Here is a 72,089-nt window from a genome sequence, read left to right as displayed (position 1 = left end):
TCCAAGCGCTTTCGTGACTACTCACATTATCATAGTTCCTTGATAATGTGAGTAGTCACGAAAGCGCTTGGAATTTCTCTATTCTTTCAGAGTGGTTGTTTTGCATATTTTGAAATCACCTGTTTACTGTGATCTTATTGCATATATATATATATATATATATATATATATATATATATATATATATATATATATATATATATATATATATATATACATATATATATATATATATATATATATATATATAGAGGTGTATATCTATGTATATACACCTTATATAAGTGTATATACATAGATGTATATCTGTCAGGGTATATAAACTGATGGTTTGGTTTAATCTCTTAGGTATTATAGTATTCTTGACTGATGGTGAACAGGTGACATGCAGTCTTAATGACCCTCGTGTGGTAGATAGGACTTAAAACCCGTTAACTAGCCAGTAATAGTAGTAGTAGTAGCGGTAGTAGTCGTAGTAACAGTAGTAGTAGTAGTGTAACAGTAGTGGTAGTAGTAGCAGTAGTGGTAGTAGTAGCAGTAGTGGTAGTAGTAGCAGTAGTGGTAGTAGTAGTATAACAGTAGTAGTAGTAGTGTAACAATAGTGGTAGTAGTAGCAGTAGTAGTAGTAGTAGTAGTAGTAGTATAACAGTAGTAGTAGTAGTAGTAGTTGCACCAGCAGTAGTAACAGTAATAGCAGCGGCAGCAACAGCAATAGCAACAACAGCAGCAGCAGTAGTAGTAGTAGTAGTAATAGTAGTAATTAAGCCCTGACTAAGGTCGTCCCTCCCACTAAGAAGTAAGACAGACCAGGTGCTAGTCCGGTTGTCGTTGCATCTCAATACATCGTCACTACTGAGCACTAAATGCCTATAACCTCTATAATCAAAACCAGAACTCATCCTATAATTTTGGCACCCACTCTCGACTATAATTACCGCCACCATTCAATATAGAATTAAGGACACCATTCAGAGTCCTCGGGTTGGGTCCTTAATAACGTCGTCCCGTGCGTGGGGGGACACTCCAAGCCTAGTTTTAAATTGTTTTTCCTCGCAAATAAACTGTGACTCCTGCTACTACTGCTGCTACTACTGCTGCTGCTGCTGCTACTGCTGCTGCTGCTACTACTGCTGCTGCTACTACTGCTGCTGCTGCTGCTGCCTGCCTATGCCTGCCGCCTGCCTGCTGCCACCTGCCTGCCTGCCACCGCCTGCCGCCGCTACCACTGCCGCTGCCTACCGCCTGCCGCTGCCGCCGCTGCTGCCACCGCCGCCGCCGCCTGCCGCCTACCGCGCCACCACCGCCTGCTGCTACCTACCGCCGCCGCCGCTGCCGCACTGCCGCCGCCGCCTGCCTGCCACCGCCTGCCGCCACCGCTGCCGCCGCTACACCGCCGCTGCCACCGCCGCCGCCGCCGCTGCCGCTGCCACTCCGCCGCCGCCGCCGCCACCGCCGCCACCACCGCCGCCGCCACCGCCGCCGCCGCCTGCCGCCGCCTGCCGCCACCGCCGCCGCCGCCACCACCGCCGCCTGCTGTTACCACCGCTGCCGCCACCACTACCGCCGCCGCACCTACCACCACCGCCGCCTGCCTGCCTGCCACCTTACCGCCGCCGCCTGCTACCACCGCCTGCCACCTGCCGCCGCTGCCTGCCTGCCGCTGCTGCCGCCTGCCGCTGCTGCCACCGCCGCCGCTGCCTGCCACCGCCGCCGCCTGCCACCACCTGCCCCTGCCACCGTCCCGCTGCCGCTGCCGCTGCCGCCTGCCGCTGCCTGCCACCGCTGCCGCCGCTACCTGCCGCTGCCGCTGCCTGCCTGCTGCCGCCGCCGCCGCCGCCTGCCGCTGCCACCGCCGCCGCCGCCTGCCGCCTACCACCGCCTGCCATACCGCCGCCGCCTCCGCCGCCGCTACCGCCGCCGCCGCCGCCACCACCGCCGCCACCACCGCCGCCTGCCACCTACCGCCTGCCTACCACCGCTGCCACCACCGCCGCCACCGCTGCCGCCACCGCCGCCTGCCTGCTACCACCGCCGCCACCTGCCTGCCGCCACCGCCGCCGCCTGCCTATACCGCCGCCTACCGCCTGCCGCCACCGCCGCTGCCACCACCGCCGCCGCTGCCGCCTGCCACTACCGCTGCCACCGCCGCTGCCGCCTACCTGCCGCCACCGCTCCGCCGCCGTCCGCTGCCTGCCGCCGCTGCCACCGCTGCCGCTGCCTGCCGCTGCCGCCTGCCGCCTGCCGCTGCACTGCCGCCGCCGCCGCCGCCTGCTACCACCGCCGCCACCGCCTGCTGCCACCTACCGCCGCCTGCCGCTACCACCGCCGCCGCCTACCACCGCCGCCGCCGCCTACCTACCGCCTGCCACCACCGCCGCCACCACCGCCGCCGCTGCCTACCACCGCCGCCTACCACCGCCGCCACCACCGCCGCCATTGCCGCCGCCACTGCCGCCGCCTGCCGCCGCCGCACCGCCGCCGCCGCCACCTACCACCGCCACCGCCGCCGCTACCACCGCCGCCACCACCGCTGCCACCGCCTGCCGCCGCCGCCGCCGCTGCCGCCACCGCCCTAGCCGCCACCGCCGCCGCCACCACCGCCGCCACCAGCCGCCGCCGCCGGCCGCCGCCGCCACCACCGCCGCCACCGCCGCCTGCCTACTACCGCCTGCTACCACCGCCTGCCACCACCGCCGCCGCCTGCCTGCCACCGCCGCTGCTGCCACCGCTGCCACCGCCTGCCGCTGCCTGCCGCCGCCTGCCGCTCCGCCACCGTGCCACCGCCGCCGCTACCACCGCCGCCACTACCGCTGCCACTGCCGCTGCCGCTGCCGCCGCTGCCTGCCGCCGCCGCTGCCGACCACCACCTACCACCTACCAACCACCACTACCACTCCCACCGCCGCCGCCTGCCACTACCACCACCACCTACCTCCCACCGCTGCTGCCGCTGCCGCTACTCCACACTACCAACAACCTACTACCATCCATCCCACCGCTGCTGCCTGCCACCACTACCACTACCACCTACCACTACCACTACCACCACTCCCTACCGCCTGCCGCGGCCGCCACCATCCACCTACCTACCAACCAACCACCTACTACCACGCTGCTGCTACTACTACTACAATTACTACTGCTGCTACTACTACTACTGCTACTACTACCGCTACTACTAATACTACTGCTGCTGCTACTACCGCTGCTACTACTACTACTACTACTACTACTACTACTACTATTACTACTACTACTACTACTACTACTACTACTACTACTACTATCGTTCCACCAAGGTCCATTACTATTACTACTACTACTGCAACTACTACTGCTGCTGCTACTACTACTGCTACTACTACTACAACTACTACTGCTGCTGCTACTACTACTACTACTACTACAATTACTACTGCTGCTACTACTACTACTGCTACTACTACCGCTACTACTAATATTACTGCTGCTGCTACTACCGCTGCTACTAATACTACTACTACTACTACTACTACTACTACTACTATCGTTCCACCAAGGTCCAATATCTCCTCTCTCTCTCTGGCAACAATCATATATAAAGATCTAACAAGAACAATGATATATAATTTCTAATAGCAACAGTCAAATATAAAGATCTAGTAACAACAATCACATAGAAGGTTCTAACAGCAACAATCACATGTAAAGTTCTAACAGCAGCAGTCACATACAAAGATCTAACAGCAACAATCACATACAAAGATCTAACAGCAACAATCACATACAAAGATCTAACAGTAACAATCACATACAAAGATCTAACAGTAACAATCACATACAAAGATCTAACAGTAACAATCACATACAAAGATCTAACAGTAACAATCACATACAAAGATCTAACAGCAACAATCACATACAAAGATCTAACAGCAACAATCACATACAAAGATCTAACAGCAACAATCACATACAAAGATCTAACAGCAACAATCACATACAAAGATCTAACAGCAACAATCACATACAAAGATCTAACAGCAACAATCACATACAAAGATCTAACAGCAACAATCACATACAAAGATCTAACAGCAACAATCACATACAAAGATCTAACAGTAACAATCACATACAAAGATCTAACAGTAACAATCACATACAAAGATCTAACAGCAACAATCACATACAAAGATCTAACAGTAACAATCACATACAAAGTTCTAACAGCAACAATCATACAGTGTCAGCAACAGCCCGCTACAGTGTCAGCAACAGCCCGCTACAGTGTCAGCAACAGCCCGCTACAGTGTCAGCAACAGCCCGCTACAGTGTCAGCAACAGCCCGCTACAGTGTCAGCAACAGCCCGCTACAGTGTCAGCAACAGCCCGCTACAGTTCTCACTGGTAAATGTACCCTCAAGGCTAGGCTGCGACATTATCACAAAGACAATTTGATACATTCTTTCTACATTATTTACACTGTTCGCTCGTTAATGGTTAGCCGAGTTCTTGGAAGAGATGTGTATCTGTGTATACAACGAAGAATGTGTATATCTAACTGTATATACACTGAGATGTATACCACTGTAAGCTACACACAGGGATGCTTGTATTCCAGGATGATGTTTTACTGATTTATAAGAAATCCATCGTGTATGATGGTGTATAACAAAAATTATCCTGCAAGATGGATGTATTAGGTAAATAGTTTAAATATTATAAAATGACTTCAAGAGTGTATCAGTCTGTAGTGGAAGGAAGGCGGGATAGGGGTCGGCCTAGGAAAGGTTGGAGAGAGGGGGTAAAGGAGGTTTTGTGTGCGAGGGGCTTGGACTTCCAGCAGGCATGCGTGAGCGTGTTTGATAGGAGTGAATGGAGACAAGTGGTTTTTAATACTTGACGTGCTGTTGGAGTGTGAGCAAAGTAACATTTATGAAGGGGTTCAGGGAAACCGGCAGGCCGGACTTGAGTCCTGGAGATGGGAAGTACCGTGCCTGCACTCTGAAGGAGGGGTGTTAATGTTGCAGTTTAAAAACTGTAGTGTAAAGCACCCTTCTGGCAAGACAGTGATGGAGTGAATGATGGTAAAAGTTTTTCTTTTTCGGGCCACCCTGCCTTGGTGGGAATCGGCCAGTGTGATAATAATAATAATTATAAAATGCATCAGTCTAGCCACCCTCCTTTCAAGGATCAAACCAGATTACTTTACATTTTCCAGTCGCTTTACGATTCCTAAGGGCTCCGTTGCCCAATAACATTAATTTAATTTTATATTGTTATTGTTACAAAAGGGTAGTCTGGTCAGTGGGGTTTCAAGCCTATCTACCACACGAGTGTCATTAATGCAGCATGTCATTTGTCAAGAATAATACCTAAAATAGGGAATAAGTGCTCAGTGTATATACACTGAGACATACACCTCTCAGTGTATATATGGTGTGTCAAATGTAACTAAGAGGAACTGTGTATAGGAGTGTAGTGGCTATTAAGGTGGTGATTAAGTGAGGTAACAGCTCGTGAACCAGTTGCCTTGTTCTCCGTGAGTCCTTACTGACTGTATAGTGACTGGCTCTTGTTTGCCTACTGGCTTGCCTGTCTGCCTGTCTGCCTGCCTGCCTGTTTGCTGGCTTGCCTGTCTGTCTGCGTGCCTGCTCTCCTCCCTGATGGTTCTCCTGTTTCTCTGCGTGCCTGCTCTGCCTGCCTGCCTGCCTGCCTGCCTGCCTGCCTAATGACTCTCCTGCCTGCCTGCCTGCCTGCCTGCCTGCCTGCCTGATGACTCTCCTGCCTGCCTGCCTGCCTGATGACTCTCCTGCCTGCCTGCCTGCCTGATGACTCTCCTGCCTGCCTGAATGATGACTTTCCTGCCTGCCTGCCTGATGACTCTCCTGCCTGCCTGATGACTTTCCTGCCTGCCTGCCTGATGACTCTCCTGCCTGCCTGCCTGATGACTCTCCTGCCTGCCTGCCTGATGACTCTCCTGCCTACCTGATGACTTTCCTGCCTGCCTGCCTGATGATTTTCCTGCCTGCCTGCCTGATGACTTTCCTGCCTGCCTGCCTGATGACTTTCCTGCCTGCCTGCCTGATGACTTTCCTGCCTGCCTGCCTGCCTGCCTGCCTGATGACTTTCCTGCCTGCCTGCCTGATGACTCTCCTGCCTGCCTGCTGGGTTGCTTGTCTTGCCTGCTCTCCTGCCTGCTTGCATGCATGGCTACACACACACACACACACACACACACACACATACACACACACACACACACACACACACACACACACACACACACACACACACACACACACACACACACACACACACACACCGGACAATGGCTGATCATTAAGCTCACTCATGACTCCAGGGAATTCCTCCTTACAATTCTTGTTTGTACTTTTTTAATTCTTAGAACTTTCTACATGATATACACAGTATATCCATTAACACATACGCATGATATAGGACGTCTCTTATGCTTTAAGATATAAAAAAAACATGATAGAAGGCTGTGTCAGTGACGAGTGTGTCATCCAACACTCTTGCAACACAAGAAAAACTGGGACATAATGGAGCAAAGCAGAAGTCAGGCAACACCACTAACACAACAGTAAAACTCGGACCCGTATGACACAGTGAGTTAACAGTGAACCGGAATAATGATTACAACGTAATGACGATATTGCTTTTACGTACCATCATATTACGGTAATTGTCGGTATTGGGGTCAACACCTCCCGGTACTGAATAGTAATGATTATACTAATAATAATAATCTTTATTTTTACAAGTATATGATACAAGTTATACAGACCATAGCTGATATCAGTGACATACTACATGGAAAGCACCCCTTGTTTTGGAGATTATTTCGGGTAAATTAGGTTATTTTTGTCCACATTGATTAATAAAACACATGTGAAATACATGGGTATCTTTAGTGATCAATAAATATTAACAAAACACATGTGCAACACCTGGATATCTTTAGTGATCAATAAAACACATGTGTAACACCTGGGAGGTCAGGTCAAGAACTGGACCGCGGGGGCGTTGACCCCCGGAACACCCACCAGGTAGACTCCAGGTACGTAGGTAGGCAGGATGCGACCCACACCATTTGACTAGCACCCAGGTACCTATTTTACTACTAGGTGAACAGGGACAGCAGGTGTCTTAAGGAAACACGTCTGTTTCCACCTGAGACTCTTCTTTCATAGAGGACAGACGTTTATGACATTTCAAGTACATCTCTATGTGCCATTAACTTCTGCTTTCTATCGTGTACGTCACAGGTGTTGCATTATAGATATGAATGGACGTCAAATACTCAACACACAATACAAAACACTAACAGAATCCTTACAGTAATGGTATACAACAGTAGTCCAAAACTCTTTCGTATTAAAGGGCCAATTTGAAAAGCAAAATTGAAAGGACGGCCGCGTTTTGTTATTATCGATATTAACATTGTACTTTTTTTTTCAACGACCCGGCTGTATCCCACTGAGGCAGGGTGACCTGAAATAAAAAACGAAAGTTTTTCTTTATAAATTTAGTAATGTATACAGGAGAAGGGGTTACTAGCCCCTTCCTCCCGGCATTTTAGTCGCCTCTTACGACACGCATGGCTTACAGAGGAAGCATTCTTTTCCACTTCCCCATGGAGATAAAACGAAATAAAGAAGAACAAGAACTATTAAGAAAATATAAGAAACCCCGGATGGGTGTGTAATATATATGCTTGCATATTCATGTGTAGTGTGACCTAAGTGTAAGTAGAAGTAGCAAGATGTACTTGTTCCCCCGCGTGTTTATGAGACAGAAAAAAGACACCAGCAATCCTATATCATGCAAAACAGTTACAGGTTTCCGTTTTACACTCACTTGGCAGGACGGTAGTACCTCCCTGGGTGGTTGCTGTCTAATAACCTACTACCACACGACGGTAGTACCTCCCTGGGTAGTTGCTGTCTACCAACCTACTACCACACGACGGTAGTACCTCCCTGGGTAGTTACTGTCTACCAACCTGTTACCACAGGACGGTGGTACCTCCCTGAGTAGTTGCTGTCTACCAACCTACTTCCACAGGACGGTAGTACCTCCCTGGGTAGTTACTGTCTACCAACCTGTTACCACAGGACGGTAGTACCTCCCTGGGTAGTTGCTGTTTACCAACCTACTACCACAGAACGGTAGTACCTCCCTGGGTAGTTGCTGTCTACCAACCTGCTACCACATGACGGTAATACCTCCCTGGGTAGTTGCTGTCTACCAACCTGCTACCACAGAATGGTAGTACCACCCTTGGTAGTTGTTGTCTACCAACCTACTACCACAGGACGGTAATACCTCCCTGGGTAGTTGCTGTCTACCAGCCTACTACCACAGGACGGTAGTACCTCCCTGGGTAGTTGCTTCCTACCAACCTACTACCACACGACGGTAGTACCTCCCTGGGTAGTTGCTGTCTACCATCCTACTACCACAGGACGGTAGTACCTCCCTGGGTAGTTGCTGTCTACCAACCTACTACCACAGGACGGTAGTACCTCCCTGGGTAGTTGCTGTCTACCAATCTACTACCACAGGACGGTAGTACCTCCCTGGGTGGTTGCTATCTACCAACCTGCTACCACAGGACGGTAGTACCTCCCTGGGTAGTTGCTGTCTACCAACCTACTACCACAGGACGGTAGTACCTCCCTGGGTGGTTGCTGTCTACCAACCTGCTACCACAGGACGGTAGTACCTCCCTGGGTAGTTGCTGTCTACCAACCTACTACCACAGGACGGTAGTACCTCCCTGGGTGGTTGCTGTCTACCAACCTGCTACCACAGGACGGTAGTACCTCCCTGGGTAGTTGCTGTCTACCAACCTGCTACCACAGGACGGTAGTACCTCCCTGGGTAGTTGCTGTCTTCCAACCTGCTACCACAGGACGGTAGTACCTCCCTGGGTAGTTGCTGTCTACCAACCTACTACCACACCTCCCTGGGTGGTTGCTGTCTACCAACCTGCTACCACAGGACGGTAGTACCTCCCTGGGTAGTTGCTGTCTTCCAACCTGCTACCACAGGACGGTAGTACCTCCCTGGGTAGTTGCTGTCTACCAACCTGCTACCACAGGACGGTAGTACCTCCCTGGGTAGTTGCTGTCTACCAACCTACTACCACAGGACGGTAGTACCTCCCTGGGTGGTTGCTGTCTACCAACCTGCTACCACACGACGGTAGTACCTCCCTGGGTAGTTACTGTCTACCAACCTACTACCACAGGACGGTAGTACCTCCCTGGGTAGTTGCTGTCTACCAACCTACTACCACAGGACGGTAGTACCTCCCTGGGTTGTTGCTGTCTACCAACCTGCTACCACAGGACGGTAGTACCTCCCTGGGTAGTTGCTGTCTACCAACCTACTACCACAGGACGGTAGTACCTCCCTGGGTGGTTGCTGTCTACCAACCTACTACCACAGGACGGTAGTACCTCCCTGGGTAGTTGCTGTCTACCAACCTACTACCACAGGACGGTAGTACCTCCCTGGGTTGTTGCTGTCTACCAACCTGCTTCCACAGGACGGTAGTACCTCCCTGGGTAGTTGCTGTCTACCAACCTACTACCACAGGACGGTAGTATCTCCCTGGGTGGTTGCTGTCTACCATCCTACTACCACAGAACGGTAGCACCTCCCTGGGTGGTTGTCTACCAACCTACTACCACACGACGGTAGTACCTCCCTGGGTGGTTGCTGTCTACCATTTTACTACCACACGACGGTAGTACCTCCCTGGGTAGTTGCTGTCTACCATCTTACTACCACATGACGGTAGTACCTCCCTGCGTAGTTGCTGTCTACCATCTTACTACCACACGACGGTAGTACCTCCCTGGGTGGTTGCTGTCTACCAACCTACTACCACACGACGGTAGTACCTCCCTGGGTAGTTGCTGTCTACCAACCTACTACCACAGGACGGTAGTACCTCCCTGGGTGGTTGCTGTCTACCAACCTACTACCACACGACGGTAGTACCTCCCTGGGTAGTTGCTGTCTACCAACCTGCTACCACAGGACGGTAGTACCTCCCTGGGTAGTTGCTGTCTACCAACCTGCTACCACACGGTGTTGAACACAGGTGTTAAACATGTGTTTTATTGGTCACTAAAGATACCCAGGTGTTGAACATGTGTTTTATTGGTCACTAAAGATACCCAGGTGTTGAACATATATTTTATTGGTCACTAAAGATACCCAGATGTTGCACATGTGTTTTATTGGTCATTAAATATACTCAGGTGTTGAACATGTGTCTTATTGGTCACTAAAGATAATACCCAGGTGTTGCACATGTGTTTTATTGGACACTGAAGATACCCAGGTGTTGCACATGTGTTTTATTGGTCACTAAAGATACCCAGGTGTTGCACATGTGTTTTATTGGTCACTAAAGATACCCAGGTGTTGCACATGTGTTTTATTGGTCACTAAAGATACCCAGGTGTTGCACATGTGTTTTATTGGTCACTAAAGATACCCAGGTGTTGCACATGTGTTTTATTGGACACTGAAGATACCCAGGTGTTGCACATGTGTTTTATTGGTCACTAAAGATACCCAGGTGTTGCACATGTGTTTTATTGGTCACTAAAGATACCCAGGTGTTGCACATGTGTTTTATTGGACACTAAAGATACCCAGGTGTTGCACATGTGTTTTATTGGACACTAAAGTTACCCAGGTGTTGCACATGTGTTTTATTGGACACTAAAGATACCCTGGTGTTGCACGTGTGTTTTATTGGACACTAAAGTTACCCAGGTGTTGCACATGTGTTTTATTGGACACTAAAGATACCCTGGTGTTGCACGTGTGTTTTATTGGACACTAAAGTTACCCAGGTGTTGCACATGTGTTTTTTTGGACACTAAAGTTACCCAGATGTTGCACATGTGTTTTATTGGTCACTAAAAATACCCAGATGTTGCACATGTGTTTTATTGGTCACTAAAGATACCCAGATGATGAACATCTTAGTCACCACAAAACAAGAAAGTAAATTAGACAGAGATACGATAAAGCTCACGGGAGGAGGGAGAGAATGGACCTAGTAGTGGCCGGGGAAGAGGCGGGGCCAGGAGCTGTAAATTGACCCCTGCAACCACAAATAGGTGAGTACAGGAACCGCTTATAACTAAATATACACGAAAAAATCCTCAATAGATATAATTTACACAGCAAAACATTTTCAATAAATTCTGCTTTATGCAAGTGTAAATCTAAGAGTAAATCCAACTGTAAATGTAAGTGTTAATGTGTCAATATACGTGTAAATTTAACTAAAGATAAGTGTAAATCTGTGAGTGTAAGCGTAAATAGAAATCTAAGTCTATATCTAACTGTTTAAGTGTAACTCTAAAGCAAATCATATTATAAATGTAAGTGCAAATATAAATGTAAATCTAAGTGTATATATCTAACTATGTGTAAGTTTAAATGTTAAGTTTAAATATCTATGTGTAAATCTAAGTGTAAATCTATGTACAAGTGTTAAGTGTAGTTAAGTCACTTTGACTTTTAGGGGGGTTATCCCAGGTAATACACACATACTTTACCACGAGACACAGGAGGAAGGACAAACACACCCTTCAGAAACTCCCGCAGAAGGACTCCAACCGCAACAATCCCAACGCTACTGAGCAATCTGAACCAGAACCCACACACTGTTCCCTCTGCCACCAACCCCCACATCACAAACCTCACCCCAACAGCTGCCCCTATGGGCATTCTGACCCCACCCCCCTCATCACAAACCCCACCCACACCACAGCCCCCACCAAGGCTCTCACTCCCCCAACCCCAATATTCTTCCAGGACCACAGTGATAGAAAAGAAGCTGAAGGTTTGGTACACAAACACGGACGGAATAACGAATAAATATGAGGAGTGGCACGAAAGAATCAGTGAGAAATCCCCAGACATCATAGCAGTCACAGAAACGAAACTCGCTGAGACAATAACAGATGCACTCTTCCCACCGGGATACCAGATCCTGAGGAAAGATAGAAGGAGTAGAGGGGAAGGAGGGGTTGCACTGCTCAAAAAACCGATGGGGATTTGAGGAAATGGAAGGCATGGACATGATTGGAGAAAGGGACTACATAGTAGGTACAATTCAGTCTGGAGAACATAAAGTAGTCATTGGAGTGATGTATAACCCACCACAGAACTGCAGGAGGCCAAGAGAGGAGTACGAAGAAAACAACAGAGCGATGGTGGACACACTGGCTGAGGTGGCAAGAAGAGCTCACTCGAGCAGAGCAAAGTTACTGGTAATGGGCGATTTCAACCACAGGGAGATCGACTGGGAAAACCTGGAGCCACATGGGGGTCCCGAAACATGGAGAGCCAAGATGATGGATGTGGTACTTGAAAACCTCATGCATCAACATGTCAGGGACACTACCAGAGAGAGAGGGGAGGATGAGCCAGCAAGACTGGATCTTGTGTTCACCCTGAGCAGTTCAGACATTGAGGACATCAATTACGAGAGGCCCCTTGGAGCTAGCGATCACGTGGTTCTGAGTTTTGATTATATAGTAGAGCTACAAGTGGAGAAGGTAACAGGAATTGAATGGGAAAAGCCAAACTACAAAAGGGGTGACTACACAGGTATGAGGAAGTATGGAAGACGGCAAATGTAGTTCCTATTTTTAAAAAGGAGACAGAAAAGAGGCACTAAACTATAGACCTGTGTCACTGACGTGTATAGTATGCAAAGTTATGGAGAAGATTATCAGGAGGAGAGTGGTGGAGCACCTGGAATGGAGCAAGAGTATAAACGCCATCCAGCACGGATTCATGGAAGGCAAATCCTGTGTCACATACCTTCTGGAGTTTTATGATAAAGTAACAGAAGTAAGACACGAGAGAGAGGGGTGGGTTGATTGCATCTTCTTGGACTGCAAGAAGGCCTTTGACACAGTTCCTCACATGAGATTAGTGCAGAAGCTAGAGGATCAGGCACATGTAACAGGAAGGGCACTGCAATGGATCAGAAAATACCTGACAGGGAGGCAACAACGAGTCATGGTACGTGATGAGGTATCACAGTGAGCACATGTGACGAGCGGGGTCCCACAGGGGTCGGTCCTAGGACCAGTGCTATTTTTGGTATATGTGAACGACATGATGGAAGGGTTAGACTCAGAGGTGTCCCTGTTCGCAGATGATGTGAAGTTAATGAGGAGAATTAAATCAGATGAGGATCAGGCAGGACTTCAAAGAGACCTGGACAGACTGGACACCTGGTCCAGCAACTGGCTTCTCGAATTTAACCCCGCCAAATGCAAAGTCATGAAGATCGGGGAAGGGCACAGAAGACCGCAGACGGAGTATAGGCTAGGTGGCCAAAGACTGCAAACCTAGCTCAAAGAGAAAGATCTTGGGGTGAGTATAACACCGAGCATGTCTCCGGAAGCACACATAACCAGATAACTGCTGCGGCATACGGGCGCGCCTGGCAAACCTGAGAACAGCGTTCCGATACCTTAGTAAGGAATCGTTCAAGACACTGTACACCGTGTACGTCAGGCCCATACTGGAGTATGCAGCACCTGTTTGGAACCCGCACTTGATGAAACACGTCAAGAAATTAGAGAAAGTGCAAAGGTTTGCGACAAGGTTAGTTCCAGAGCTAAGGGGAATGTCCTATGAAGAAAGGTTAAGGGAAATCGGTCTGACGACACTGGAGTACAGGAGGGTCAGGGGAGACATGATAACGACATAAAAAATACTGTGCGGAATAGACAAGGTGGACAGAGACGGGATGTTCCAGAGAAGGGACACAGAAACAAGAGGTCACATTTGGAAGTTGAAGACTCAGATGAATCAAAGGGATATTAGGAAGTATTTCTTCAACCATAGAGTAGTCAGGCCGTGGAATAGCCTAGAAAGTGCAGTAGTGGAGGCAGGAACCATACATAGTTTTAAGGCGAGGTATGATAAAGCTCATGGAGCAGGGAGAGAGAGGACCTATTTATTTATTTATTTTATTTATTTATTTAGTAATTTTAGCATACATACAGAGGTACAAAAAAATACAGGTAAGAGCAGCATGCCAAAGCCACTTATATGCATAGCATTACGGGCTGGCTTAAAATTAACTTAAGATTAACTAAGCAATGATGTAATCAGTGATAAAACATTATTGTAAACAGATAACTATAAAGCACAAGTGAGTATTACAAAGACAGGTCATATGGTTGCTTGCATTGCTGTACATTCAGTAGAATGGAGTATTCTGTTAGGTAGTATATTTAAAAAAATAATAAAGTTAGATTGGGTCCTAGGTTTAACATTTGTGTGATATAATTGTGAGTAACATTTAGGATATACAATTTATAAGGTTCAGTTATTTAGTATTTATTTGGTTTTGAGTGAGTAAGTGATCTTTGAGAAGAGACTTGAATTTATAAACAGGTAGTGTTTCTTTTATATTTACAGGTAATGAATTCCAGATTTTAGGGCCTTTTATGTGCATTGAGTTTTTGCATAGCGTGAGATGGACACGAGGAACATCAAAGAGTGATCTGTGCCTTGTGTTATGGTCATGTGTTCTGTTGAGGTTGGCAAGGAGATGTTTGAGGGGAGGGTTAATATCAGAGTTAAGTGTTCTATGTATGTAATAGGTGCAATAATAAGTATGGATGTTTTGTATGGTGAATAGGTTGAGTGTTTTGAATATTGGTGGAGTGTGCTGCCTGTAGTGAGAATTTGTTATCATTCTAACTGCAGCCTTTTGTTGGGTAATTAGTGGTCTGAGATGGTTAATTGTTGTTGAGCCCCATGCACAAATTCCATAGGTGAGATAGGGGTGAATAAGAGAGTGATAAAGGGCCAGGAGGGCTGACTGTGGAACATAGTACCGTATCTTCGATAGTGTGCCTACAGTCTTGGAAATTTTCTTAGAAATTTGTTGTATATGTGTATGAAATTTGAGTCTATTATCGAGGTGGATTCCTAGGAATTTTCCCTCTGTTAGCTTTGTGATAGGTGATCCGTTTATTGTTATGTTAAGAGGTACATCTGTAACTCTGTTACCAAACTGAATGAAGTAGGTTTTGTCAATGTTTAGTGTAAGTTTGTTAGTCCTCATCCAGGTAGATATTTTCTGTAATTCGGTATTTACAGTATTGGCTAGCGTGACTGGGCTCGGGTGAGAGAAGACGTATGTAGTGTCACCTGCAAAAAGTGTGGGTTTGAGTAATTGCGAAGCATTTGGTAGGTCATTTATGTATAGGAGAAAGAGAAGAGGGCCAAGGACACTTCCCTGTGGGACACCAACTGTAATTGGTTGAGCGGAAGAGCTTGCCCCATTTGCGTACACATATTGGCTTCTGTTGCTGAGGTAAGACTTGAGGTAGTTGAGGGAGTGCCCTCTAATACCATAGTGTGACAATTTTACGTGGAGCAAGTCATGGTCAACTGTATCAAAAGCTTTACGTAAGTCAATGAAGATCCCCAGTGGGACTTCTTTTTTCTCTATTGCAGTGTATATATGTTCTAGCATGTGTATAATAGCATCATTAGTATTTTTAATCCCAACCTAGTAGCAATCAGTGAAGAGGCGGGGCCAGGAGCTAGGACTCGACCCCTGCAACCACAAATAGGTGAGTACAAATAGGTGAATACGTATGAAAATTCGTGAAACTGTAATTAAGTGTCCCTATACCTAAATAAGCTTACTTACTTATATAAGTATATACTTATATAAGTCACTTTGACTTTTTTGGGTTATTCTAAGTTCCCTACACATATGTTGCTATGTATGATAATCTAAGTAACTATGTGTATACCTGAATAAACTTACTTATTTACTTATTTACTTATTTAAAAGTGTTACAGTAGTGTGTGTAGTGGCCGGGTGAGGGCACCACTGTACCCGCCACTCATTTTCGAAAACACCGCTGCTGCTTCCCTCCTTATTTTCACCCATTATGAAGCCTGAGTGAGTATTTCCTTGCTATTTTTGCCCCCAGTTTAAGGGCCGGTGAATTATTTATGGGTGTGGGTAAGTTATGGGGGTGTATGGGGTTGTTTAAAGGGTGAAAATTGGGTTTGATGAGGGAGGTGTTTGGTGGCAGACAAGGAGGTGGAGAGAGTAAATAGTGTGATAAGAAGGTGTTTGTTGTGTGATGGTGTGTTTGTGTGTTGATAGTGACTTGCTGGCACTGTCTGGCACTACCCTGGTCACTGTCAGGGGGTCTTCATGCTATGGAGAGGGCTTTTGATCCCAGGAACTGGACTTTAAGAATCTTCTTCCTTGGGTCTGGTCTCTCCTTCCTTGAATGCTGCTTCTCCTTCCTTGAATGCTGCCTCTCCTTCCTTGGATGCTGCCTTATCTTCCTTGGATCCTGTTTCTCCTTCCTTGAATGCTGCCTCTTCTTCCTTGAATGCTGCCTCTCCTTCCTTGGATCCTGCCTCTCCTTCCTTGGATCCTGCCTCTCCTTCCTTGATTGCTGCCTCTCCTTCCTTGAATGCTGCCTCTCCTTCCTTGAATGCTGCCTCTCCTTCCTTGAATGCTGCCTCTCCTTCCTTGAATGCTGCCTCTCCTTCCTTGAATGCTGCCTCTCCTTCCTTGGATCCTGCCTCTCCTTCCTTGAATGCTGCCTCTTCTTCCTTGGATGCTGCCTCTCCTTCCTTGGATCCTGCCTCTCCTTCCTTGAATGCTGCCTCTCCTTCCTTGAATGCTGCCTCTTCTTCCTTGGATGCTGCCTCTCCTTCCTTGGATCCTGCCTCTTCTTGAATGCTGCCTCTTCTTCCTTGGATGCTGCCTCGCCTTCCTTGAATGCTGCCTCTCCTTCCTTGGATCCTGTCTCATTTCCTCCCATTCCCTATGATAAGGATAATAACTATTTCTGCAAAGTACAACATGCGACTGATATAAGAGTGATTGACATGATAGGCTGTGTGTGGACCCCTCCTATGGGTTTAGTGCTTTCCCATGATAAAAAAAAAGAATCAAAATGTTTTCCTCTCTACTCTTGGCACACTTGGATTTCTTATTTTTTTTTGGCTTCCATATTCTCTTATCCAGTAACTTTTCATGTATGCCAATGGAAATGAGTCATTTTGACTTTTTTTGTGTGTGTTTCCTAGGTAATTTACACTATGTATGATAATTGTACTTATGTGTACCTGTATCTAAATAAACTTACAATGCTTCATAAAGAGTAGTAAATTATGTAAAATATTACCTAAGATAACCCAAAGTTCATTTCACATTTCCGAGGGTAATTTGACCATTATTTTTTTCTTTTAATTATTTAGGCCTTAGTTAATCATTACATTTTGTATCATTGGAAATAAGCCTATAATGGCTTTTAGGGTTATTTTTTATATATCGTCTTTTCTTAGGTTAAAGAACGCATGTGCAACTAATTTGTAATACTCATTTGTGCTAAATTGTTATCTGTTTATAATAATGTTTTTACCACTGAATATATCATTGCTTAGTTAATCTTAAGTTAATTTTAAGCTGCCCATAATGCTCTGCATACAAGAGGCTTTGGCATGTTGCACTTTAATAGCTGTATGTATTCCTTTGTACTTCTCTGTACCATGTTCAAATAAATAAATAAATAAATAAATAAATAAATAAATGTGGCATTTTGTGGCAATGTTGCCACAATAAGATGTTACATTACTTGTAAATGTCCTTTTACCTAACATGTTGGTAATACTACCTTAAACTACCAGAAGGATTTTTGTTACCAGAAGAATGTTTATATCTCAACTAAAGGACCCAGGATCATTCCTGGGCAAGACAAAATGTATGGAGAAGTCTCCTAGAACCTGCAGCTCCTATTAGCCTAGGGGTAAATAGGTACCTAGGTGTTTGTCAACTCGTGTGTTGCATCCTGGGGAAGACTTAGTGAGTTTAAAGGCTACACCACCAGCAACAGGCTGCTGCTCCCACAGCTGTAGAAAATCCTGAGAGCAGAAAAAGAGTGTGGCAGCTAATGTGACCAGTGGACAGAGTATGACAAGGACAAGCATCCTTGGTAAAGAATGTCACCTATGCTTCATCAAAGCTAGACGTTGGCACAACAACCAGGGTCAACACACATGTCCTGACATATTCCATCAGGGATTAAATTGAATGAAATTCTCTAATGTTTAAATAAAATACAGTGGTACTTTGGGTTTTGAATAGCTCCCAACTCAATCAATTATGTAAGTGTATTTTTGTAAGTGCTTTTGTAAGTGTATTTTTGGGGTCTGAAACAGACTAATCTAATTTATATTATTCCTTATGGGAACAAATTCGTTCGGTATCGGCACTTGAACAGCCTTCTGGAACGAATTAAGTTTGTAACTCTTGGTACCACTGTACATCCTTGCAACTTGCTCCAATACATCTAATTCTCAGTGACCAAAAGGCTAATATAAAGTATAAAGTAATATAACCTAATCTTAATAAACACTTGTTTTACCCACACAGCCATGCAAAAAAGATAATTTGTAATGTTTGACTTAATTACATTAAACTATTTAGAAGCATTCACAGCAGGCTAGTTTTTTCTGTTGAAGTAGAGGCTGGAAGTACTGTCCTCTCACCAAAGTGTGAAATAAGGAGCTTCTTAAGTGTTTCACACAGGCAGAAATGCTGTGGTCTACTCTCTGCATCAGGGACATGCAAGATGGCACATATACCTTGCAGCTTTTATTTATTCACAATACACTTTCCCTACTATCCGTTGCATTGTTTTTAGTGTTGTCATATTTCCTTTCCAATTTAGGAGGACTGGTCTGAGATTAGGGTGTGCAATCCATCATCTCTGAATCATTAAGAGTAAAACTGAAATAAAGTAGGTATGAGAATTATGTAGTGTTAGAGTCAGAAAATATGAATTGCATTACTGCAGTGGGTATGAAGGTCAGGGTGGCAGGAGATAAGAAGAAAGTAATCAAGGCATAGTACTATATATTAAGATGTGCTATATTAACACTTCATAATTAATGTTTAAGGTTGTACTAGTTATGCACTAAAAATTTGTTTTAGGAACCTACTATAGTACTGCTTTTTCTTTTTTTTTTTAAATTTCAGTAGGACGCCTCAAGTCCGGAAGCCTCGACCCACCCCAAAGCCTAAGACGGTCGAACGGAATGTAGAGCAGGACCCAGTGGAAGTCTACTGTCGCATTCGACCTAGTGACTCTCCTGACCAGGAAGACTGTGTCACTGTTGTTGATCCATGCACTGTGAAGGTATGCTAATGGAATACTGTACCACACAAATTTAGCATCGAACATTCATATTCGATATTAACTAAAATTTATGCCATATTGACATTTCGAGGAAATTTCAATGAACAAAGTTTGTGCAAGGGTTCCAGTGAATAACAAGGGGGCTTTCTATATAGTATGTCATTGACGTCAGTTAGGTCTGTATGTTGTACTTGTACTTGTAGAAATAAAGATTATTAAAGGTGAGGCAGGATATATGGGCAAGCCTTCTAACAATTGGTGTCCCTGTAAATACAGTAGATACCTAAGAGTTACATGTATTCATCTGTTAATATGCTAGGCTCCTCATTACGTATAATCATAATCAAACCTGCAATTCTGCAAACAGTTGAACTTGATAAAAGCCATATAGCATGTACTAATAGGATATTCAATTATCTTGTATTCATTATAACTCCTAAATTTATATTTATAACCACCTAAGAGACTATATAAAACCACTTAATTTGTCATTACCTTATTAATCTTAAGTTTGCCAGAAATGCTCTTTATATTAAGGGACTTTTTGCATGCACACCTTAATGTCATTCAACTCTGTACATTGTATGATGCTAAAATAAAGTATCTTAGTTGATCATTTCTACCAGCATCATATAGTGAGGGGGATGATTTGTTTGCAGCTGCACCACAAAAAAACAAAGAATTTGAGAAATTTGCAACAGGTGTGAAGACAGACAAACCACCAAGGGTACTTTGCTCTGACCACAATCACACCAGACAATGAGAATGTTGCAGTTCAGATATTCATCTGATTTGTGATGCCCTTTGCACTTCAAGATAGCTATTTTGGATTTTTTTTTTTTCAACAAACCAGCCGTATCCCACCGAGGCAGGGTGGCCCAAAAAGAAAAACGAAAGTTTCTCTTTTTAAATTTAGTAATTTATACAGGAGAAGGGGTTACTAGCCCCTTGCTTCTGGCATTCTAGTCGCCTCTTACGACACGCATGGCTTACGTAGGAAGAATTCTGCTCCACTTCCCCAGGGAGAAGCTATTTTGGATTTTTTTTTTTTTTTTATTATCACACCGGCCGATTCCCACCAAGGCAGGGTGGCCCGAAAAAGAAAAACTTTCACCATCATTCACTCCATCACTGTCTTGCCAGAAGGGTGCTTTACACTACAGTTTTTAAACTGCAACATTAACACCCCTCCTTCAGAGTGCAGGCACTGTACTTCCCATCTCCAGGACTCAAGTCCGGCCTGCCGGTTTCCCTGAATCCCTTCATAAATGTTACTTTGCTCACACTCCAACAGCACGTCAAGTATTAAAAACCATTTGTCTCCATTCACTCCTATCAAACACGCTCACGCATGCCTGCTGGAAGTCCAAGCCCCTCGCACACAAAACCTCCTTTACCCCCTCCCTCCAACCCTTCCTAGGCCGACCCCTACCCCGCCTTCCTTCCACTACAGACTGATACACTCTTGAAGTCATTCTGTTTCGCTCCATTCTCTCTACATGTCCGAACCACCTCAACAACCCTTCCTCAGCCCTCTGGACAACAGTTTTGGTAATCCCGCACCTCCTCCTAACTTCCAAACTACGAATTCTCTGCATTATATTCACACCACACATTGCCCTCAGACATGACATCTCCACTGCCTCCAGCCTTCTCCTCGCTGCAACATTCATCACCCACGCTTCACACCCATATAAGAGCGTTGGTAAAACTATACTCTCATACATTCCCCTCTTTGCCTCCAAGGACAAAGTTCTTTGTCTCCACAGACTCCTAAGTGCACCACTCACTCTTTTTCCCTCATCAATTCTATGATTCACCTCATCTTTCATAGACCCATCCGCTGACACGTCCACTCCCAAATATCTGAATACGTTCACCTCCTCCATACTCTCTCCTTCCAATCTGATATTCAATCTTTCATCACCTAATCTTTTTGTTATCCTCATAACCTTACTCTTTCCTGTATTCACCTTTAATTTTCTTCTTTTGCACACCCTACCAAATTCATCCACCAATCTCTGCAACTTCTCTTCAGAATCTCCCAAGAGCACAGTGTCATCAGCAAAGAGCAGCTGTGACAACTCCCACTTTGTGTGTGATTCTTTATCTTTTAACTCCACGCCTCTTGCCAAGACCCTCGCATTTACTTCTCTTACAACCCCATCTATAAATATATTAAACAACCACGGTGACATCACACATCCTTGTCTAAGGCCTACTTTTACTGGGAAAAAATTTCCCTCTTTCCTACATACTCTAACTTGAGCCTCACTATCCTCGTAAAAACTCTTCACTGCTTTCAGTAACCTACCTCCTACACCATACACTTGCAACATCTGCCACATTGCCCCCCTATCCACCCTGTCATACGCCTTTTCCAAATCCATAAATGCCACAAAGACCTCTTTAGCCTTATCTAAATACTGTTCACTTATATGTTTCACTGTAAACACCTGGTCCACACACCCCCTACCTTTCCTAAAGCCTCCTTGTTCATCTGCTATCCTATTCTCCGTCTTACTCTTAATTCTTTCAATTATAACTCTACCATACACTTTACCAGGTACACTCAACAGACTTATCCCCCTATAATTTTTGCACTCTCTTTTATCCCCTTTGCCTTTATACAAAGGAACTATGCATGCTCTCTGCCAATCCCTAGGTACCTTACCCTCTTCCATACATTTATTAAATAATTGCACCAACCACTCCAAAACTATATCCCCACCTGCTTTTAACATTTCTATCTTTATCCCATCAATCCCGGCTGCCTTACCCCCTTTCATTTTACCTACTGCCTCACGAACTTCCCCCACACTCACAACTGGCTCTTCCTCACTCCTACAAGATGTTATTCCTCCTTGCCCTATACACGAAATCACAGCTTCCCTATCTTCATCAACATTTAACAATTCCTCAAAATATTCCTTCCATCTTCCCAATACCTCTAACTCTCCATTTAATAACTCTCCTCTCCTATTTTTAACTGACAAATCCATTTGTTCTCTAGGCTTTCTTAACTTGTTAATCTCACTCCAAAACTTTTTCTTATTTTCAACAAAATTTGTTGATAACATCTCACCCACTCTCTCATTTGCTCTCTTTTTACATTGCTTCACCACTCTCTTAACTTCTCTCTTTTTCTCCATATACTCTTCCCTCCTTGCATCACTTCTACTTTGTAAAAACTTCTCATATGCTAACTTTTTCTCCCTTACTACTCTCTTTACATCATCATTCCACCAATCGCTCCTCTTCCCTCCTGCACCCACTTTCCTGTAACCACAAACTTCTGCTGAACACTCTAACACTACATTTTTAAACCTACCCCATACCTCTTCGACCCCATTGCCTATGCTCTCATTAGCCCATCTATCCTCCAATAGCTGTTTATATCTTACCCTAACTGCCTCCTCTTTTAGTTTATAAACCTTCACCTCTCTCTTCCCTGATGCTTCTATTCTCCTTGTATCCCATCTACCTTTTACTCTCAGTGTAGCTACAACTAGAAAGTGATCTGATATATCTGTGGCCCCTCTATAAACATGTACATCCTGAAGTCTACTCAACAGTCTTTTATCTACCAATACATAATCCAACAAACTACTGTCATTTCGCCCTACATCATATCGTGTATACTTATTTATCCTCTTTTTCTTAAAATATGTATTACCTATAACTAAACCCCTTTCTATACAAAGTTCAATCAAAGGGCTCCCATTATCATTTACACCTGGCACCCCAAACTTACCTACCACACCCTCTCTAAAAGTTTCTCCTACTTTAGCATTCAAGTCCCCTACCACAATTACTCTCTCACTTGGTTCAAAGGCTCCTATACATTCACTTAACATCTCCCAAAATCTCTCTCTCTCCTCTGCATTCCTCTCTTCTCCAGGTGCATACACGCTTATTATGACCCACTTCTCGCATCCAACCTTTAGTTTAATCCACATAATTCTTGAATTTACACATTCATATTCTCTTTTCTCCTTCCATAACTGATCATTTAACATTACTGCTACCCCTTCCTTTGCTCTAACTCTCTCAGATACTCCAGATTTAATCCCATTTATTTCCCCCCACTGAAACTCTCCTACCCCCTTCAGCTTTGTTTCGCTTAGGGCCAGGACATCCATATAAAATAATTTGCCTTAATAATTTCTCTAGCTAAAAAATAGACCACTCAGGAGAGCATGGCAAAGGCACTCACCTTGTGAAAGGTTCATAGTTATTGTATTACCTATAGTTTTGTTGTATTCATACAAATTTGAAGTATGATGTATTTGGGTGTCTTTTCTAAATTTTGTATTTTTAGATCTTGCTTTTATTTCCAGCTTACTCCTCCAGTAAACTGTTTTGCTTTTCGCAATGGGAGTGCCAAGGAACAACATTACAAGTTCCGACGTGTGTTTGGCCCAGACACCTCACAGAAAGAACTTTTTGACTGTGTTGCCAAACCCTTGATAGCAGATGTTCTCAGAGGAAAAAATGGCCTTCTCTTTGCTTATGGTGTCACTGGTTCTGGCAAGACATACACAATGCAGGCAAGTGTATTCTTTCTGGTTGCTTAACTGGATTGTGTGTGAAAATGAGGGATAATTAAGTTATTGTGATGTAAGGGACACTAGGTTATGCCCTATGTTAATAAATTTTCAATGAATACATGAGACAAGTATAGAATATGAGTGAAAAACTATCTGTAGGCCCAAACTATTCAGCCTTGTACCAGAGGATATCAGATACACTGCTGGGGCAAATATACGTCTTCAAGAGGAAACTTGACAACTATGTACCTCCACCAAGCGCCAGGTCAACCAGACTGTGATAGGTATATGGAGCCAGTGGGCCAGCAACAGTAATAGCCTGGTTAACCAAGCAGTTACCAGACAAGCCTGGCCCGTGGGTGGGCTGTGGGAGTAGGAAAATTCTCATAACTGGCGCTGGACAGGTATGTAGTACCTGATCAGCCAGGCTGTGATTTGTACGTCGGTTTACGTGTGGCCAGCAGTAACGGCTTGGTTGATCAGGCCCTGATCCACCATGAGGCCTGGTAACAGACTGGGCTGCGGAGACATTGACCCCTGAAAACCCCTCCGGGTATACAGGTATCACTTTGTGGATTGAAACTGAGTTATGCAGGGATTGAAAAGTGTGAACCACCCTGTTAGATATTTTAAAATAGCATTGATAAAAATAGCAGCAATTTGTTATTATAAGGAAGTAATTTATTTTTTCTATTCATAATTTTAGGGTGCACCACAGGATGGTGGAATTGTGAGAAGAACGCTTGATGTGATCTTCAACAGTATCCATGATTACCAAACTAAGAGATGCATCTTTAAACCAGATCGCATGAATGGATTTGATGGCCAGTGTGAATCTGATGCTTTCAGTGATCGCCGAAGGTTAGATGCTAATCCAACCACTAGAATGACGAGGTCTTACAAACTAAGGTATGATTATATGGCTGTTTATCAATTCATCATGGTAAACAATTATTTGTAATATACAGTACATTAATATTTTAGATCTAAAATACACCTACCATCCGACTTACGACCAAGTTCAGTTCCGAGAAACCGGTCGTAAGTCGAAATGGTCGTAAGTCGAACTTTACTAATGAATATCAACAAAACATTTTTGTGATGACTTTATTTTATTGTTTTATTTTGGTATTTCATGTTTTACTTTTTATGTTGTTAGTACTGTATTTTATACTGTAAGGTTTAGGATAAACACTGTGTACAACACAAATAGTTGTTTATTTCCCAGAAATTTGGCATAAAAAACACGGTTGTAAGTCGAGTGGTCGTAAGTCGAGCAGGTCGTAAGTCGGATGGTAGGTGGTGAAGCAATGTAAAAAGAGAGCAAATGAGAGAGTGGGTGAGATGTTATCAACAAATTTTGTTGAAAATAAGAAAAAGTTTTGGAGTGAGATTAACAAGTTAAGAAAGCCTAGAGAACAAATGGATTTGTCAGTTAAAAATAGGAGAGGAGAGTTATTAAATGGAGAGTTAGAGGTATTGGGAAGATGGAAGGAATATTTTGAGGAATTGTTAAATGTTGATGAAGATAGGGAAGCTGTGATTTCGTGTATAGGGCAAGGAGGAATAACATCTTGTAGGAGTGAGGAAGAGCCAGTTGTGAGTGTGGGGGAAGTTCGTGAGGCAGTAGGTAAAATGAAAGGGGGTAAGGCAGCCGGGATTGATGGGATAAAGATAGAAATGTTAAAAGCAGGTGGGGATATAGTTTTGGAGTGGTTGGTGCAATTATTTAATAAATGTATGGAAGAGGGTAAGGTACCTAGGGATTGGCAGAGAGCATGCATAGTTCCTTTGTATAAAGGCAAAGGGGATAAAAGAGAGTGCAAAAATTATAGGGGGATAAGTCTGTCGAGTGTACCTGGTAAAGTGTATGGTAGAGTTATAATTGAAAGAATTAAGAGTAAGACGGAGAATAGGATAGCAGATGAACAAGGAGGCTTTAGGAAAGGTAGGGGGTGTGTGGACCAGGTGTTTACAGTGAAACATATAAGTGAACAGTATTTAGATAAGGCTAAAGAGGTCTTTGTGGCATTTATGGATTTGGAAAAGGCGTATGACAGGGTGGATAGGGGGGCAATGTGGCAGATGTTGCAAGTGTATGGTGTAGGAGGTAGGTTACTGAAAGCAGTGAAGAGTTTTTACGAGGATAGTGAGGCTCAAGTTAGAGTATGTAGGAAAGAGGGAAATTTTTTCCCAGTAAAAGTAGGCCTTAGACAAGGATGTGTGATGTCACCGTGGTTGTTTAATATATTTATAGATGGGGTTGTAAGAGAAGTAAATGCGAGGGTCTTGGCAAGAGGCGTGGAGTTAAAAGATAAAGAATCACACACAAAGTGGGAGTTGTCACAGCTGCTCTTTGCTGATGACACTGTGCTCTTGGGAGATTCTGAAGAGAAGTTGCAGAGATTGGTGGATGAATTTGGTAGGGTGTGCAAAAGAAGAAAATTAAAGGTGAATACAGGAAAGAGTAAGGTTATGAGGATAACAAAAAGATTAGGTGATGAAAGATTGAATATCAGATTGGAGGGAGAGAGTATGGAGGAGGTGAACGTATTCAGATATTTGGGAGTGGACGTGTCAGCGGATGGGTCTATGAAAGATGAGGTGAATCATAGAATTGATGAGGGAAAAAGAGTGAGTGGTGCACTTAGGAGTCTGTGGAAACAAAGAACTTTGTCCTTGGAGGCAAAGAGGGGAATGTATGAGAGTATAGTTTTACCAACGCTCTTATATGGGTGTGAAGCGTGGGTGATGAATGTTGCAGCGAGGAGAAGGCTGGAGGCAGTGGAGATGTCATGTCTGAGGGCAATGTGTGGTGTGAATATAATGCAGAGAATTCGTAGTTTGGAAGTTAGGAGGAGGTGCGGGATTACCAAAACTGTTGTCCAGAGGGCTGAGGAAGGGTTGTTGAGGTGGTTCGGACATGTAGAGAGAATGGAGCGAAACAGAATGACTTCAAGAGTGTATCAGTCTGTAGTGGAAGGAAGGCGGGGTAGGGGTCGGCCTAGGAAGGGTTGGAGGGAGGGGGTGCGAGGGGCTTGGACTTCCAGCAGGCATGCGTGAGCGTGTTTGATAGGAGTGAATGGAGACAAATGGTTTTTAATACTTGACGTGCTGTTGGAGTGTGAGCAAAGTAACATTTATGAAGGGATTCAGGGAAACCGGCAGGCCGGACTTGAGTCCTGGAGATGGGAAGTACAGTGCCTGCACTCTGAAGGAGGGGTGTTAATGTTGCAGTTTAAAAACTGTAGTGTAAAGCACCCTTCTGGCAAGACAGTGATGGAGTGAATGATGGTGAAAGTTTTTCTTTTTCGGGCCACCCTGCCTTGGTGGGAATCGGCCGGTGTGATAATAATAAAATAAAATAAAATATTTTATCCCTCTTTAACCACTTCACTGCATGTGCTGTAGTACTATGGGTTTGAGGTCATTGTCTGTGCTGTAGTACTACAGGTTTTAGGTCACTGTCCGTGCTGTAGTACTACAGGTCTGAGGTCACTGTCTATGCCATAGTACTATAGGTTTTAGGCCACTGTCTGTGCCGTAGTACTACGGGTTTGAGGTCATCGTCTGTGCTGTAGTACTACGGGTTTGAGGTCGCTGTCTGTGTCATAGTACATGGGTTTGAGGTCACTGTCTATGCTGTAGTGCTCCGCCATGAGCTCAGCTCACTCAGATAAGCCGTGAGTGGTAAATTTGGGTCTAGATATGAGAGAATGGGTCTGTGTGGTAAGTGTGCACCATATAAAAAAAATCCTGCAGCACTCAGTGCATAATGAGAAAAAGAATACAACTGCATTTTTGGTTTAAAAGTGACTTTGTGGTGTATTTTTGTATGGTTTTTGTGGTTGTATTCTTGGTTTCTTGGTCTTTTTTGATAGAATGGAAGATATATTACAGAAATAGAGATGATTTTGATTGGTTTCAGGACTGAAAATAACTTGAAATTGAACTCAAGTTAGCAGAAATGTTTGATTTTTCCGATATTCTAGAGTACACAAATTACGTCACTCATCCAGTATGTGTTCAAGTGGTTGGTTTAATACATGTTCAAGAATGCAGTGACATTATAAAATTATTATAATAATGGTGTAGTCTGCATAGCAGTAAATCTATTTTTTTGTGTGAAAAATTCAAAATGGAAAGCAGGTGTAATATAGAAGCTTGGGAATGTAACTGATGAACAGAGGAAATGTTTTTTAGTGCCAGGAATATCTACATTGTTTATTCTGGATCCTATTTTTAAATTGGCAGTTTTTGAATTTAGTGCGAAAATGGCCAAATTCCCGATTTCCGATCACTTTATTTGGTAAGTGGGCATTTTTTTTTTAAATTTTTGGACAGTAATTTTCCGATCAGGGGTCTGGACACTTGAAAGATTAACCCCTAAGGTATCAATCAAGTGCCAGGACATCATGATGTACTAGTCAGTTAAAGAACTGGAACTGGCAGAAAATAGGCCTCATCAGGTGACAGCTATTGCATAAAGTACTTTCTTACCTCAAACTTTGCACCTGTATAATTCCATAAGTATTACATCAGATTTTTGTGTTTTTGGTGCCATTACCTTTTTTATTTAAAAAAAAAAAAAAAGGTCTCTACTATTATAAAGGTAAGATATTGGCAAGACCTATTTACCTTGACATCAAATATATATCAGTGTATGGCTGATATCAGAGTGAAGAGGGAAAATGTTATATAGGATTTGCAACATTTTGGTGGCATTGTGATGTATATGAGTAAATCCTGAACAGGTGTTAGATGTGTTTTGAATTTTTTTTTCTGCATTAAAACATCTTTACCTAAAATGAATTAAAAAAAAAAAGACTACTTGTAGAGTGAGAAAAATATTGTTTAGGATTGGGCTGTTTGTGAAGTTATACATGAACAAGTACTAAACAGCAAAGGTTGCAAAACGCATCCTTAGTAAATCAATTGATTAACCCTTTGACTGTCGCAACCCCCAATCCTGAGGTGTCTCCTGGTGTCGCAAAATTTAAAAAAAAAAAAATTATTTTTTCTTATGAAATGATAGAGAATCTTTTCCCGATTGTAATGACATGAAAAAAACGAAATTTGATGGAAAACGGACGGAATTATGCTCTCGCGAAGTTAGCGACCTCGGCGCTGTTTACAAATCGGCGATTTCGCCCACTTTGAGCCCTATTTTCGGCTAATTCCATTGTTCCAGTCGCCCAAACTCATAGCTATTTCTTTAGAACTCTATTTTTTCTATCGATTGAGTACAAGAAACTGCCCATTTACCGATTTCAACTACCTAATAATGTGGTCAGAAATTTGCAATTTGGCCAATTTCACGAAAAATAAAAAATATGACAATTTCAAAATAAGGTCCAGAATGAACAATGCAGACATTCCTGGCTCTAAAATAACATTTTCTTTGCTCATCAGTCATGTCTCCAGGCCCCTCTCATATTACTCTTGCTTTCTATTTTGAACTTTTATTCAAACAAAAAATAGAAGACTTACTATTATGCAGTCTACTGCAATACTGTAATAATTGTATAAATAACATCAACCCATTCATGACTGCATATTAGAATGGCTAGTTGGACATTTATTGGAAAATGGCATCATTTGTTTACTTTTGAACATTGGCAAAAATCAAACATTTCCCCTACTTTGAGCTCCATTTCTAGGTTCTTTTTATAGTAAAATCAATCAAAATCACCTCTATTTCTATAATATGTTTTCCATTCTATCAAATGAGACCAAGAAAACGAAAATACAACCATAAATACTATACGAAAATATACCACAAAGTCGGCATTTTAATTAAAAAAAACGGTCAGAGTTTTTTTTTTCTCATTATGCACTGCGTGCTCCAGGATTTTTTTTATATGGTGCACACTGACCACACAGACCCATTCTCTCACATGTGGGCCTACCAGCTTTCTCCTGCTTGATTTGAAGCCGCTAGAATTTGAGTATATATACGTCAAACACGGTACCTCGTAAGACGTATATATACGGCCGCAACAGTCAAAGGGTTAAGTATCTCCAATTATGGGATATATAACACAAGGTCCCTAAGCCAACACAACAATGACATTGAAAATTAGACACATGCAATATCTGGGTATCTTTATTGTAGATGTTTTGCCGTCCAGTAGCTGTATCAGTATAAATTCAAGAACATAATTGGAAGACAGTAGAACTATATACAAAAGATGAAGTAATCAGTCCCTCAGCTTTGGAGTTGAAGAGCACCATAGTCATGCAGAGTCCTTCACTAACTCCAAGGCTGAGGGACTGATTACCTCATCTTTTGTATGTAGTTCTGCTGTCTTCCAATTATGTTCTTGAATTTATATTGATAAAGCCACTGGATAAGGGGCTAGTAACCCCTTCTCCTGTTTAAATTACTAAATTTAAAAAGAGAAACTTTCATTTTTCTTTTTGGGCCACCCTGCCTTGGTGGGATACGGCTGGTTTGTTTAAAAAAAAAAAAAGCCACTGAATGGCAAAATGTCTTCAGTAAAGATACCCAGATGTTGCACCTGTGTCTAATTTTCATCTTGTCAGTATTGTATACAATTCATGTACAGTGATGACGTTAAAGCATTGCTGGAATCGCTAGAGTACCAAATTTTCCTTCATAATTTTAACAGACATCTGGTTAAATCATGATCTAATTAGTATCTTTAAGTGTCCTAGACAATGATGAGGCTAACTTACAGAGGATAAAGAAGTCATTGCCCTCCCACACCTGCTTAATGACACTTAAAATTTTAGTATTAGGGGACACTTCCTTGATCATTTATTAAGGTATGGAATAATCACAATAATGTAGCCAATTTTTTTTTGTTTTTGACAGTATGGCAAGGGGTACTGTCTTTCCATACAAAAGTTGCCATGGCACTGGGCTTCAACCTGCTTCAGTGCCTCATATAATTTAATTTGACTAACAAATACTAGCTACAGTTGTAGTTAACTTCTGTTACTATTATATACAACTATTGAGTATTTTTGCATGTCACATGTCTTGTATGTTGCTGTAATATTTCAGAAGAGATACTGGTGGGTCTCAGGACACGTCACAACGCATTCCAGACACTTCTCGCATTGAAAACATTGATGATGACAACGTGTTTTCCATTTTTGTGGCCTACATTGAAATATACAACAACTATATTTATGATTTGTTAGAAGAGCTTCCAGAAACTGGACCTTCAAGGTAAGACTAGTTAACTCTCTCTAATCTATTCTCTCCATAAGTCCATGATGTCTAATTTCATCTTCTGTATGAGAATTTAAGTTAGAGGTTCTCAGTCTCCTCAGGTTGTGGGGGTAACCAAAGATGCAGCAGGTAATTTACCTTTGGATTTCCACACTTAGGGGCTTCAAGAAGACGATGGCAGCCACTGGTTCTCTGTTGGTTCTGGAAGCTTGGCATTTTTTCTTAAGTGCCAAGGGTCTATTGTTATATTGGGATGAAGAGGTTAAACAAGTAATTTTAGCTATTAAACATTTTTCTTAACATGCTGGCTATCACCCACCAAAGCAGAGTGACCTGAAAAAGAAACACTTTCACCATTTGCACTCGCTGTCTTGCCAGAGGTGCACCGATGTGACGGTTTAGATGTCTTAAACAACAAATATCCCACACCTCTCCTTAAGAGTGTAGGCACTGTACTTCCTACCTCTTGCCTGGCTACATTCACAAAATATTACTTTGCTCACACTCCAACAGCTCGTCAAGTCTCAAAAATCATTTTGGCTCTATAGATGAAATGATAAACGGTGCCATATTCCAAGCAGGATATCATGTAATGCAGTAAGATAGAGGAAACAGAGGAGGCAAAGGAGTGAACCAAACCTCTTTACTGTACTTGAGTTTGTGTTTTTTTCCTATGATTTTTGGCACCACCCTGTTGACCAACACCAAATGGAATACTACTGGGCTGCTTGTGAATAGATTTGAGTATTAGCAAATTTTTTGTAGTGGCTATGTTTTGTGGCTTGGTGCATTATCCCTAAATTAAAAACTCGACAAGATTTTGTTGTAAAATGGGCTTTTTTTTTTTTTTGCCCAAATTTCTTTTAAAAGTTAATATGATTTCATCTTTTAAATACACTAATATCTGTCTAATTATTACATTTCTTTTTACATGATCAGACCCAGATAATATTTTCACTACACTAATCTGCACAGAAGGCAGATAACCTTTGTGATGTATGTGCACTGGCAAACATGTGGTTGATTGTTGCTCCAGATGGTAGAATGTTGGTTAAACAAGCATCTGCATTCATTACTGATTTGATAAATTGTAACTCGTTTTAAATGTTTATTACAGGGGACTACAAACTAAGATTCTCCGAGAAGACTCGCAGCACAATATGTATGTTCATGCCTGTACAGAAGTGGAAGTTAAGAGCCCTGAGGATGCTTTAGAAGTAAGCATTGGTTTACTGTGCTTACCTGTTCTAGCATTTTATCATAAATTATTCTAATGTGCATTTAGAAAATTAATTTGTAAAAAATTGTTACTAGTACGGTTGTACAGTTTTCACTATTTTCACGATGGGCACATGAAGGTTCCTGTACAGGAAGGTCCCTAACTAACAAATGCCCAGGTTAGGAAGATTTGCATCTGTGAGAGAGATCCAAGAGATGGAATATTGAGAAAATAATTATTTCAAGGATGCCAATCTGCAGTTTTGAACTTGTTTTTTCAACGAAGTGGCTGTATTCCACCGAGGTAGGGTGACCTAAAAAGAAAAACCAAAGAGTTCTGAACATGTGATGCATAATTATTCTTTGTATTATAATTTTCTATAGGATTATAGTCTCAGGGTTTCTAATAACTTGTAACTTAGTCATAAGTTGAAACAAATGAAAAGCAACTTGTTTGCAAGTTGGGGACTCATTTTATAATCAAATTAAACTTATTATAATATATAATGAGCTTAATTGTTTCTTTTAGGTCCTGTACAAGGGTGACAAGAGACGCAAGATTGCATACACACGTTTGAACTGCGAGTCCTCCCGGTCACACTCCATTTTCACTATCAGGGTTGTTCAGGTAAGCTTGGATGTATGAAAGTTCATTGGCAGATCACCTAGACTGCCAGTCCAGGTCGTTGGCGAATGTTGTAAGTAGGGTGACTTCGTATATAAATTTATCGTAATACTAGTAATAGTGATGGGTTAAAAAATATAAGCAGGTGCTAATGTTCTGCTCTTGGGTTGGATGCTTCATACTGTATTTGACAGGTTAAAAAATGACTAGATGCAGAATGGCCAAGATGAGTTACATTGGCTGTTTCTCACTGAGGCAGAGTGACCCGATAAAAAAGAAACTTTCATCGTCATTCATTCTATGTCTGTCTTGCCAGAGGTGTGCAGATACAACATTTCAAAAACTGCAGTGTATCTCCACCCTTCAAATTAGACTTCTTGGATGCCATTATTAATATAATGCAATGCTATTTTGATAAATATTTCATGTTAGGATATGTATTAACTACAGTACTTTGCATCCTCCAATTTTCATTTTCTAGGCACCACTTGATGCCCAGGGTGAAGATGTTGTAACAGCCAAGAATGCCATCACTGTGTCACAGCTTTCACTAGTGGACTTGGCTGGTTCAGAGCGTAACACCCGCACAAAAGCAGTAGGTGACAGGATTAAGGAAGCAGGTAAGAGGAATTCTCTTAGAGATTGGCAATATTTACTGATACTTTTAGAATTTTTCAGCAAGCGTGTGTGAGCGTGTTAGATAGGAGTGAATGGAGACGAATGGTACTTGGGACCTGACGATCTGTTGGAGTGTGAGCAGGGTAATATTTAGTGAAGGGATTCAGGGAAACCGGTTATTTTCATATAGTCGGACTTGAGTCCTGGAAATTGGAAGTACAATGCCTGCACTTTAAAAGAGGGGTTTGGGATATTGGCAGTTTGGAGGGATATGTTGTGTATCTTTATATGTGTATGCTTCTAAACTGTTGTATTCTGAGCACCTCTGCAAAAGCAGTGATAATGTGTGAGTGTGGTGAAAGTGTTGAATGATGATGAAAGTATTTTCTTTTTGGGGATTTTCTTTCTTTTTTGGGTCACCCTGCCTCGGTGGGAGACGGCCGACTTGTTGAAAAAAAAAAAAAAAAAAAAAACTTTTAGAATTTAAGTTTTTTTCTTTACACAACGGGCGTCTCCCAGTGAGGCAGAGTGACCTGAAAAAGAAGAAATGTAAAGTTTTCTTTTTGCATTTGGTAACGTTGGAGAGGTTATACAACATTATTTCAAAGCAGCATCCTGCCTTCTGAATTCTTTTGTGGGAAGTACAAGTTCAATTTTTAAATGATTGCGGGATGCTAGTTTCTGACTGTCTAGCTGAGGAACATTTGAGTGTACAACTTAATATACCTTTAACTTACATTCTTATTTTAGCAAATTCAGACCTTAAATTTTGAGCTTTTGGGCTTCATATATTATCTATATACTAGAATGGACATAAACTGACCAGCACTACAGTAGTTCATATAAAATTATTTGCTATAAGGCATACCTACCAGCTTTCATGTTGATGAGGCAGTAGAATATCGATTTCATGGACCTCCATTAAACAGACTGAAAACAATGGACAAAGTCCTCTAGGTGCAGAAGTAGAGTTATTATTCACTTTCATATTTTGGGTGATTAGGTAATCTTCTTTCTTTCTTTCAACACACCAGCCGTATCCCACCGAGGCAGGGTGGCCCAAAAGAAAAAAACCAAAGTTGCTCCTTTCAAATTTAGTAATATATACAGGAGAAGGGGTTACTAGCCCCTTGCTCCCGGCATTTTAGTCGCCTCTTACAACACGCATGGCCTACGGAGGAAGAATTCTATTCCACTTCCCCATGGAGATAAGAGGAAATAAACAAGAACAAGAACTAGAAAGAAAATAGAAGAAAACCCAGAGGGGTATGTATATATACACTTGTACATGTATGTGTAGTGTGACCTGAGTGTAAGTAGAAGTAGCAAGACGTACCTGAAATTTTGCATGTTCATGAGACAGAAGAAAGGACACCAGCAATCCTACCATCATGTAAAACAATTACAGGCTTTCGTTTTACACTCACTTGGCAGGACGGTAGTACCTCCCTGGGCGGTTGCTGTCTACCAACCTACTACCTAGGTGATTAGGTAATGTTTTTAATAAATAAATATCTTTCTTCTTTCAACAAATTGACCATATCCCACCGAAGCCTGGTGACCCAAAAAGAAAAACAAAAGTTTCCTTTTATAAATTTAGTAATGTATGCAGGAGAAGGGGTTACTAGCAGTGGCATGCAGAGGAAGGGGAGCTAAAGGGGCGGTGGCCCTGGGCATCCAAATAAGTGGGAAGGGATCCAATTAGAGAGGAAATAAGATAGTGATTTTCAAGGACTCAGTGACCAATTCTCATTTCTTTTGAACTTGAATTCAGTAGTAATTGAAGACGAACAAGAAAGAGAAAAATTAAAAAGGAATGTTTAGACTTTGCAAATTATTATGATAATGATGTGGCAGTCATTCAGTTATATGACGAAATTATTGCTTTTGTGATGCTCCTTCGAGCTGAAGGGAATAAAATTCCCCCTGATCCTAAAGATGTTCTGGAGTCTTTACTGCAGTATGGGAGGGATGTCTGTCTGGCACTGTGTTACATACAGATTACTGCTTACAATTGCATTTTCAGTTGCAAGTTGTGAAAGGTCATTTTCAAAACTGAAATTAATAAAAACATATCTGAGGTCTTCAGTGTCACAGGAGCGACTGACCAACCTGGTTTTAATAAGCATTGAAAAAGAATTTCTCACAGCTGATGCAAAAAGTGAAGTAGTTCGTGTTTTCTGACAGGATGTATCATTTGGGAAAAAGAACTTAATAAATTTGGTTGATTTATATTTAAATTGAATAAAGTGTTAATTTCATGTTTCATCTGTGTTTACATATTCAAAATATCTCCCTTTCTCATAATATTTCTCAGTACTAGGCTTTATACTTGAGTCTTTGGGGCATACAATCAAGGAGTTGACCCCGGGCATCACCAGGCCTACAGAGGAAGAATTCTGTTCCACTTCACCATGGAGAATAAATAAATATACCCAGAATAATATCCTCCCATCTTAGGAGTGAAAAACAAAGAATTAAGAGCAAGTTATTAAAATGTCAAAAAAAGATATCACTGCATTTTGTAATTGCTGGGTTGAAGGGTTGCAACAACCCCTGGGCCAGTTGGGGCTGAATGTAGACAACAGTTAATATTCATGGGTATAAATAGTGAGTTGACAGTAAGAAGTTATAAATAAATAAATTTTTTTTATTTTATTCATAACAAAAATGTTAGTAGCAATGTTTTTTTTTTTTTTTGGCTTGATGTGCAGTTGGATTGTGAGCAAGGAAAAAAATTAGGAAAGGATTTGGGAAACCAATTAGCCTGACTCGAGTCCTGGAGGTAGGAAGTACAGTGCCTGCATTCTGAAGAAGGGGTAAGGATATTGTAATCAAAGGGTAGTCTAAACTGTTATGTAAGCACACTTCTGGAAAGATAGATACTGACTGATTGACGGTGAATGCTTTCTTTGGGCTACCCTGCCTTAGCTGTATAGCCCTTGTGGCTTAGCGCTTCTTTTTGATTATAATAATAATAGTACCCTGCCTTAGCAAGAGAATGCCGTTGAGGTTAAAAAATAAAATATTTTTAACTCGGTGGCTAACTCTCACCAAGGCAAAGTGATCGAAAGGAAACAGTCACCATGCATCTAATAGCTGTCTTTCCCAGAAATATGCTATCATCACAGATTACCCTCCACCTACAATATCACCCCTCTAAACTGTCATATCTGGACACCTCTGCAAAGACAATGATTGTGTGAATGATGTTGAAAGTGTTTTTTTTTTTTTGGTCACCCTGCCGCGGTGAGAGACGGCCAATGTGTTACAAAAAAAAAATTGTCTTTTTTCTGTATGTACGTTGTGAACATCAACTGCGCACATGTATGAATGCATGTACACATGCAGTACGTACTGTGCTAATCATAGTAGGGTATAGTAGTAGTAGTAATGCTTTTATTTTTGTTACATTTTTAACATTATTCGGCATTACTGGACACCACCTCACCTGCTCCCCCCTATTAATCTATTAAATTGAAGTTTTATTGTACTGTCATTCTTTACCTTCAAGACACTATGGTTTGTGCATGAGGTATAAATCAACCCATTTGTTTGTGAAAGTTACACCTCTGCAGACAGTGATTATGTATGAGTGATGAAAGTTTTTTTTCTTTCTTTTTGGGTCACCCCGCCTCGGTGGGAAACAGTCGATGTGTTTAAAAAAAAAATTAAACTCTCATAATGAGCTATTTACATTTCTTAAAAGTGGTGCTCTAGTGATAACCTGTTGTTAACAAATGGGAAAGCAGGGGTAAAACAATGGTTGGGTGACACACTTGCTCTGCTTACTGTGCTCTCATCTCACCCTCCCTCCCCACACAATTGCCTTTCCCCACACCATATGCTATATGTCCAGTTACTTTATGCCCTTTCTTAAGAATGTCGTCATAAACCAATTTAGAGGATACTTACAGAGAGATTATTAACAAATAGTGGTGCTGAGCTTGGGGGATCTCATGAATGTGGAAAGCTCACCTAGTGACAACCTACTCCATTAGCATAAGAGTGAATTTTTTCACAATATAACAGACTACTGGTAGAAATAGGGTCACTGCATGTACTGTTAAGTTAATTTGCAAAAAATGAATCTGCAAAAAATTATTTCCGTTTTATTTGGAGGTAGGAGGCTTAATGCCCAGTAGTTACACACAAGGTTGAAAGCTTTTCTACTCGCAGTATGATAAATTTGATTGGCATCAACTTTCAGGTAACATCAATAACTCGCTCATGAACCTGAGAGCTTGCATTGAAGCTCTTCGAGAAAATCAGATGACTGGAGGAGTCAGGAAAGTGCCCTACAGAGACTCCAAACTTACCCACTACTTCAAGAATTATTTTGAAGGGGAAGGCAAAGTGAACATGGTAGTGTGTGTAAATCCCAAAGCTGATGATTATGATGAAACCCTTGTGAGTATTTTAATCCTACTCCTGATTTCCTTTTCTATTTTTTTTTTCTCACCTTTTTTTTTTTATACTTGGAGCAAAGGGCTCATATACATGTCTAGTCATTAGCTTTACATAGAATGACAAGTTGATACCATCTTCATGAGGTTCGTCTCCTGAGTGCAGAATTTTTGGCAACTTGCTCTTCAATTTACTAATAAAAGTAGTTGATGTTAATTCTGGTGTTTTCTCTTCACAAAGTGCCATTTGTGACATTTCCAAATGAACATTTTTATCTGGTTGTACTTTTCACATCTTCTCTGTGTTTTTTATTATATATAGTAATTTTTTTTTGTCTTAGCATGCCTGCCATTTTGTGTTCAAATAAGATTTTAGTCTGTGTATTCTTATATTAATGTACATAAATAAAATAAAATTTGTCATATTTAAATGTATGGTAAATAAAGAATACAACGGCACAAATCTGTGACTGGAACGATACACAAATAACCTGAACATAGGTTTATTTGTGTAGTGCAGGGCAAATCTATAGATATTGCAATTTATGCAGTCTCGTTTATGTTTGAGGCTTAATTGATTACTATATAATTTAATATGTTGTGTATCTCTATACGTATATGCTTCTAAACTGTTATATTCTGAGCACCTCTGCAAAAGCAGTGATAATGTGTGAGTGTGGTGAAAGTGTTGAATGATGATGAAAGTATTTTCTTTTTGGGGATTTTCTTTCTTTTTTGGGTCACCCTGCCTCGGTGGGAGACGACCGACTTGTTGAAAAAAAAAAAAATAAAAAAAAAAAAAATAATTTAATATGAAACTTAAGTGATTTGGTCCATTTTTTTAGGTCTGCACCTCTACAAAGACAGGTATATGTCTTACCTTCTTTGTCTCCTATTTTTGGCAAGAAATGACTAAGGTGTTAATTCTTTTTATAAAACTTTATAGCCTGTGATGAAGTTTGCTGAGCTTGCATCTGAGGTTAACATCCAGCGTGGACCTCAGACTGTGAAGCAAGACTTGGGACTGCTTCCTGGAAGAAGGCGTGCCAATCAACTATTCAAGGACGTGCGTAGGAGGCTAGAAACTGAGGGTGAAAATGTCAAGGTAATTTAACAGCACTATTTCACTCTTGTACATTAGAATTCAGCCACATTGTTCATACATTATGAGTTTGATCATTAAATTAACAATGTTGGTGTATATTGTTAAATTACCATGTGACTATTTTTAATATTTATTTTTTATGCTGAATTTTAGAATCTGGAGGTTGATCTGACTCCCATATACACATTAGCTCCTGAATGGCCATCCGTTGTATACACACCAGAAATCATGGATGATGTAGTTGCCAAGCTCAAGGCTTATTTGCTGAAGAGGATCAACAGTAGAGAGAAGCTTAAATCTGATCTACAAGACAAGAGTAAGATTTTGCAACACTTCTGGTGTTACTTGTTTCAAGTTCATTAATAATGATAGATAGGATGGAGAGAGGCTTTGTGTGCAAGGGACACGGACATACAGCAGGCATGTGCGGGTGTGTTAGGAGTGAGTGGAGACAGTTGGTTTTTGGGACTTGATGAGCTGTTGGAGTGTGAGCAGGGTAGTATTTTGTAAAGGGATACAGGTAAATCAGTTAGCTGAACTTGAGTCCTGGAGGTGGGAAGTACAATGCCAACACTTTAAAGGAGGGGTTTAGGATATTTGCTGTTATATCTGAGCTGTCATATCTGTATGTCTGCAAAGACTGATAGTGTGAATGATGGTGAAAGTTTTTTTGGTCACCCTGCCTCGATGGGAGACGTCCAGCATGTTAACAAAAAAAAAAAGTTATAGCTATAATGTTGATTTTACCTCTTCATCCCATGGAACCAATAGAAGAGAAATTCCATTGGTTTTTGGCTGAATTTGGGAGGGTTTGCAAAGAAGGAAATTAAAAGTGAATATAGAAAAGAGTATAGTGATGAGAGCAAAAAAAAAAAGTATGTAGGCAGTGAAAAATTAGAGTGAGAGAGTGAGAGAGTGAGAGAGTGAGTGAATGAGAGAGTGAGTGAATGAGAGAGTGAGTGAATGAGAGAGTGAGTGAGAGAGAGTGAGTGAGTGAGAGAGTGAGTGAGTGAGTGAGTGAGTGAGTGAGTGAGTGAGTGAGAGAGTGAGTGAGAGAGTGAGTGAGTGAGTGAGAGAGTGAGTGAGTGAGAGAGTGAGTGAGAGAGTGAGTGAGTGAGAGAGTGAGTGAGTGAGTGAGTGAGTGAGTGAGTGAGAGAGTGAGTGAGAGAGTGAGTGAGAGAGTGAGTGAGAGAGTGAGTGAGAGAGTGAGTGAGAGAGTGAGTGAGAGTGAGTGAGAGTGAGTGAGAGTGAGTGAGAGTGAGTGAGAGTGAGTGAGAGTGAGTGAGAGTGAGTGAGAGTGAGTGAGAGTGAGTGAGAGTGAGTGAGAGTGAGTGAGAGTGAGTGAGAGTGAGTGAGAGTGAGTGAGAGTGAGTGAGAGTGAGTGAGAGTGAGTGAGAGTGAGTGAGAGTGAGTGAGAGTGAGTGAGAGTGAGTGAGAGTGAGTGAGTGAGAGTGAGTGAGTGAGAGTGAGTGAGTGAGTGAGAGTGAGTGAGTGAGAGTGAGTGAGTGTGAGTGAGTGAGTGTGAGTGAGAGTGAGTGAGTGAGAGTGAGTGAGTGAGAGTGAGTGAGTGAGAGTGAGTGAGTGAGAGTGAGTGAGTGAGAGTGAGTGAGTGAGTGAGAGTGAGTGAGAGTGAGTGAGAGTGAGTGAGAGTGAGTGAGAGTGAGTGAGAGTGAGTGAGAGTGAGTGAGAGTGAGTGAGAGTGAGTGAGAGTGAGTGAGTGAGAGTGAGTGAGTGAGTGAGTGAGTGAGTGAGTGAGTGAGTGTGTGTGAGAGTGAGTGAGTGAGTGAGTGAGTGAGAGTGAGTGAGAGTGAGTGAGTGAGAGTGAGTGAGTGAGAGTGAGTGAGTGAGAGTGAGTGAGTGAGAGTGAGTGAGTGAGAGTGAGTGAGAGTGAGTGAGAGTGAGTGAGAGTGAGTGAGAGTGAGTGAGAGTGAGTGAGAGTGAGTGAGAGTGAGTGAGTGAGAGTGAGTGAGAGTGAGTGAGTGAGAGTGAGTGAGAGTGAGTGAGTGAGAGTGAGTGAGTGAGAGTGAGTGACTGAGAGTGAGTGACTGAGAGTGAGTTAGAGTGAGTGAGTTAGAGTGAGTGAGTGAGAGAGTATGGAGAAAGTAATTTTTTTTAACACTAGCCGTCTTCCACCGAGGTAGATGGGGTCTATGAAAGACGAGGGAACCATAGAATAGACAAAGGGAAAAAGGTGGATGATGCATTGTAACAGCTGTGGCAATAAAGGTTTTTATCTCTGGAGGCAAAATGGGGAATATACCAGAGTATAATTGTACTCTTACTGTAGTATGAGTGTGTAGCATGAGTTTTAAATGTTGCAGTGAGGAGGAGGAGGAGGAGGAGGATGGAGAAAGTGGAGATGTCATGTTTGAGGAAATGTGAAGTGTGAATATTATGCAGAGAATCAAAAGACCGTGTGAGGTTAGGTTACTAAAAATATAATTTGGAGGACTGTTGAGGTGGTTTAGGCATTCAGGAATGGAGGCAGAATAGGATGACAAAGAAGGTATGTTAATCTGGGGTGGAGAGGAGGAGGGGGATTTTAATATTCAGCAGGTTTGTGTAAGTGCATTAGAATGGAGTGATGACAAGTGGTTTTTATGATGAAGTGTTATTGGAGTGCGATATTGGTAAAATTCATGAAGGGATTTAAGGAAACTGGTTAGCCAGGCTTGAGTCCTCGAGGCAGAAACTTCAGTGTCGGCATTCTAAAGGAGGGCCAAGTATGTTGCAGTTCAGAGGGTCATCTGAACTGTGTGATGTCAGTACACTTCTGGCAGGACCGAGATGGAGTGAATAATGGTGAATGTGTTCCCTCTATTTTGGATTATTTTACTTTGATAGAAGACAGTCATTGTGTTAAATTGTTTTTCATAAACTGATGAAAAAGATCAGTGATTTTGTGAGAATTGCATTTTAAAATGGCTTTCCAGATAATAATTGGCATAAGCTAGGACTCCAGTGTCACTGCTAAATGAGGAAATGACTAGGAAATTGTAGGATTTAACTTTCATCCACAGCAAGGTGCCAAGAGGCAGTGAACTCTAATTTATCAGAAGGAGCACATAATAGTGTGTTGCTTATTCTTAAACTTTTTTCCTGAGATTCTCTTGAGGTTCACACTGATATATATCAAGAATGGTGAACTTTTTATAATACACCTTCCTTAAACCTTCCCTGCTTTCACATTAAAGTTTCCTGAAGCCAATATTTCTATTGATTGAAAATTCCCTAAGGATTAGCATACCACTGAGTATCTCTCACTTACACTACTCCCACCTCAAGGTGAATAAACATAAATTTATATACTTCTCATATCCCCCCCACTCTTCAAAGATCTAAACTTACTCCCATTTCAGTACATCCACACTTACTACTGTGCAATCTATATCTACAGGGCCTTAAACTCTAATATCAACCTTGACCTAAAACGCTTTCTTGATAGTTGTGACAGAACCCACAGGCATAACACCAGAAACAAACATCTCTACGACATTCCCCGTGTCCGACTAAACCTTTACAAAAATTCAATGTATGTCAAAGGCCCTAAAATCTGGAATACCCTACCTGAGAACTCTAGAACTGCAGACACATTCATCACCTTCAAAACTACCATTAGAAAACATCTTATCTCCCTGATACACCCCGTCAACTAACTTCACGAATACCACCTGGTGGTTCACACTTACACTCGCTCACTCATTTGACCATAAACAGAAATATTAATCTCAGTCTTAAAATAATGAATCCTGTGATACTCCAATACTGAAACTATATACTGTGCCAAAACAAAAGCATTCACATTGCTAAACTCACAAAATAGTATTTAGTCACTTAGCCATAATACCAACTTACCTCATAATTTGTAATATTTTACATTTAAGAATAAAACTAAGTATGCCCGAAATGCCTAGCCATGCTAAGCGTTCTAGTGGTACACTCTGTAATCTCAATTTTACTACATGTAAACCAAACAATAACCAAATTTCTGTAAACTCAGCATTGTAATCCTTATAGAGAATAAACTTTGAATTTGAATTTTTTAAAAACACTGACTGTCTCCCACTGAGGCAGGGCAATCCGAAAAAGAAGAAATGAAAGTTTTTATTTTTACATTTAGTAATCTATACGGATGGGATTACTAGCCCTGGCATATCACTCACCTCTTATGAAACTCATGGCTTATTCTCCACTTCCCCATGGAGCTAAATCACATAATTGTCTAATTTAAAAATTTATAAGCTTTCATTTCTTTGCATAAATGTTCATTAATTATCAGTGCTACACATTTTTTTATCGTATCAAATTGCTCACACCAAGGCTAGACATCAGATTGATGGTATAACTATTATGCTTTATTTCACAGAAGTGACCTATGTGGTCAAAGTGCTCTGTAAATGTTACCACCATTACTTTTATATCACAGTATTTGTGGTGCGTTCAAGTGTAATGGAAATGGAGAAAGAAAATATCTTAATGAAAAAGGAGATCAGCGATCTGCGTTCCCAGTATAGTGATGCCATGGCGAAAGTCCGGAGCATGGAGTCGATGCTGCTTAATGCTGAATCTGTAAATGAAAGTTTACAAAGGAAATTCAATGATTATAATTATCTCGTGGATGAATGTAATGCTGTGGTGAGTGGCCAAAATCTTGTTACAAAATCATTATTTAGTAATGTATTGTTAATATACAAAATAGTAAATTGTTACTTAACCCTTTGACTGTCGCAACCCCATATCCTGAAGTGTCTCCTGGTGTTGAAAATTTTTTTGGAATTTTTTTTTTTTTCTTATGAAATGATAGAGAATCTTTTCCCGATGGTTATGACACCAAAAGTACGAAATTTGATCGAAAACTTACGGAATTACGTTCCCGCGAAGTTAGCGATCTCGGCGATATATACGCATCGGCGATTTCGCCGACTTTGAGCCCTATTTTCTGCCAATTCCATTGTTTCAGTTGACCAAACTCATAGCTATTTCTTTAGAACTCTATTTTCTCTATCAGTTGAGTACAAGAAACCGACCATTTACTGATTTCAACTACCCAATAAAGTGGTCAGAAATTGGCAATTTGGCCAATTTCATGCAAATTAAAAAATATGCCATTTTCAAAATACGGCCCAGAATAAGCAATGCAGACATTCTTGGCACTAAAATAACATATCCTCTGTTCATTAGTCATGTCTCCAGGCCCCTCTTATATTACTCTTGCTTTCTATTTTGATTTTTTATTCACACAAAAAATAGAAGATTTACTGTTATGCAGAGTAGTGCATTATTGTAGAATTGGTATAAATAATATCAGTGCACTAGTGAAAGAATATTAGACTTCCCAATTGACGTGTATTGGACGTGTGGTGTGATTTGCTTACTCTTGAGCATTGGTAAAAATTGAACATTTCCGCTACTTTGAACTCGATTTCAGAGTCATTTTCATCGTGAAACTCATCAAAATCATCTCTATTTCTGTAATATGTTTTCCATTCTTATCAAATGAGACCAAGAAAATGAGAATACAACCATAAATACTATAGGAAAATACACCTCAAAGTCGGCGTTTTAATCAAATAACATGGTCGGAGTTTTTTTTCTCTCATGATGCACTGCATGCTGCAGGATTTTTTTTATACAGTGCACGCTAACTACACAGACCCATTCTCTCACATGTGGGCCTACCAGCTTTCTCCTGCTTGATTTTAAGCTGCTAGAATTATTGAGTATATACATGTATGTATGTATGTATGTATGTAATATTTAGTGAAGGGATTCAGGGAAACCGGTTATTTTCATATAGTCGGACTTGAGTCCTGGAAATGGGAAGTACAATGCCTGCACTTTAAAGGAGGGGTTTGGGATATTGGCAGTTTGGAGGGATATGTTGTGTATCTTTATATGTTTATGCTTCTAGACTGTTGTATTCTGAGCACCTCTGCAAAAACAGTGATAATGTGCGAGTGTGGTGAAAGTGTTGAATGATGATGAAAGTATTTTCTTTTTGGGGATTTTCTTTCTTTTTTGGGTCACCCTGCCTCGGTGGGAGACGGCCGACTTGTTGAAAAAAAAAAAAAAAAAAAAAAAAATACATGTATGTGTCCGAAACACTGGCTCGTAAGACGTGTATATGGCCAAAACAGTCAGAGGGTTAAAAGTTTTCAGAATCAATTGTCTGTGGGTATTATATACATCAAGAAAAGATTCAGCATCTACTATTGATCCTGGCTTTGCATTTAATGGGAGTTTTAGAGGTTTGAGGGTCGCTGCTGTTTATTTCCCATTTATGTAATTTTTGTTCATGTTTCTTTGGTCTAAATCTGCCTTCTTTTGGTACAGTGAATATTTGGGAAGATAGCCTGTTGAGATTAAAATATTTTTAAATAAGATTTTAAATTTTAAGTAACCAATAATGGCCAACTGCAAATTATTGTTACAGGAAAGAATTTTATCAATTTATTTAAACTTCTTCATTATCTTTTTAAATTATTCTGATGTAAATTATTTTTAACCTATTTGTGGTGCAGGTGATCTCATTATTTGCTATAGTAATTTACTTTCTGGTAATATGCAAACTACAGTAGAAGGCTCCTCGTCACTTGATATCTTTGCTGGGCCTTTCCATATTTGTAGTGCATAAACCACCACTGCCTTTGGGAGACCAGATGCAATACATGTGACCAATTTTTGAGGATTATTACTCACCTGCAGCCTGGCCTGTGGCTAGAATTCCTGAGTGACAGCCTGATGATCTAGATTATTGTCACCTGCAGCATGCTGGCCAGCATAGCTATCACAGCCTGACTAATCAGGCACTGCATATGAAAACCTTTCTGTTACCTCTCAAGATTTCTGTACTTGTGTCAAGTATATTTCTCACATCTGCTGGTAAAAAGTCGAAATGTCATGGACTTCGGGTGTTGGCAGTGTTGTCTAATTCTGTTTATGGCAGCCATACTTTACATTGAGTCTATTCTGCATTTCTTTCCATATATCTCCAGTACATTATTTTAGTGTACAGGTTAGGCACATGGTCAGAGTATTTTTCATGCATAGATAGAGATACGTATTATATGAGGTGCTGAGAAGAAAATCGATGAACTAACCAGTGAGTGAAAATTACACTTTCTAATCCAAAATGTTCATCATTCTTTCAAGTATCATAAACATACTCAGATTGGCAAGTTTCTCACTTTTACTCTGCCCTTTTCCATTGTGAATAAAGAGATGTTTGATCATGTGGTCATGTCCAAAAACAGTGATTTAGCTCCCAAGAAAACCGACAGACTTGCTATACCACCTTAATGGCCATTAAATTTGCTTTGGAATGAGACCACTTTGATCAGAATTGTATGCTTGGTTACTGAGATAGTGTTGCAAACATGTTGCAAAAGTTTGTAGGCGACTTTTCTCAAAAGTGACACTTGGCGAGTTCGTTAGTTTTCTTCCCGTCACCTTGTACGAGGTAAAGTGTGTTGGACAGAATTTTAGCTAGGTTTCCAGATGCATATCTTTGTTTGATCAAGCATGTGCTACTGATGCTGCTGCAAGTGACAGGGCATGCATAAATTCCTATATGCAAGCTTAGATTTTCCCTAATATGTATGTATAAAACTTTTACTGAGTGCTTTGTGTTTTTATAATAGTGAAGCATCTAGTGATACAATTGTTCCACAAGCTTGCTAACCTTTTCTAGTACCCGTCATTTTAGCTTGGTGTCAGGATTTGAGCTGCCCGAGTACCCAGCAAAATTATTTGGCCTAAACATTTCCCCTTTCATCGAAATTTGTAGTGTGATTAGTAGTATTAGTGCAGTCATGATTGATTTCTCAGAGACGGCCGACTTGTTGAAAAAAAAAAAAACAACAGATTAAGATAACTGACAGTTGGTAATGATGGCAGTAAATTAATAATAATGATGGCCACTTTTTATGCTACAATGAATGACCAAAGGGTTTTATTGCTTTCTAAATAATGAAAAAACTCAGCTTGCTGTCTTCATTAAAATAAGATTTTATGTTTGGTCATTTTTGTTTTTAAGAAGGTGAATTAGTTACATGAAATGGTCTGGGCCCATCCTTAAGTATAATATTAGCATTAATATTATCACTGTGTAAATCACCACCTTGACACCTGCCATGGCAGGTATGTTTATTATCCATCAGAACCCTTGTACTGTGATAAATCTGGCCAATGTTAAAGGAATTGGGAAATCTTAAACAAGACCAGTCTTCACCATAGGCATTATGCAGAGATGGTGCTAGCATAGATTGGGATATACCTTTACCTTTGATGTACCTTTGATGAGTTCCAAGAGTTTTTCTACTCCCAGAGCCTGGCCTTGGGCCAAATTTATTTGGTGCTTGCCTGGTCAACCAGGCAGATTAGTTTGTAATATTTATGTGCATTACAGGTGCATGACATAATTCTAAATGCTAATTATAACTTGCTTCTCCCCACTCTCTCTCTCTTTGTTTTTTTTAAATCCTTTCCACCAAAGTAGGTATTATTAGGGGGCTACTTGTCTATTTCTTTCCCAGTTGAAGTCAGTCGGGAAAGCCAATCATTTCTTGACTGCACTAATTTTGTATTAATGTTGGTAGAATTACTGACAGTATGTTAAGTAAAGGGACACAAATGCAACTAATGTGACATTTTATTGTAGCAACGTTTTGCTCTCCAGGAGCTTTGTCAAGCTGTAACGGCTGGACAAAGCTCCGGAGAGCGAAACATTGCCACAATAAAATGTCACAGTTGCATTTATGTCCTTTTACTTGGCACTAATTTTATTATTCTGATGGAATGTGTTTTGTAAATAGAGCTGTGGACACTGTTTATTTGTACTGGGTTAGTTTATGAATGGTTTTTTAAGTGTACTGTGATACCTTGGATACATCTTTCATTCATTAGCGTGAAGAACTAGACATGGCCAAGGCACAAGGGCAGATAGAGAAGCAAAGGATGAAAGCACGACTTAAAACTAAATTAGAACAAGAGAGAGAGAAGCTTAAAACTGGCATGATTGCTAAGCTTAGTCAGCAAAAGGTAAGTGTTTATTTTATTGTACAGTGAATTTATTGAGAAATAGGCTTGTATCTTTTCTGTGGTTAAAAAAAGTTTTTGCATACATGAGGATAAATTGGCACAGATACAGAATATATTAGACCCTAATGCAATGAACCCTCTCATTAATGGACTAATAGGGGAAGGGGGATGTACGCTATTGCCAGTTGTCCGAAATGTCTGAATTATGAAATTAGTTTTTCCCGAATATCTGGGTGTTTTCTGAACTAGTGGGTCCGCTAATGCAGGAGACAACTGGGGTGCTAAGAATACAAGTGTTGTAACCTGTAGTACTACAGTCCAGTATGTACTTTACTGTACAGCAATATAAGAGTTCTTTATGTAATTTACAGTAATTTTATTTACCTTTTCATGGTGGAGAGATAAGGTGTAAAATGCCGTGATTGATCATGGTGACTTTGAATAACTTTTATTGCTTCTGTGGATATCAAACACTGTTTCTTAACACCATATTCCTCACAGACCCGAGCCACTGAGATGTCATACTGAACCTTCTTTATTAATTCAAGTTTCTGCTTAACACTGAGAACCACACATTTCCTCTTGGCACCACCACTTGCTTTAGAAGCCATTGTTGATTGCACTTTACTTATAAGAACATAAGAACATAAGAACGAAGGAACACTGCAGAAGGCCTACTGGCCCATGCGAGGCAGGTCCAAGTCTCCTACCGGCTTAAGCCAATGCACCCAACCTAGTCAGGTCAGGTCACATTGACTTAAGGGAGGAACACGGCAACCGACCTGTTAGCACAAGCTATCAGGTCTAACTCACACCCACCCACATCTACTCATGTATTTATCCAACCTATTTTTAAAGCTACACAACGTTCTGGCCTCTATAACGGTACTTGGGAGTTTGTTCCACTCATCCACAACTCAATTACCAAACCAGTACTTTCCTATATCCTTCCTGAATCTGAATTTTTCCAACTTAAAACCATTGCTGCGAGTCCTGTCTAGGCTAGATATTTTCAGCACACTATTTACATCCCCTTTATTTATTCCTGTCTTCCACTTATACACCTCAATCATATCCCCCCTAATTCTACGTCTTTCTAGAGAGTGCAGTTTCAGGGCCCTTAGTCTATCCTCATAGGGAAGGTTTCTGATACATGGGATCATCTTTGTCATCCTCCTTTGTACATTTTCCAGAGAATTTATATCCATTCTGTAATACGGTGACCAAAACTGTGCAGCATAATCTAAATGAGGCCTAACCAAGGATGTATAGAGTTGAAGAACAACCTGAGGACTCCTATTATTTATGCTTCTTGATATGAAGCCAAGGATTCTATTAGCTTTATTGCGAACACTTATGCACTGTTGTCTTGGTTTCAGATTACTGCTAACCAGAACTCCTAAATCTTTTTCGCAATCCGTAATATTAAGATCTACATTATTTAGTTTATATGTGGCATGGTTATTGTCCTGTCCAACATTTAGAACTTTGCATTTGTCTATATTAAACTGCATCTGCCACTTCTCCGACCACTGCATCAGTCTATTCAAATCTTCCTGGAGTGCTCGAATGTCCTCGTCAGAATGAATTCGACGGCCTATTTTGGTGTCATCGGCAAACTTGCCGATGTCGCTCTTTATGCCCTCATCTATGTCGTTTATGTAGATTGTGAACAGCAGGGGGCCCAACACTGACCCCTGTGGAACACCGCTCGTGACGCTTCCCCACTCTGATTTCTCCCCATTTATGCAAACTCTCTGCTGCCTATTTGTCAACCATGCCTCTATCCAGGAAAAAATTTCTCCTCCTATTCCATGTGCTTTAATTTTCCTCAATAGTCTCTGATGTGGGACCCTGTCAAAAGCCTTACTGAAGTCCATATACACAATATCATATTCATTACCATGATCTACCTCCTCAAATACCTTAGTGAAAAAAGTTAATAAATTCGTAAGGCAGGAACGCCCCTTTGTAAAACCATGCTGAGATTCGTTGATTAATTTATGCTTTTCAAGGTGGCTACGAACTGCCTCGGCAATTATTGATTCCATAAATTTTCCCACTATGGAGGTTAGGCTTATTGGTCTATAGTTCGAAGCTAAGGACCTGTCACCTGTTTTGAAAATAGGTATCACATTTGCCATTTTCCACTTATCTGGCACCATGCCAGTTTGTAGTGATATGTTGAAAAGATTAGCCAAAGGTGTGCTAAGCTCCTCTTTACATTCCTTTAGAACCCTTGCATACAGTTCATCAGGGCCTGGGGATTTGTTAGGTTTTAATTTATCTATTTGCCTAAGGACCATGTCACTTGTGACCCTAATAGTGCACAGTTTATTATCGTCCTGTTCTACATAATTTATCATTACTGGAATATCACTGGTATCCTCCTGTGTAAAAACTGAGAGGAAGTATGTGTTAAAAATTCTACACATTTCCTTATCACTGTCAGTGAGCTGACCCGAGGAACTTTTGAGTGGGCCTATCTTGTCCCTGATCTTACTTCTGTATACCTGAAAGAATCCTTTTGGGTTAGTCTTCGATTCTCTTGCAACTTTAACCTCATAATCTCTTTTTGCTTTTCTAATTCCCTTTTTTATTTCTCTCTTTAACTGAATATATCGATTTCTTAATTGCCCCTCTCCTCTTTTGATTTGCCTATATATGCCTCTCTTTTGACCAATCAGATATTTTAATCTATTGTTCATCCATTTAGGATCATTTTTGTTTGATCTGATTTCCCTATTTGGAACATAATTTGACTGAGCAGCTAGAACTATGCCCTGGAAAGCATCATATCGGCAACCATCACCACCTACCTGACCCTTAGTCAGGTCATTCCAGTTCAGCCCACCTAAGTAATTTTTCAGTCCTATGAAATCAGCCAAGCGAAAGTCAGGGACGGAGACTTGATTGCCATTATTAGGGGAATTCCATAATATGTTAAAACTGAGTGATTTGTGATCACTCTCCCCAAGCTCATCATTAACCTCAAGATTATTAATTAGTGTTTCCCTACTGGCAAGAACCAAGTCAAGGAGGTTATTTCCCCTAGTTGGCTCTGTCACAAACTGTTTTAAAAAACAATCCTGGATCGAATCAAGAAAGTCACCCGACTCTAAATTTCCTGTCAAATTGCTCCAGTCAATCTGTCTATAGTTGAAATCTCCCATTAGCACAACATTTTCGTATGTAGATGCCTTACGAATTTCGTCCCATAGAAGTTTACTGCACTCCCTATCAAGATTTGGGGCCCTGTAAATCACACCCAAAATTAGTTTTTCTCGGCCCTCGAGAAGCTGTAACCAAACAGATTCAGTGGCTGACGCTTCTAATTTAATATCTTGTCTAACACAACAATTTAAATTGTCTCTGACATACATCGCTACTCCACCACCTTTCCTGTTGACCCTGTCAGTGTGGAATAATTTATAGCCTTGTATGTGACATTCAGAGGGCATCTCTCTATCTTTCAGATTGAGCCAGGTCTCTGTTATAGCAATAATATCTATGTTTCCTGCACTTGCAATTAATCTTAGCTCATCTATCTTATTTCTAACACTCCTGCTATTAGTATAGTAAACCTTAAGGGAGCTAGTCCCTTGCTGCCCTCTGCTGTCCCCCTTTGTTTGCTGACCTGTTCTATTGTCTTTATTTATAACTTCATGCTGAATGCCTTTTATACATTTACTGTTTCCAACCCTAGTGTTGCAACCTGCTTGTTTCCCACACACACCCATACCTCTATCTTCCATCAGTTTAAAATCATAGGCATTTCACCAATGGCCTTCTCAATCGAGTCTGCAAGTGCTACCACCCCTGCCCCAGAGAGATGTACCCCATCCCTTGCATACATATCATGTTTGCCATCAAGTTCCTTGCAAATCCAGGGAAAATTAGAGATTGAATGAGGAGTGTATGCATGAATATGCACAAATAATAAACTGGCATGGGCAGCCTATGGCTTAGGCAACAATGAAAACATACAGGTTTTGGATGTGGCCTAGGGAGCATTGAAAAAATGCAAATTTTAGAGATGCAAGCTGCACTTTTTTGGCATTATTTGTATGGTCACAACAAGCTTCTGTGCAAAATTTCAGACCATTTCATGCCCATTTACCCTACAGCATCGCGACTGACTTTTCGTCAAATTATACACCATTGAAAGCAATTAGTTATAAATTATTGGTTGTCAGGATAATAATCAAGTCATCAGCTACTTAATTTTAAGCTATTACAAGTTATAAGTGAAGTCTTTCTTGGTGCAAAACTTGGGCATCACTTTCCTGGAAAATATTCTTTGCCTGGTATATCCATCTCTTGCCTTCTGTCCAGTCACTTCAGTACAAGCTTCAGTTATCAATTTTATCCCTCTCTCAACAGCTTGAGTGTTGTTTGGCCACTTGGGCACCTCCAGTAGTCTCAGTAATTTTCAGAACCTGTTGATTTGATAGAGAAGCAATGAAAGGAGGCTGAGTTTTGAGTTCAGTCTTCCAGTCAATCATGAAATCATAGTTCTTTGCTTGCCACTTTAGTTTGGGAATCACTACTTTTCTTGAGTTGACAATAGGAGCCACATTGTCATTTTCTTCATCTTCACTGTCATCCTCATCATCAGTGTACATTAACAAGTCCTCGTCAACAGCATCAGCAGAATCTCCATCCTCATCAGAGCTCTCAGTACTGTCTGTCTGTTGATTCTCTTCTCTAATTTTTCTTATCATTGAGACAGCTTTGTCTCTCATAGTCATGTCTTCATCAGTGCACAGCTGATCTGTGTGAGCAAAGTAGGAATTTCTTTGGACAGTCTTCTTTACTATCTTCTTTTCTTCACTGTTCAGATGTCTCATAAATTGCAGTAACTGGAAGATGTTCTTTGGACTGTGTCTGACATAAGGGTGCAGCTTGATGTGGAACCACATTGGAGCACTGAACTTCAAAGCCATAATGATAACTCTTTTCAGCTCCTGACTGGGTCTTGATATTGCCACATACAGCCTAAATATCTTACTCCATAAAGTATCCCACCTTGACACACACAGTGGACCTGGTTCAAGAGCAGCCAAGTTATCATCAACCACACCTGTCATCACTCCTTTGCAAATCCTATACAAGTATTTCTGGTCCTAGGACAGATCCTCTGCCACCTTGTCGTTCAGAGCAGGGAAATCAGTGAAATCGACTGGCTGGAAAACAACAACTGGCAACTCAGACAGAGGATCCTTGATTTACTTGCCAGTGGAACCTCTCCAATGCTCAGGACCACTTGGCTTACTGTCATAGTGCTTGAAAGCAGCCTGGAATGGCAGCTCATTTCCATGAAGTTGACAGATGAAACAGTGGACCGGATGACTAAGCAGTATTTCAAGATGATGAATGGCTCCATTGTCAGCTCTGGCATTTACCATCAACACATACAACAGGCTGCCGAGTTAGTTTCTGTTCCACCAGAAATGTATAGATAGTCTTGGCAATCTCCTTTTCATGGCTTGACTTAGGAGTCACATGAGTGAGATATTCAGTGCCAGGCTCCACCATGGTGACAAAATGATCTTTCACCACTATTTTTGGACTCCATTTCTTGGTTTTCTTATTCTTTGTCATTACATGAGTGGAAGTCTTCTTACCATCAAAATACAGTGATGTGATATTTTCCAAGTTTGCTAGCTTATTTTCTTGCCTCTACATTTGCTATTTGTGTCTGGCATCTTTTTACTTCTGTGGTTCAATAACCTGACTTTTGTCGTTCTTGGTGATATTGCCATAGTCCATTAAGGTGGTGGTAGCAGTGGCAACTCCAGCATAATCACTGAGAAAGTTAGTTAATGTTTATAAATACTGCAGAGTACATAGATACAGTACATAAAACACTGGGCTATGCTACTCAGTAATACAGACTTATTAAAAAATTTCAAATGCAAATGCTGTAGGCTAAACCTCAACCAATCACCTTCATATTTGGCACTGAATCTAAGATGTATATAAGGAACAATGCCTGAAGAGTGCAGCTTTGACCAAAATTTCAATGCTCCCTAATGTGGCTGCTGTGGCCTGTACTGGACAAATGTCTGAGTCATTGGACTTGGTCCGATTATCTGGAAGACAACTGGCCACTTTCACTATGAACAAAATCTAGAGTTATGGACTTTTGCTCATTTTTGCCTGATGGTGAGTGTTTCTTTTTTTTTTGGGTCACCTGCCTTGGTGGGAGACAGCTGGCATGTTAAAAAAATAACTTCCAATGTTTGGGCATTTTTTTTTTTGTCTGAGATTGCTGAAATTTGTTAATGAGAGGTTTTACTGTTCATGGGGCAACCAGTAACTATTCTAATTCAAAGTAAGCTCAAATTCAGATTTTAGATTTAGAGTGTGTGTGAGGAAATGTGGTATGTAATTAAACTGCCTTTGATATATTACATTGACTAGAATGAGAGCAGGTGGTCAGGAGGGGATTAATGAATTTTTCTTGTGATGAGTTATGTTTTGAGTACTATTTCCTATCTAGTGTTATCAGGTTGGGGTGGAAGGAGGGGTCAGGGTTATCAAAGGAAAGGGTTGAGGGCAGGGGGTAAAGGAAGTCTTGAATGCCAGGAGCTTGGGCATCTAACAGACTTGTGAGTGCCTTAGGATTGATTGGAAGCATGCTGTTCAAGTTCGAGCAAGATAACATTTTTGTAGATATTCAGGAAAGCTGGTTAGCCAGACTTGAATCCTGGATGTGGGAAGTACAGAGCCTGCACTCTGTAGGAGGAGTGAGAATATTGCAGTTTGGAGGGGCATCTGAACTGTGATGTCTTCTCACTTCTGGCACGACAGTGACTGCATGAGTGACAGTGCTTCCATTTTTTCGTGTTGCCCTGCCACAGTGGAAGATAGCTGATGTATTAACATAAAAAAAATCAGGGTCAAAGGAATGCAGATAGTTTGGTCACAAAAAATGGAAAAACATTTTTTTTTTTTGTGTATGAAACACACCTGCTGTCTTCCACTAAGGTAGGGTGACCTGAAAAAGAAGAAATACTTTCATTAAGTTTTCTTTTTACATTTAGCAATATAAACTATGTTGATTATGGTATATAAATCTGGGAAGGATGGTGATGTAAAGGACACTGAGGAAGAATTGAAAGGATTTTTTTTTCTTAAAGGCAGAAGCTTGAGCATTTAAAAGTCATAAACATTTATTTTGTGAAGCTCAGAGGGTAGGGTTATGAAGAACTGATAGGACTAAAATAACTATAGATATAAGGAAGATTTTTTTTATATTTTCTCTGCAAGTATGTATATACTTGCAGAGATTGGTATATAGATGGTATGTATAATGAATTCTAGAGAAGCATATAAAGACTACAAAAAAGATGTAATTTTTTTTTTTTTTTTTGAAGTTTCACATATGAAAGACACAAATAAATGTTTTAAAGTTAGTATTGAATTTTGAAAGTGCTTTGAATTTTAAAAATTTAGATGTACTGTAGATAAGGAGGCTTGAGTATGTATATATGTATTTATAGAACAAAGAGTGCATGCATATGCTAGGACTGCATGAATTGACAGAAGAAATGTATGCAGTACTTGCATATATTCTAGTCATGTGTGACCCCTACAAGTTTATCTCTTTCCCCAAGAAAATATCAGTCTTTCTCTTAATTTACTTTATTACTCATATAATATTGAAATTTACAGTCTAGAATATACCAGACACAAGTACGGGCTCTGCAAGAAATCCTTTTAGATGGTAATCCTAGTACTCAAGTCAGCTGCCCGTCTGTGTCGGATTCTGATATCTCCCAGATACGTCCAACAACCAGAAGCCAGAATAAATCAAATTCTGATCCAAAGTTGGAAGCTAGTAATGCCATCCACACATCTGATATTTTTGTGAGTAATTTAAAACCGGTATACTGTATTAGGAAGACTCTCATATTTTTTTGTGTAAAGACACTGACTTCAGATTTGTGTGCATAGATAAGTCAGTTGACATATTTACATAGCTTTTGTGATGTTCTTGAGAGTAGCAGGCAGGTGTTGTCCTCAGTAGTAGGACTTGTAATATGTTAAGCTATGTTAGCAAATTGGTAGCACAATGATGTATGAAAGTCCCTTCAAGAAAGGGAAGATGTCTTGATGCTGGTAAAGGACTTGATCCAGTTAATTGGAGCTACCCCCCTTTCCCCTTGGTTGAAAACTTAAAAGTCTAGTGCTTTCCTCTAAATATAATTTGTAAAACATTTATTTATTATTTTTTTCTTTTTCGGGTCACCCTGCCTTGGTGGGAGTTGGTCGCTGTGTTGAAAAAAATAATTATTGTACAATACATTTTAATCTGTTTTTTAGTAATGGAATATTTTGATTTTTTTTTTTAATTTTGTACAGATTTTAGGGTCTTTCTACCTTAGTGGTAAAAAACTGCAGACACACGCATGTTAGAACTTAAAAATCAGTGCTGCACAAGTAATTGCTGTACTCACCTAGGCTCCTCTTGTCTCAGCTTTCTTTAATTATGTAGTTACAAATTTAAAACTACCTACAGATTTTTTGTAGCATGATAAATTAGCAGAGGATTTGCAACATTAGTTCTTGCTGTTTATATCCTTAATTGTGTGCTTTGCAATTTGTTTAAATAATGATTATTTAGAATATGGCTTGTATATTTTATGAATAAGAGTGCATGATAACAGCGTACCCTCTATTGTTAACAGTTTTCCGAAAGTGTAATTGAAGTTGGAGAGGGGGGGGAATGTCCCCTGATTTTTACATCAAAGTTTTCATATTCAAGATTGATTCCAAATAAGACAGAGATATTTTTTTTTTTTTTCAACAAGTCGGCCGTCTCCCACCGAGGCAGGGTGACCCAAAAAAGAAAGAAAATCCCCAAAAAGAAAATACTTTCATCATCATTCAACACTTTCACCACACTCACACATTATCACTGCTTTTGCAGAGGTGCTCAGAATACAACAGCTTAGAAGCATATATGTATAAAGATGTTGATATATTAGACACATGTGCAACTCTTGGGTACCTTTATTGAGGAAACGTTTCGCCACATAGTGGCTTCATCAGTCCATACGTAGGAGAAACTGGAATAACAGGAGGAGAACGAGGTAATCAGTCCCTGAACCTTGAGTCGGTGTGTTCAGTCCATCAATCTTGAATAGAATACGGCATATGAGCAGAGAAGCAGCTTATAAACCGTATGGCAGGAGAGGTGCAGCAGTCATAGGTGGTGTCACATTTGTTCAATGTGGAAGTAGGTTCTCTGAACCATTCATCTACAAACATATAAAGATACACAACATATCCCTCCAAACTGCCAGTATTCCAAACCCCTCCTTTAAAGTGCAGGCATTGTACTTCCCATTTCCAGGGCTCAAGTCCGACTATATGAACATAACCGGTTTCCCTGAATCCCTTCACTAAATATTACTCTGCTCACACTCCAACAGATCGTCAGGTCCCAAGTATCATTCGCCTCCATTCACTCCTATCTAACACGCTCATGCACGCTTGCTGGAAATCCAAGCCCCTAGCCCACAAAACCATTGTGGTTGTCTCCCACCAAGGCAGGGTGATCCAGAAAAGAAACATTCACCATCATTCATCACTTCCACCATCATTCACATATAATCACTGTCTTTGCAGAGGAAATTAATATACAAGCTTTTATGAATAACACTTTGTGTTAATGATGTGGAAGATGGTATCAATTATTTGTGAAGCTGAAACTACATTGTAGAAAAATCTCTACAGTATTCTGTACTTATTCAACAATACTTGTATCCTTTATATTTAGTAAGATGCTTTCTACCAAATATGATAAACCTTTCACAATTATTTCAGAGTTCTGGAGTTGTAAACTTACGTCACAGGAGGTCAAGATCTCAAGGTGCTGAAAAATGGCTTGATCATCGGCCTGTGCAGGTACATACTTTGTTTCTTTAAAAAAAAAAAAATATATGTATATATACAGTGGACCCTCAAATTTAGTAGTGCCTTTTCTGTATGCAAAACTATTTTTATCTATAAAATGTATTGTTTAATATTTTTGGGTGTCTGGAATGGTTTAATTGGATTTACATTATTTCCTATGGGAAATATTAACAAAACATGCATTTTATAGATAATAAAAATAGTTTTGCATACAGAAAAGGCACTACTAAATTCGAGGGTCCACTGTATATATATCCTAACAGCTAAGGTTGGTTAAGAGGCTACTGAATATCACAGGGGACTATCTCAAGAATGCTACAAATCACAACCCAGCTTGAAGCCATGCTTCTCTGGTGACTTCATGATCAGCCAGTGTTAACCTTGATACTTGAGGCCCCCTCCCTTTTTTTTTATTCTTAACCCTTTCAGGGTCCCCTGGCCCTCTCCCAGACTTGTTCTCATGGTCGCCCAAATTTAAAGAAAAAAAAAAAAATTTTTTTTCTTATGAAAAGATAGAGAATCTTTTCCTGATCATAATGACACCAAAAGTATGAAATTTGATGGAAAACTTACGGAATTATGCTCTCGCGAAGTTAGTGGTCTCGACGATGTTTACGCATCGGCGATTTTGCCCACTTTGAGCCCTATTTTCGGCCAATTCCAGTGTACTAGTTGACAAAAATCATAACTATTTCACTAGAACTCCATTTTTTTCTATCGAATGAGTACAAGAAACCACCCATTTACCGATTTCAACTATCCAATACAGTGGTCAGAATTTAGCAATTTTGCCAATTTCACACAAATTTCAAAAGATGCCAATTTCCAAATAGGGTCCAGAATAAACAAGAAAGACATTCCTGGCACTAAAATAACATTTCCTCTGTTCATTAGCCACGTCCCCACGCCCCTCTTACATTCTTTTGCTTTCCACTTTGAATTTTTATTCTCACAAAAATAGAAGATTTACTGTTATGCAGACTACTGCATTAGTGTAGAAATGGTGTAAATAATATCGGCGCACTTGTGAAAGAATATTAGACTCACCAGTTGATGTGTATTGGATGCTTGGCATGATTTGTTTACTTTTGAATTTTGGTTAAAATCGAACATTTCTGCTACTTCGAGCTCAATTTCAAGGTACTTTTCATTGTAAAACCAGTCAAAATCATCTCAATTTCTGTAATATGTCTTTCATTCTATAAAATGAGACCAGGAAAACTAGAATACAACAATAAATACCATATGAAAATACAGTGCAAAGTCGCTGTTTTAATCCAAAAACACGGTCAAAGTTTTTTTCTCATTACACACTGTGCTGCAATAAATTGTACCTGCTTTTTATATACACTGTTGCAGTATATTTATTTACCTGTACACATTATCATCATTATATATTTAAACCAGCTTTTTTACAGTGTGATTATGTAATGCTGATTGTCATATTAATGAACTAGAAATTTACCTTTGAGTTATCAAACAGAAACAACAGCACATTGGATAGTTATCAAACAGAAACAACAGCACATTGAATTATCCTTTCACCTAAATAATCTTCATGATTAATAGCATTAAATAATATAGCTGTTGGAGTGTGAGCAAGGTAACATTTATGAAGGAATTCAGGGAAACCAGCGGGCCGGATTTGAGTCCTGGTGGGAAGTACAGGAGGGAGTGTTGATAAGTTAAAGTTTTAATAACTGTAGTGTAGGCACGCCTCTGGCTATACTGATGGAGTGAATGATGATGAAAATGTTTCTTCTTTTTTGGGTCACCCTGCCTTGGTGGGAAATGGCTGATGTGTTAATAAAAAATATATAATAATATTGCTTCAGTAAGAGTACCCCATGAACAGAGATAGTTTGGTGGAACAGGATAAAACGTTATAAAGGTTTAGATAGTAAAAGTTTTGCAACACCTTAAATCTCACAGGTGCACGACAAACTTGAATTTTGATGTTTTGCTCAACAGTGAGCTTCTTTTGTAAAGTACATACAAACAAATTGATTGAATATCTACAGTAGCAGTTTAACCCTTTGGGGGGTTTGGACGTACTAGTACATCTTACGACCCAGGGTTTTTGACGTACTAGTACGCCTAAATTTTAGCGCCCTCAACTCTAGTGAGAGAAAGCTGGTAGGCCTACATATGTAAGAATGGGTCTATGTGGTTAGTGTGCGCAGTATAAAAAAAATCCTGCAGCACACAGTGCGTAATGAGAAAAAAAAAACTTTGACCGTGTTTTTGGATTAAAACAGCGACTTTGCACTGTATTTTCGTATGGTATTTATTGTTGTATTCTAGTTTTCTTGGTCTCATTTTATAGAATGGAAGACATTTTACAGAAATTGAGATGATTTTGACTGGTTTTACAATGAAAAGTACCTTGAAATTGAGCTCAAAGTAGCAGAAATGTTCGATTTTTACCGAAGTTCAAAAGTAAACAAATCATGCCAAGCGTCCAATACACGTCAACTGGTGAGTCTAATATTCTTTCACAAGTGCGCTGATATTATTTATACCATTTCTACACTAATGCAGTAGTCTGCATAACAGTAAATATTATTTTTTTTGTAAGAATAAAAATTCAAAGTGGAAAGCCAAAGAAATATAAGAGGGGCCTGGGGATGTGACTAACGAACAGAGCACTTGTTATTTTAGTGCCAGGAATGTCTTTCTTGTTTATTCTGGACCCTGTTCGGAAATTGGCATCTTTTGAAATTTGTGTGAAATTGGCAAAATTGCTAAATTCTGACCACTGTATTGGATAGTTGAAATCGGTAAATGGGTGGTTTCTTGTACTCATTCGATAGAAAAAATGGAGTTCTAGCGAAATAGTTATGATTTTTGTCAACTAGTACACTGGAATTGGCCGAAAATAGGGCTCAAAGTGGGCAAAATCGCCGATGCGTAAACATCGTCGAGACCGCTAACTTCGCGAGAACATAATTCCGTAAGTATTCCATCATATTTCATACTTTTGGTGTCATTATGATCAGGAAAAAATTCTCTATCTTTTCATAAGAAAAAATAATTTTTTTTTTTTTTTTTTTTTTTGAAATTTGGCCAACCCTGAGAACAAGTCTCTGAGAGGACCTGTCGACCCCCAAAGGGTTAATAAACCTTTCTTAGCTGGCTATGTCTGATTTTGGCTAGGCCATTCTAAAGCTTGCTCTTGCCTGTTTGGTACAAATAATCGCTCGTCTATGAAAATATGTAGATAGTTTTGCCTTGGTGGAAGATGGCTGGTGTGTTTAAAAAAAATCTAGAAAGACAGTTATCGATTGGAAGATGGTAAATGTGTTTCCTGTGTCACCCAACATCATTGGGAGATGCCAAATTTAAAAAAAAAGTGGCTGATAGTAAGCATTCTTTGTTCAATAATAACCCACATGCAGACAGAAACTTGGGAGATTAATTGATCTGCATATTTTGACCCCCTTCTGGGATCCTCTTCTGCTGAAGAGGATCCCACAAGGGGGTTGAAATATACAGATCAATTAAACTCCTGAGTTTGTGTCTCCAAGTGAGTTATTATTGAGCACTGACAAGTGTTCATTGCACTTTAGTTATTCATTCTATTGTGTATTTATAGAACATGTAATAGTTGATAAGATTGCAAGAGGTAAGCTACATATGATTGGTACCTGATTGGTAGCTAGATGAATAATTAAAATGGCAAAATGAGAGAGAGTATAGAGAAGAGGTTGATTAGCGCATAAGCAGATAATGGAGCAGTAAGTTTTTATTTGTCGGTTGAATAGATTGCTTATTTTACTGTGATACAATAACAGGAGGTACCGACTGGAACAGTACTTCAGCCAGCATTGCCAAGACGAAAATCGGTCACTTGTCTACGTAGTGGCGATTTAACAGAAGGTCGTGTCTCACGGTATTGCTTGACAAGTCAGCAGCAGGATTCTGAGGGGGAACTTGAAACAAAGTTGTATAAGGTAGTAGACTTGGGTAGTAAAATGTGCATGCCAATGTAGAGCTTAAAAGTTTGTTCATATGCATGCAAAACCCTCTTGACGTTCTTGTATAGAAAGTTAATATGTTTGATAGGTAAGTTTACTGGTAGCTGTGATTAATTTAGCTTTGACTTCTACAAATCACAGCCCAGCTTGAAGCCATGCTTCTCTGGTGACTTCATGAGCAGCCAGACTATTGTTGCTTATGGCTTGCCAGCCTTCCAACCTAACAGATTCAGCATGACAAGTTTCCTCTTGAAAACTTGTACCTTTATTTCTGCTATATTTCCTGTACTGTATATACTGGTGAAAGGTTGAAAAGTCATGGTTCCCTGATGTTTACACACATTAACAGTGTGCTTGTGGCACCATTATTGTTTTGTATACTGTGCTGCATATTGACCGTGAGGGCAGTGAAAGAATTTTATTTTCTAGAGTTGCTATTTTCCCAACCCTGAAAGAGGTGAACACAGAGGCACACTCAATAAGAGCACAAGTGCCTTAAAGAATATTATTTTTTATTATTTTTTTTATTATCACACCGGCCGATTCCCACCAAGGCAGGGTGGCCCGAAAAAGAAAAACTCTCACCATCATTCACTCCATCACTGTCTTGCCAGAAGGGTGCTTTACACTACAGTTTTTAAACTGCAACATTAACACCCCTCCTTCAGAGTGCAGGCACTGTACTTCCCATCTCCAGGACTCAAGTCCGGCCTGCCGGTTTCCCTGAATCCCTTCATAAATGTTACTTTGCTCACACTCCAACAACACGTCAAGTATTAAAAACCATTTGTCTCCATTCACTCCTATCAAACACGCTCACGCATGCCTGCTGGAAGTCCAAGCCCCTCGCACACAAAACCTCCTTTACCCCCTCCCTCCAACCCTTCCTAGGCCGACCCCTACCCCGCCTTCCTTCCACTACAGACTGATACACTCTTGAAGTCATTCTGTTTCGCTCCATTCTCTCTACATGTCCGAACCACCTCAACAACCCTTCCTCAGCCCTCTGGACAACAGTTTTGGTAATCCCGCACCTCCTCCTAACTTCCAAACTACGAATTCTCTGCATTATATTCACACCACACATTGCCCTCAGACATGACATCTCCACTGCCTCCAGCCTTCTCCTCGCTGCAACATTCATCACCCACGCTTCACACCCATATAAGAGCGTTGGTAAAACTATACTCTCATACATTTCCCTCTTTGCCTCCAAGGACAAAGTTCTTTGTCTCCACAGACTCCTAAGTGCACCACTCACTCTTTTTCCCTCATCAATTCTATGATTCACCTCATCTTTCATAGACCCATCCGCTGACACGTCCACTCCCAAATATCTGAATACGTTCACCTCCTCCATACTCTCTCCCTCCAATCTGATATTCAATCTTTCATCACCTAATCTTTTTGTTATCCTCATAACCTTACTCTTTCCTGTATTCACCTTTAATTTTCTTCTTTTGCACACCCTACCAAATTCATCCACCAATCTCTGCAACTTCTCTTCAGAATCTCCCAAGAGCACAGTGTCATCAGCAAAGAGCAGCTGTGACAACTCCCACTTTGTGTGTGATTCTTTATCTTTTAACTCCACGCCTCTTGCCAAGACCCTCGCATTTACTTCTCTTACAACCCCATCTATAAATATATTAAACAACCACGGTGACATCACACATCCTTGTCTAAGGCCTACTTTTACTGGGAAAAAATTTCCCTCTTTCCTACATACTCTAACTTGAGCCTCACTATCCTCGTAAAAACTCTTCACTGCTTTCAGTAACCTACCTCCTACACCATACACTTGCAGCATCTGCCACATTGCCCCCCTATCCACCCTGTCATACGCCTTTTCCAAATCCATAAATGCCACAAAGACCTCTTTAGCCTTATCTAAATACTGTTCACTTATATGTTTCACTGTAAACACCTGGTCCACACACCCCCTACCTTTCCTAAAGCCTCCTTGTTCATCTGCTATCCTATTCTCCGTCTTACTCTTAATTCTTTCAATTATAACTCTACCATACACTTTACCAGGTACACTCAACAGACTTATCCCCCTATAATTTTTGCACTCTCTTTTATCCCCTTTGCCTTTATACAAAGGAACTATGCATGCTCTCTGCCAATCCCTAGGTACCTTACCCTCTTCCATACATTTATTAAATAATTGCACCAACCACTCCAAAACTATATCCCCACCTGCTTTTAACATTTCTATCTTTATCCCATCAATCCCGGCTGCTTTACCCCCTTTCATTTTACCTACTGCCTCACGAACTTCCCCCACACTCACAACTGGCTCTTCCTCACTCCTACAAGATGTTATTCCTCCTTGCCCTATACACGAAATCACAGCTTCCCTATCTTCATCAACATTTAACAATTCCTCAAAATATTCCTTCCATCTTCCCAATACCTCTAACTCTCCATTTAATAACTCTCCTCTCCTATTTTTAACTGACAAATCCATTTGTTCTCTAGGCTTTCTTAACTTGTTAATCTCACTCCAAAACTTTTTCTTATTTTCAACAAAATTTGTTGATAACATCTCACCCACTCTCTCATTTGCTCTCTTTTTACATTGCTTCACCACTCTCTTAACTTCTCTCTTTTTCTCCATATACTCTTCCCTCCTTGCATCACTTCTACTTTGTAAAAACTTGTCATATGCTAACTTTTTCTCCCTTACTACTCTCTTTACATCATCATTCCACCATTCGCTCCTCTTCCCTCCTGCACCCACTTTCCTGTAACCACAAACTTCTGCTGAACACTCTAACACTACATTTTTAAACCTACCCCATACCTCTTCGACCCCATTGCCTATGCTCTCATTAGCCCATCTATCCTCCAATAGCTGTTTATATCTTACCCTAACTGCCTCCTCTTTTAGTTTATAAACCTTCACCTCTCTCTTCCCGGATGCTTCTATTCTCCTTGTATCCCATCTACCTTTTACTCTCAGTGTAGCTACAACTAGAAAGTGATCTGATATATCTGTGGCCCCTCTATAAACATGTACATCCTGAAGTCTACTCAACAGTCTTTTATCTACCAATACATAATCCAACAAACTACTGTCATTTCGCCCTACATCATATCGTGTATACTTATTTATCCTCTTTTTCTTAAAATATGTATTACCTATAACTAAACCCCTTTCTATACAAAGTTCAATCAAAGGGCTCCCATTATCATTTACACCTGGCACCCCAAACTTACCTACCACACCCTCTCTAAAAGTTTCTCCTACTTTAGCATTCAAGTCCCCTACCACAATTACTCTCTCACTTGGTTCAAAGGCTCCTATACATTCACTTAACATCTCCCAAAATCTCTCTCTCTCCTCTGCATTCCTCTCTTCTCCAGGTGCATACACGCTTATTATGACCCACTTCTCGCATCCAACCTTTACTTTAATCCACATAATTCTTGAATTTACACATTCATATTCTCTTTTCTCCTTCCATAACTGATCATTTAACATTACTGCTACCCCTTCCTTTGCTCTAACTCTCTCAGATACTCCAGATTTTATCCCATTTATTTCCCCCCACTGAAACTCTCCTACCCCCTTCAGCTTTGTTTCGCTTAGGGCCAGGACATCCAACTTCTTTTCATTCATAACATCAGCAATCATCTGTTTCTTGTCATCCGCACTACATCCACGCACATTTAAGCAACCCAGTTTTATAAAGTTTTTCTTCTTCTCTTTTTTAGTAATTGTATACAGGAGAAGGGGTTACTAGCCCATTGCTCCCGGCATTTTAGTCGCCTCATACGACACGCATGGCTTACGGAGGAAAGATTCTTTTCCACTTCCCCATGGACAATAGAAGAAATAAAAAAGAACAAGAGCTATTTAGAATATTATCATCGGCATAGTCCCTCACAAGTCCTCAGAGAATAACCAAATCTACTCGTGCATCACTACCTGTATTCTTGCATCATGAGGATATAGTCTAAAGTTGTTAAGGCTTAATCTAGGGGATGCTGAAAAAAAAGCAAGTACTCTACATTGTTGCATAAAGTATGTTATCCTGCCATCGCTGAGAATGTTAATCGGTATCTCAGCTAATAATTTTGTTTGATGAAGCAAGAGACATTACTGCAGTCTGTTGCAGGAGATGTTTTAAACATGATTATGGAATTGCTTTATATGGTAGAAGAACTTCATTTGTCATCATTAGTTAAAGCACATCATGATTAATATTTTATAACTTACATCAACTAATGCCGATCAAAGGGCCACAGTATGTAATAACTTTAAACTCCTCCAATTTAATTATTATTATTATTAGTATTATTATTATTACAATCATAAGTGCTAAACCCACAAGTGTCATACAGTGCTGTCCCAGTGAAAGATTTCTAATCATTTCATCAGATTCTTTGTTTCCTTTCATCAGCAAAACTAGGCATTTTCCAGCAAAGACTCGGGCATAGGATATCTGTCAAGGCCGATGTCATGTGCATTTCTGACCCGGAGACCCAGTCTTGATCCTAGCAGAGAGCTTTTCTTTTTTTTTAACCCAAAACAAAGGGGTCCTATACAGCATTGGGACCAAAGGACCCACTCTCAGGAAACCAGAGGAATCTCTATTAAGTCACTAGGTTTGGAAGTTTTCTAAAGACAAGTTTTGATAGGATAGTGAGAGAGAGAGACTAAGGGCATATTGACTAGCTTAGATGGTCTTAAATGATCCTCTTCAAAATCTTTGACCTGATACCTGTTACCAGTTGTTCAGCGACCTGTCCTGGAAGGAGTTATATGAAGGGTTTGCAATATTAAGGTTCTCCTACTCTTCTCTGGTAGTCAGAAAAAGAAATCTTGTTCAATTTTAAATATGAAGAATCTCATTGGTTTGATATCATCACCAAACTTCTGTTTGGAGATCAGAGTATGAGCATTATTAGTCCAGCTAGAATGGGCTGTAAATTTGGGTTCTGATGGTAGGATTTCCTGATGTAACATTTTGAAATGTGAGGACTTTTCTGTGGAAGTGTCAGTGTACCACATGGACTGCCACTTTCATGTGTTTGCTCTCCCTCAGGATGTTACAACTGGCATTCAGAGCCATCAGTAGGAATGGATGATAGAATGAAGAAGAAGAAAGGCATGATGAAAATTTGGTAGACTTAGCAAAAAGGGATTGAAGAGTAAATAAAATACTAGTGATTGAGGTATTTAGACAGGTTATTCATAAGTGGTTCACTGGACTCAGAGTAGCTTTTCATACATTATTAAACTTCAGTTTTTTATATTTTTATGCATTGCTAATTTTCATTCATCTGATTTACCTAATTGTTTATTGCTTTTTGTCCTCTCAGCTAGTATGTCAACCTGCTTATCTGTTGCTATGAAAGTTCCATTAGAGTAAACCTCTTTCAAATGCTTGAAATGTTTAAATATTGGCAGCATATGATAGGGTGGATAGGGAAGCAATGTGGCAGATGTTGCAAATATATGGAATAGGTTGTAGGTTACTTAAAGCAGTTTTTATGAGGATAGTGAGGCTCCGATTAAGATATGTATGAGAGATGGGAATGTATCAGACTATAGTGATACCAACACTCCTATGTGGGTGTGAAGCATGAGTTTTAAATATTGCAGCAAGGAGGAGGTAGCAGGCAGTGAAGATGTCATGCTTGAGGGCAACGTGTAGTGTGAATATTATGCAGAGAATTCGTAGTTTTGAAGATAGGGGGTACAGGATTACGAAAGTATTATCCAGAGAGCTGAGGATATTGAGGGGATGTGGAGGTGGTTTGGACATTTAGAGAGGATAGAGCAAAATGGAGGGTGTATAATTTGTAATGGAAAGGAGGAGGGGTAGGAGTCACCCTGGAAAAGGTTGAAGGGAAAGGGGTTCAAGAGGTTTTGTATACAATGGGCTTGGGTAGTCAGCAGGCATGTGTGAACAGTTGAGTGAGTGATGGTGAAAGTGTTTTGTTTTTGGGTCACCCAACCTCATTGGGAGACAGCTAGTATGTTTAAAAAAATGGCAACCAATACTTTCTATTTAGCAAGATGTCACTGGTTGGATCTTTCATGCCCAAGTCCAGTGTTGTCCTTGCATTCTCCTATTCTTCATTTTCTCCATCTTTTTTTATGAATGTTTGTCAGTGTAGATAATTTGATACTCATTTTTTCTAATATTTTTAAATATGTATCTTGAAGAACCTGTTTTTTGTTGGTCTTAATTTTATATACAGTATAGTGCTGTATCTATATTTTCTATATAATGTATAATTTATTTGTCAGGGTGATGTGCTTCCAACTGTTGGAGGTGGCTCACAAGTTGTGTTTCAAGATGTGGAAATTCTGAGACAGTGCGACCCACTTGCTGTTCCCTCCCGTAAGCGATCTTCGGGTGGCACACCAAAAGTAGACGTTTCAACAATCCAGGATCGATGTGCTGTTGGCATTCAGGGCCACGCAGCGTCTCGACAGTTTGGCTTAAATAAGAGATCTAGGTTTTAAGTGTAGGTATTTGGGGGTATTCTTAGCCCACCCGAGTGAGAGTATCTTCAGATTTTACAAAGAGCTGCTAAGAGTTTTCTTCACAGGTGCTGTGTAGAGTATCTTTAAGACTTCCTGTTCTACTCGTTGCTGGTATAGGAGATACGTACCTAAAAGTTAAGGTGAAGCAGACTTTAATGCTTAATTACATAACCACTGATTAGTTTAATTTTTAAAACAATAAAAGCATAACTAACATGTAGAATTTCTTTGTATATATAATTTTTTGTAATGGATCTTGTAGATATTTTGTTTTTATATTAAGAAAGTTAAGTTGGTTTTATTTTTCTCTTAACTTGCCAGAATTTTAAATTTGTAAAATGCCAAAAGTAATTTTAATGCTCAATAGTCTTTATAGTTACTTGATGTTGGCAACATATACTTATTACTTTTAAATATACTTTTATTTCTATATTTCACAAAATTTGTATTCTAGGTTAAAAAGAATCTTTCTATTGTTTTTTATCTTGATTTTCCTATTGGCAGTTGTTCATGCTAGAATTTAGACTGCTTTTTAAAATTTAGAAATAGAAGTTATTTTTTAGTGTAATTTTGTAACTATGAAGTAATTCTTTTAAATAAAATCTAATTATACTTATAAAGCAATTTTCTTGCAGATCCTTATGCATGGTTTACAGTTTTATCAGGTCAGTGTTTTTACCAGAAGCTGTATAGCAAATTTTACATTATTATTATAATCAAAAAGAAGCGCTAAGCCACAAGGGCTATACAGCGCTGCAGGGTAGGGAAGGAAGCGAGGGTATTGGGTGGCAGAAGGGAGGAGGGATGATCAGTAGGTTACAGAAAACAGCGGGGCAGGGGATAGTATGGGGGGTAGAGGGTAGCAAGAGATTGAAGTAGAAAGGGCTGAAGGTATCAGAATTTGTGAAGTCAGTCAGTTGTTGTCAAAAAGTCAATGAGAGAGTCCGGATGAAAGGTGGGTCCATCAGCGAGAAGGGAAGGTAAAGAGAGCAGCGGGGCGAAGACGACGACGGAGGTAAATTCTGCGTGCTCGTTGATAAAGTGGGCAGTCCAACAGAATGTGGCTGACTGATAATGGAGCTTGGCAATTCTCACAGAGGAGCAGGGTGCCTCTCCATGAGATATCCATGAGTAAGACGAGTATGGCCAATGCGAAGACGGGAGAGAGTAGTCTCCCAACCTCGACACTGGTGATAAGACGGCCAGTAACCTATACTCGGTTTAATAGATTGAAGTTTGTTGCCGAGCACAACAGACCAACGTTGTTGCCAACGGGTGTGAAGGTGGGAAGATATTGCAGCAAAATAGTCCGTAAATGGAATACCTCTATATGAAACTGGTAGGTCATGTACTGCTGACCGTGCAGCAGTGTCTGCCTGTTCATTGCCCTGTACGTCAACATGACCAAGGACCCAACAAAAAACAATATCTTTATGCTTGGTAAAGATGCAGCGTAGCCAAAGTTGGATACGGAGGACTAAGGGGCGAGGTGTATCAAATTTCTGTATAGCCTGTAAAGCACTAAGGGAGTCTGAGACAACCACAAATGATGACACAGGCAGCAAATTTTACAATCTTAAATTATTATGAAATGAATCTGGTTAGAACATGTATTTTCTGGAGTGTGTGACTTAATTGATTTTTTAGAACACGTGGACTGGGTTACATGGATAACAGCTCACTGGCCAAAATTTGATGAAGTATGAAGGCTGTTAAAAACTGTGGAAATTTAATATTAAGCCAAAAGTTATTAACAGTGTGAATTATGAAATCATAATGACATGATTGCAAACAAACCATACCATGGGCTTACACATTGGCCTGTAGTTTTACAACTCACTCTCCACGAGTTCAGTCCTCACCTGTGGTATGGTTTATTAACAGCGTCACAAGTTGGGAGGTCGAATGGATAATTTTCTTGCTTAATTACATATTTGCCTCATAGATTCTGCAAGTAATTGTATAAAATATAATAGTTGTCTATAACAACCATTCATGTTGTTTCTCTTATTATCTGTTTGAATTTGCAGGTCATGAGATCTAGCTCTTAGCTTTGCCTCATGACTTTCAACTAACTGACATAGGCTTCATCACGTCTGATTTTAAACCTTGTATGGGTTTCACTATTCTCTAATCATTACATTTCAATACTTTTATACCTTGTGTTCACTGGGGTGTATAGTTTGTTCATATCATATGTGGTAGTTGTTCACTTTGGTAAAATGCCTTTCCTTGTCTACTATGCCCTAGAGTATTTTGTCTTGCTCTTTTCTTTGTGCATTCTTTGAGAGATCTAACTCTCATTCTTTCTTCACAGTTCATTCTCCTCCAGTTGGGGCACTAGTCTGGATACGATTCCTTGGACCATGTTTGATCAGGTGAGGACTCCACTCTGGCGTTGCATATTCAAGAATTGGTCTCATACATGAAAGGGTCTTGATCATCTTTACATAGGTTCCTGAATGCAATTTATGAGCTTAGCATGTGTTGCTGATGCTATTCTGTCAGTACTTCAAGGGACTAGTGCTAGATATTAGTTATTCCTAGGTCTTTTTTTTTTTTTTTTTTTTTTTTTTTTTTTAACCAGAATACTTGTGAATAATTTTTTTCCTTAGGTGGTGTATTCTAAAATCTCCATTGTTCCCATTTTATTACTTTGCTTTTTTTGTGGCTAAATTCCATTAAGTTGACCATTTGCGGTCTGCTTTGGTTCATCTGCACTCGGATTATTTTTTTGATACACAGACCTCCCTTTTCAGTGTCATTCAATCAATTGCTGCCTTGTCAGAAGTGCATTGACATCACAGTTTAGATGACTCTGAACTGTGGCATTCTTCCCCTTCCTTTAAGAGTGCAGGGACTGTACTACTTACCTCAAGGATTCTAAGGCCAGCTGACTGATTCCCCAAATCCTTTCATAAACATTACCTTGCTCACAGTCCACTAGCATGTTGGGCCATAAAAACCACTTGTTTTCAGTTTGATCTCGTACACAAGCTTGTTGGACGTTTCAAACGCCTAGCACTCAAAACATTCTTCACCCCTTCCCTTTATTCCTTCCTAGATTGACTGCAGGATGGGTTAAAGAGTTGAAGATTTATATGCTGTCTTAGTCTTATTTTCCGTCCTCTTCTCTAGCTGCCAGAGCAACCCTTTCTCAGCCCTCTGAATTATACTTTTGGTAGTTCCACTGTCTTCTAATCCCTTCTAATATAATCTCAGTGCTCAACCATTGATCAGGATTTGCACTTTCCATCTTAGTACCAGTTCTTGCTCCAGTGTAAATAATTTGCACAACCTTCTCTAGAGCTCATTGTCCCCTGCCCTGTCACGTTCAGATGTGGCTCTGAGTCTGTCTTATTATTATTGCCTTGGTTATCCGAGTTTAGCCTTTGGATTGATGGTGAAACCATGAATTTTCACTGCCTTACCTATTTCCTCTCAGGTAGAGTAGACATTCATCTCTGGCTCTTATTGATAATGCTTTCATTTCTTACATGAAATGTCATCCAAATTCAGCTTTCCACAGTATTCTTCAGAAGTCCACTAAATAAAATGACAAAAGAACTAAAAGTTTAAAACTAAGGAAAACAGAAGGTCTATTGGTTAAAAACTATGTAAAAAAAAAGCATTGTAATTTAATAACATTTACCCAAGCA

At 40.6% G+C, this 72,089-nt stretch overlaps 1 protein-coding gene across 3 annotated transcripts; it reads left to right on the top strand.

Moving 5' to 3' along the window:
- Nucleotides 1–15,899: 15,899 nt before the first annotated feature.
- On the top strand, nucleotides 15,900–68,569 carry LOC128699980 (kinesin-like protein KIF23). Of its 3 annotated transcripts, none has more exons than XM_053792839.1 (17): nucleotides 15,900–15,994; nucleotides 19,097–19,256; nucleotides 23,597–23,806; nucleotides 24,513–24,715; nucleotides 30,837–31,004; nucleotides 32,125–32,224; nucleotides 32,755–32,853; nucleotides 33,332–33,470; nucleotides 37,679–37,878; nucleotides 38,821–38,979; nucleotides 39,133–39,295; nucleotides 43,406–43,614; nucleotides 47,884–48,018; nucleotides 55,699–55,893; nucleotides 57,856–57,936; nucleotides 61,740–61,898; nucleotides 68,191–68,569. In XM_053792839.1, the coding sequence occupies exons 1-17, from the start codon at nucleotides 15,984–15,986 to the stop codon at nucleotides 68,407–68,409; spliced, it is 2,610 nt and encodes an 869-aa protein (XP_053648814.1). In that variant the 5' UTR covers nucleotides 15,900–15,983; the 3' UTR covers nucleotides 68,410–68,569. The 3 variants fall into 3 exon arrangements, with proteins under 3 accessions (XP_053648814.1, XP_053648816.1, XP_053648815.1); XM_053792840.2 differs by having other exon boundaries at nucleotides 15,906–15,994; nucleotides 19,100–19,256; XM_053792841.1 differs by lacking the exon at nucleotides 61,740–61,898.
- The last annotated feature ends 3,520 nt before the right edge of the window (nucleotides 68,570–72,089 follow it).

The sequence above is a fragment of the Cherax quadricarinatus genome, chromosome 64 (genome assembly GCF_038502225.1).
Source record: "Cherax quadricarinatus isolate ZL_2023a chromosome 64, ASM3850222v1, whole genome shotgun sequence".
NCBI lineage: Eukaryota > Metazoa > Arthropoda > Malacostraca > Decapoda > Parastacidae > Cherax > Cherax quadricarinatus.
Note: the sequence above shows the minus strand (reverse complement) of the source record. Positions and strands in the feature narration are given on the sequence as shown.

Bases quoted from the DNA above. Each gene is read 5' to 3' on its own strand.
- LOC128699980 (XM_053792839.1), top strand. The intron at 48,019-55,698 runs GTAAGTGTTTAT...TGAAATTTACAG, and splicing joins CTAAGCTTAGTCAGCAAAAG to TCTAGAATATACCAGACACA. The intron at 55,894-57,855 runs GTGAGTAATTTA...CAATTATTTCAG, and splicing joins TCCACACATCTGATATTTTT to AGTTCTGGAGTTGTAAACTT.